The 72089-nt window shown below is 38.1% G+C and overlaps 1 long non-coding RNA gene across 1 annotated transcript; it reads left to right on the forward strand.

Moving 5' to 3' along the window:
* Positions 1–6157: 6157 nt before the first annotated feature.
* On the forward strand, positions 6158–47134 carry LOC125333393. The gene is made up of 4 exons (XR_007206838.1): positions 6158–6421; positions 8880–9036; positions 43998–44069; positions 46360–47134. It is a non-coding gene; the product is annotated as an uncharacterized LOC125333393 (long non-coding RNA).
* The last annotated feature ends 24955 nt before the right edge of the window (positions 47135–72089 follow it).

The raw sequence follows: 72089 nt of genomic DNA on the forward strand, positions 1-72089 counted from the left end.
GTGTCAGACCTTTGAACGGATTTGGTTTTGTTCTTCAGCTTACAAACCACTTTCTTAATTAGATTAGCCTGCCACAGGCTCTTGGCAAATTCAAACTTTAGTTCCAATAAGAACAAACACAATTAATTAATCCATACATAAAAAAGGAAGGAATAAATGATCCACTTACCCTGGCAGGAAAAGCTCTGCTGGAACCTCAGAGTCTCAGTGGCACTTGCTACAGTTCTTTTGTGCAACCATGGGTTAGGCAAATGTGTCTAGTGGGAGGCATGAAAAACTTGCTATGACATAGACTTCAAAATTTACTCTTATTTATAAAATTGCAATCCAACTCCTTATTTTTCACTTACAAAGGTTACAAATTTTCCATTTCAGAAAGAGAAAACTGGCCTCGAGAGCACCTTATGTGTCCTTATTGAAAACATTTAAACTTGGCATTAATATTCATTTCAGTAATGTTGCTTCAAAGTATGGTCTGATGTTTTAATTTTGCATGACATTTGAGAAGCAGCAGAGTCTAAGTGATTTTCTGTAAATACGTTGACTTTATAATATTAAAGACTTTATTCTTTGGTGCAAGTTAATAGCACTGTTACCATGGAACACTTATTCCTTTAATTTCATGTAAATTTAAATTTTATGATGTTTGCTTCTCCAAGATTATATAATCCCTTTTTATTGAAAAGAATCACAATTATGCAAATGATGATATCCAAGGAGACAAGCAGCAATTAACTGCAAAAGACAGGCTGTTACCAAAAGAGTTTAGTCTCAATGAACATAACAGGACCTCCTTTAAAATAAACCTTTATTTAAAGAAATCAATTTGGCATAGTTTCTAAAAGAAAGCAATTCATTCAGACAGAAGTTTCTGGTCTTTGCAGCATGTTCAGTAATATATCTGAGGTTTTTTCTTTGACTCCAAATGCATTATTTCTGTACACAGAACATGGAGAGCAGAAAGCTTCAGCATCAGTGTGGACTCCGCTGGCTTTGCTTCCAAGAAAGCCCAAAAAAGATTTGTCTTTCTCCAGGAGGCCGTTAATGAAGCAAAATAGTAATTTGTGAGCTTGGAGTTACTCAGTCTGATGGTCTTTGAGCAGCCTGGTCGAGTGGAAGGTGTCCCTGTCCATGGCAGGGAGCTGGGACTGGATGGCCTCGAAGGTCCCTTCCAACCCAAACCATTCCTTCACAGCCCCTGGTCACAGCTCTGGAAATGTTAAACAATGCCCAAAAGAACTGTGTGGGTTAATACCAGCCTCCCTGGAGCAGGCATGGATTTGGATCCAGCCGTGTGCTGTGTATCTCTCTTACTCTCCAAACGACTCCTCAGTCTCCCGTGTGCTTTGGAATGCACTTTAAAATGTTCACAGATGGCTTGAGAACATACTTAAGAGCTCTCTCTCCTTGGATACCTTCCCTGTGCTTGATGAGAGAGTGATGCTGCCTCAGATATGGGCAGACTTGCAACTGTAGGCAGTGGATGTGCTGTTATGTATCAGAATTAATTTTGTTTTCCCAGTTCCCTGTGTGGAGAGCTGAGCAGTGTTGGAGGAGGAGGAAAATGCAGCTGGTTTCTGGAGAACACATTTTTTCCTCTGTAATTTTGATACTCTGAACTGTCAAGGAGCCTCAGGGGAGATTGTGGAAGGGAAAATTGGAGGTGAGGGTGGGATTTGAACAGGTCAGAGAGCAAGCAGAGGGTGTCAGAGATTAAAGTGCAGCACAGCTACGGGACAGGGTCACTCATGAGCGACCAGAATCCTCTCTGTCACTGCAAACTAGGTAATACACATATACCAGATGCATTTTCCCTTGCCTCTTTACAGGTAATAGATGTGAATAAACTCTGGGACCAGGGCTATATTGTCCAAGAAAAAACACAGATGTGCTCTTCCTCCTGCACTGTCTCTTGCAGACAATCAGCCAAGGGAGCAGCCTGGGCAGGGATCCATCAGACTTTAGGAAGGGCTGTTGCTTCAGACAGAGTTGTTAGAGTTGTGCATGAGCTCAGGAAAGCCTCATGGCTGCCAAAAGCCTGAAGAGTGTCAATAGATTCTGTGTGCTTTAAATCACCAGAACTGCCAGCAAGTTTCATAGTTGCAGATAACTGTGATTAGCACACCTGGGAAAATATTTTCTCCATGAGTGGCTTTCCCTCAAGGAAAGTCAAAGATTAAATAAAAAGCTTGCCCCATTTCAGAAAAGGAAAATAGGCTTCAGAATTTGTCTGATAACTGCAAAACAGAGAGGCCTCATCTTATGTGTTCTATTTGCACTTCTCAAAACATTTTATAATGTGTTAAATATTAGGTGTGGTAAACATATAATATCACATTTTATAGGTAGGTCAACACCGAAAATAGAGATATTCTGTGAACTTCAGATTGAATGCCTGCTTATGTAGGGTTTTTATCTGTAGTTGTAGTCACAGAGATATGAGGCTGTGTGCTGGACAGTTACCTACCCTAACATGGAACAGAGACAATATCGATTTGGAATCACACAGCTCTTTTGTTTTAGCTTTTTTGTGTGTTTTATTTTTTATCAGTTTAAGTTTCCCATTACTTAGATAAACACTAAATTGTGAAAGGATTACTGTTCTTTTAGAGTTGAATGTCAGACAAGTGCCAATAATGTGGGTGATAGGCTTTCCTCATGCACTGTGCTGGGGTTAAGGTGCAACGGTGAGGACCACAGAGAGGAATTTCAGGAGGTATTTGACACTGGCAGGAGGTTGTAATGAAGTGTGCAGGAGCAAGGTAAAATTGGCGTTTCAGTGCAGTGTGAATGTCAAGTCATAGAAAGGTGTTGACCTCTAACCATCAATTTTAACTACGTTCCTTCTCTATGCTCCCTAGTGCTTTGCCCCAAAGTTGCCAATACCTCACAGCTGGCATTAAAACCATTCCAGCTCAGACAATCTCTATTAAATTCAGTGATTAGGTCTTCTCCAGTGAATATTGTGTATAAGGGATGGGATTGATCATATCTTTCAAAAGCACTGTGGATATCACGTGGGATAACACCTAGAAAGGTCAGGGTGGAACAGTTAACCAGACAAATCCACCCTAGTGCAGTTCAGATTTGGATTTATCAAAAATAGATTTTTTCTGTTGTATGAGCTAAGTAAACCTCTAGCAAACTGACTGAAAAGCTGAGTTTCAGCAGGTTGGAGCTCACTCAGTTTATTCTACATTAATGAAAAATGAACCCCTGGGCAGAAAGGGAGTGTTGATGATGATCAGTTTGTAATGCCTGTACAGCAAAATGAGAAAATCAGCTATCAGGACACAGCACAGGCTGAAGGAACAAAAGAATCTCCTTCTGTTATTGCATTGCCTCAAAGGATATTGTTTTAGCTTCTTATTTATTTATTTAAGACTGAGTATGGAGGACTGAAACCACTTGCAATTAAATAATAACCATTGGAGAAATGAATATAATCCACAGAAAAACACTGAGCAATTAAAACATAATTTGAGTTTCTAAGTTAATATATTCAATTGTGAGGAGTCTCTATGTAAGTTTGGTATGGAGATGTATTTAAAGTGCTACAAGTGTAATAAAAACATAACCATAATAACCCCCCAAAACAAACCAAACCAAACAAAAACCACCCCCTTCCACTCTTAGTTAAGTAAAAAGACAACTTCACTAATCAAACGAAGCAGGATGAGGTTTTTCAGAAGGGGCACAATTTGTGAGAGAAGAAAAGCTGAGAAAGAAGCCAGATATGAGGATGTAATATTGACTAGATGTAACTTTTTTTTCACATTCAGTGCCTTGATTTCCCAAAATATATTTGTTTCTGAAATCCAAGGAATTTTATATGGGGTTCTTGGAAATCTGAAGTTCATCCAAAACTTTGTACTGTTTTTGGATGTAAAACACCTGTTCAAAATACCAACTCTTGCTTTGAGACCAAGAATAGTTTTTACATTTGTTTACAAAGTCTTTAGGAGGCTTTTATACCAAAATCCCTCTGGAGATCTCAGTTTAGAAATAGTGAAACTCCCCCTGGTTAATAAAGGGAAATAGGTAATGTCCACATGGCACAGCCTTCAGTGGAAGGAGCAGGAGGGAGAGGAGATCTGGAACACGTAGAGATCCCTCAGGGACAATCTCTGAACTAACACTGAAACATTTTTGGCCCTATTTGTGCAAAGGAGATTTGGGGAGCTTAGTGGGACAGACAGAGAAGTTTTACAGAGAGTTACTGGTGAACTCGCTCCAAAACACCTCCAGATGATGAAAAGTCCAAGGCTTTGCACAGGTGAGCTAAGATGAAATCTTTTGTCTGATCTCTCAACTATCTTTTCTTGAAGTAAAAAGATTTTTTTCCTTTTAGAACAACTGACACCACGTTTTATCCCCTAAACCCAGGAAACAGGCACCAAAACCTGCCAGAGTTAAGTATATCCCTGTATGGGAGCATTCTTCATGTTTATTATAACAAATGTTTGAAGGAATGAGTCTGTATAAATAAATAATGATTAAATAAAATCCCCCCCTTCTCTCTCCTGCTACTCCAAGTGCTGTTAGAGTTGGGAGCAATGAGCTACTTTTATTCTGTGCAGCATTTCAGTAATTTATTTGCTATGGAGAGAAACCTTACCCTTTATAAAACAGTACAAAGCATATATTTGTGGTTCATTATCTTATCTAGACTGAACAGTTTCTTCTTATTTTTACTTGTTTTGAAATATTTTAAAAAAATACTACAACTATTTACTTTTTAAAATTACTCTAAGATAGGAATAGGAGGTACCACACATTCACCATTTTCCCCATTTATCTTATCTGAGGCCAGGCTCTTTTTAGTGTGGCCAAACCCGGAATGTCAGGATTTTAGAAATGCCCCCCTAAATTTGTCAGGCTGGCATTTCTTTCTCAAATCCAGTATTCTTAGGTGCTTATGCCTACTTGTTTATAAAACACACCTAATAAATGCAGCCAGGCCAAACCAAGCCCACGTTGAAGGTAACGGTGCAGAAAAGAACTCTGTAAAGCTGGAGAAAAGAGCCTGAACTTCAGAATATGTGATGGATACAAAGTTGTATGAAGTTGGGAGGTAGGAAAGGGAAAGTCAAGGAGAGCTGATGAGACACAGAATAAATAAATCCTGAGTATAACCTGAAAACGTTTCCATAAAAAAGAAGATAAGTAAAAAATTACAAATGTAATTAAAAATATTAAATGAAAATAAGATATAAAATAAGAGAATTTTAGCTTAAATTGACACACTTTGCATTGTTTTTTTCCAGAGATATTTAGAGGCAAAATAAAGCATTTGTGATTTTTGTATCAGTGTCTGAAAGAAGGATCTTCTAAACTCAGTGCATTCCCAGTCATTTCTTTTAGGCTTTTGATCATGGTGTAGAAATGTGGCTTGTACTGTCTTTGTAGGATCACTTGTAGATGGCTGGCTGAGTTTCAAGTCCTTTTTCTCTTGGGAAGTCAAGTCTTTTCCAGCTTCCTAGTAATTAAAAAGAAAAAAAAAGCAGACTCCCACTGTGAAGGTATGGCATTTCAGCACAATTTTTGTAATGCTGGAGCAGAATGATTTCATAAGCTTTGGAAGGAAAAAAAAAATTCAAGTTAGTGCTTTTGGTTCTGCATTAAATCATTTTCTGTAGCTCCTCATGGCACTCTGGTGTGGTTGTCATTTTATAACTCTGGGTTTGAGCCTAGTTATAGAATGTGTGTATTTGTTTGTTAAAATCCACCTCTTGAAGAACAGCTTGCTTTCTGTATCTCAGCTGTGTTTTACTTGAAAAGGTAAATATGTTTTGATATTTTTAAGCTTCTCACTTTTGTTGTCTGGTTCAGTTTTCCATGTTCTTCAATTCAGTGTTGCTTAAAAATATGAAAACTAATTAACCTGAATTCAAGAGCAGAATGTGTGACTTGAGGTGTGGCCATTCAATCTTTAGTTTGCATATTGTGGCAAAAAAGGAGGCAAAAGGGCTTGCTGGACAGTAGAAAAATACTGGTAATTGTGGTAATTCAGAAAACACATGTGGGTTAATTCCAGTGTCACAAATGACTGTAAAGAGTTGTGAGCCTGGATAGAAAACCCAGGCAGTCTCATGTGTGACAGAAGCCTCCAAAAAGAATCTCACTGTGGTGCAATATCCATTGTATTAGATCCAAAATATCCAGGTGCTGGGGTGTTATAAATACAGACCGAGAGATGTGCAGTTAAGCCTTCACCACAGTGCCAATTTGTACTGCTGGCTGCAGTAATCACAGCTCACGACTTGGAGCAGAGGGGGAAAAATGTGTTTTCCAAAGAAGCAATAAGAAATCCCAGAAGAATGAATATTCCATCAGGAGAATACCATGAGATAAAGTATTCTATTTATATTTGTATTGAATTCCTGCTGTGAGGAGAATTGCTACAATTTGACAGCATCAGGTAGGACCTCATGTTTCTTTAGCTGTGAAGGTGTTTAGGAAGGTTTTTGTTCTCAGTTCACTTTGCTTCTGTAGCATTGGTTAACTTTGTCTAAATGAGGTGGTTGTGGTTTGCCCCAGGGTGTGACTTGCACCTCTCATAGCTACAGGGATAATTAAGACAAGAGACAATCATTTAGGAAGCATAGTAATACACTCATTTAAAAGTAATGTAAATTAAAATTAAGAGAAACATTTCCCTTCTCCAGGATGAGGAGGCATGAAGAAACAGGCCAGAATGCCATAGCCAGTATATCTAGATATTTATTTGTTTGTTTGTTTATTTATTTATTTTTGATAAGAAAGATATTTAACAGGCATTCAAAACGATATGGTAGCCATCACAAATGATAGCAAGAAATCAGAATCTTTGCAATGGCAAGCTCAATATGATAACCCTGTTATGAGAGATGAGGGGTGCCCTCCATTCCATCTTTATTCAAAAAGCTGAGCCAGGAAAGGTCCAAAGGTGGTTGGAGGTCAAATGAAAAACAAAATCACGATAGGAAAAATAAATTCCTCCTTGCTGAATAAAACATCTGCCTTCTGTGTGGTGCCTGTGTGGCCACAGAGCTCTGATGTCTGAAGATATTTAGCACTTTAATATCCTTTTGTCCTTCCCAGACTTGAGAACTGAGTTTCCCCAGGGGACAGTTCTAGACCACTGAGATTTTTGAGATGTTTACTCAGTGGCTGTAATTAAGTTAAAATAAATGAGTAAAAGTAAACCTAATCTTTCTAAACTCTAACACAGAAGGCCTGGATGTTCAAATATGAGCAGTTCCCACATTATATGCTCTTAGCATGTTTATTCTGTAGCAAATAACAGTTAAATAAATACAGTTGATCCACCCACCACCAAGTAATCCATGTTTAAAGGTTTCAGGAAGGCCAGGTATCCTTCTGCTGTCTCACATCTTGTGAGTCAAAAGTGAATGGTTTGATGTTGGCTTTGTTCGGTGTCCTGGTGATCATGCAGATCCTCCCACAACAGCCTGAAAGTCTTATCCTGACAGAAATGAAGGGGCTTTACTAGACTGTCTGATTTCACCAGAACATTTTAGGTTGGCTGTCACCATCTGAGGAACTTTACTGGAGTATCAAGATAAATAAACATAACACTTTTTCCTTTGCTCTTCTCTCCAGGCTTCAGTCACCAGGTGGAAACAACAGGAGGAGTATATGATGCTGTTGATTGACACATATAGGATAAAATTAATTCATTTAATGTAGAGGAGAAGAACACTTAGAATAATTACAGAGGAAAAGTGCAAGCTTCATAAGTGGTTTGGAAGATCTTAAAAATAGAAGTATCTACTACTGTTTGTTTTCTTTTTTTTTTTTTTTTTGAAAAATAACCTTAACAACCTCCTTGAATGACAGATATAAAATGTCAAAATCTGATACTTCATGAGAGGAGGATGGTGAAGGATAACAAAGCCAAAGCAATAACAGAAAAGAAGAGAAAGACGTGGATTTTCTTTCCTATCTGTTATCTGACAACTTCTGTTTCACTGTCATTCTACAAATGTCTTGTAATAAAACCAAGTACTTTTCTTTACAAAGCTGCCCTCTTACAGTGCTAGGAAAAGGGGAATTTACAGTTTTACATCATTCAATGAGAAAGAGAACACAGAGGGTGATTTTGCAGTCACCTGTCTCTAAAGAGACAATTTATTTGTCATCTTATAATGACAAACTCACATTCATCTCTTATTTCTCCCTCTCTGTCCTTCTCTCTCTCTCTCCCACTCCCTCTTCCCCCTTCCTTTCTGTAAAGCTTTCCACATCTAATCCAATTACTTTGCAGTTTGTCTTTTGCATGCCTCAGTTTTCCTTAGGGAATGTTTGAAAGTGTTGAGTTGCATATTCCCCTTTGGTGGATTGCCCAAAATATATCTGTGCTCTCCCTCTCGGGGAGAGTTTCGTGCCAGACACCCTCCATGAATAGCAGGAGTCTGCCTTTGACAGCAATACATATCCTGACCTTCAATTAAGCTGCAGGTTAAGACAATACTGGAAAATCAATAGCTCATTTTCTGTCTTTTGTGCTCAGATTTTGATGTTTACTAAGATAAAGGATGACAAGGCTGAAGGCAGGAGTCTTTGCAGAACATCCATTGATGCTGCCAGAGGCTCAGGGGCCAGGTATGGCCTAATCTTTGCAAAGCTTCCAAACACCAATCAGCCAATAGATATCAACTGCAGCTTTGCACTACATCCACTGCCCTGGGACTCTCATCAGGCAGCTTTTTCTCTTCTCCTCCAGTCTTCTGACCCAGGGGTTCCCTGGAAGGGTCACAAGAAATCCAAATTCATTGGTGGTTACAGCTGCTGGGAGGCAAATCTGTAGCTTGAAGGCTTAAAGTCTTTGTATATCATTTTTCGCTTAAAGCCATTTTTATTATTATATTTTTCAGATATCTGTGTGTGAAGAGGATGAGTTTTGTTTACCTGTCCAACTTAAATCTACCCTGATAGCTGTGCCCTCTCCTCAGCTCTTCCAGTATCTGAATGGACTCCTAGAATGGAGAGGGGACATTGAACTCCACTTTTTGGAGCATACTTGGCTGAAAGGTAACTTTTTACCTCCAATTTACATTTGTGTCACTGTACACACAACATCAATATATTAATAAACCTGTCAGGTCAAAGTGAATGGTTCAAGGCAGCTCCTCTTTATGGCAAAGACAAAGAATCAGCCAAAAGATGGATACTTTTGAATATGACAGGAGAAAATGTATCTTAATCAACTTCTATTCTTCTACATTTTGATACATTTTGAAATATGAAAGCCTTAGTTTCAATTCAAACATGTTTTGGTTTTTTTCCAAAACAAAAATATGGTCAATTTGTATTTACAGGAAACACTGTTCAAACATTGTGAGTCGCTTTTGAAAATGATTATAACGGTGAAAAGGGGAGGACATGACCCCAGTGTGAACATTTTCAGTCCTGGAACTTCAGCCTGTGTGTCAGGAGAGCTCACAGGGTGAGGTTGTCTGTCAGGAAGAGATGAAGGAGGGAGATACAAGAAGGAAAAAGATGCAAATTGGAAGGAACAAATAATAGGGAAGAAAAACTAATTATCTGTTTTCCTCCAACTCCCATTCCCCATCTACTGCTCTAATGACAAAGGGTTTGACCTTAACTGGAGCTGGAAGTTCCTGAAAGTAACACCCTGGATTTATCACAGGTGCATTCCTGTGGGCAAACACAGACTGAGCAAGTCAGATTTCAATCACGAGAAAATTAATACCTGAAAAATATTGAAATGAAAATTGCTCCTTTTCCTAATATATATGGTTTTTGATCTGAAATATAACGTTGCTTGTCCTTATTAACTTTCACAGTTTGATAACTCCTAATAAATTGTGTTCAAGTGCAAGAATCTGATCCAAAATTTGAACTTGGGAGAAGGATTTGATGTGCCACACTTTGGCTTTGCACTGATGTGTGTGCTAGGCCTGAACATTAAATATTTGTTAGTGGTACCAACTGACCTGGCTGGATGGAGTGGTATGGACTAACTCTGACTGGCAGCCTCCAGTCCTTGACTGGAGACCTGGCAAATGTGACGTGAGACCCCAGAGCAGGAAAGTGTAAAGGTCACAAAACCTCTGGTGTCCCTTACGAGCTCCTGGAGGGACCATTCCCAGGAGCCTGCCTGCCTGTTAAGTGGGAGTACAGAAAGAAGTGGAACACTTCTGTGTGAGGGAAGTAAAATGTAGGCATGTTCATGGATCTGAATAAGAAATCTTCCTCTCCTTCTGTGTTTTGCGCTGGCTCCCAGAGCACCTTTTATTTCCTTTCACATTTTTACAGGTTAGCATCTCCCCTTTCTTCAGGTCTGGTTTGGTTGTTTGTTTTTTTTTTTTTTTTTTTGTGAGCCCTGCACGTTACACTCTAAAAAAGAATAAAAAGGGTACAATTCTCCCCAGGCGAGGTTTCTGCCTACCCAATAATCCCTCTGACACGCTGCTTTCTGAGGCACTTGCTGTGCATGAGTGCAGGGTTTTACAGAGGCAGAGCAGCACAGCAGTGCTGGAGGCATTCTCCAAACGAGCTGTCCAGGTTACTTTCACATTCTCGATTTTATATGCCTCCCTGACTCAGGAAAAGCCAAATACCAGGATCTCCCTGCCATTTCTTTCCATGCAGATTTTAAAGAGAGAAGAGCCTGTTCTGTCCTGAACTTGTCCAGCCTTTGATTTTAGTTTGAAAACAAACAGCAACGTGCCCTCGTACACGAGCAATGAGTGCTCACATCTTTAATATTTGGTGTGATGATTCCATTCCAAACAGCACATCCAAATTCATTTCTCCCATGACTATTTTATTACCTTTTTATAAAGTAAAAATAAACTCATCTTTTCCACTGATCGTGGAAAAGCAAGGAAGCAGAACTTAATATGTTGTTTTCTTCCTTTCCTACAAATCATGCAGTGATAAGTGAAACAAAAGCATCTTCATGTGGGAACGTGAAGCCTGAATAAACCTTGTTTTGAGCTCCTGAACTCAATTGTTTTTATTTTTACTTTGCATGTTTTCTGACAATATCCACAGCTGCTAAAACCCAAATACATTTCTGAAGTGAAGATATAAGCAAAGACCTGTTCCCAATGTTATTTAGTAACTCAGAAAATAATAGTAAAGTCTTAGAAGGACAAGATTGAGGCTCTATTTCTTCCTCAGCTCAATGTGATTTTATGAGAGGGTCTTCAAAATGTGATTATAGCATTATACAGTGAATTTTGTATAAAAGTATCACTGCTTCCCTTAGAAAGTGATTGCATAGATTAATGCTTTAATTCATCCTTTATATCGAAAGTAGAGAGCAACACAACTGGAATGTCTACTTGGAAATGGAGAAAAATGTATATGAATGTGAATTTTCTTACTGAGAAGTCTAATGACCCAGAGAAGAAGTGATTCACTCAATAAATTGAATAAGGTTGTATTTTCCATAGCTATCACCTGTTATTTCACTCTTCTGGAGGGGAAAAATTAATCTGGTCTTAAGGGGGCTGATATGGAAGGAAAAGAGGAATGGAGTGTGTGCAAAACAGCACTGGAGCTAACACTGGATTTATATTGTTCCTATGTAAAAGCAAGCAGGAAAAACCCTTTCAACAGGCTTCTGAAAACATCATTCTCCATGAACACTGGATCTGCTAAAATTATAGCTGAATTTGATGGAGCTAAGTAGTTCATACATTCACTATAAAATCTTAGGTCTCTTTTTTTGGTTGTTTTTATGAGCAGATGTTAATTTTTTAAACAGATATTAATGGTTTAAATAACCAAGTTTTTGAAGTAATTTTGAATTGCAGAATTCACGAGTAGCTAGGTAGGTGCTGAGTGCTGGAGGTTGGGATTTTGGGGTAAATCAGATAATCTCTCAGCAGTAAAGCCCTTCCAGCACAAACACTTTTGTTTGTGGATTTTACTTTCCTTTTGCAAATACTGGAGCATAGTGCTTGGAAATTAACTTTGAACAAAATGGCAATAAACTAGTCACTAAAATGTTCATGAAAATCAAACACCCCAAAGGATCTGAGCATGGCCTCAAAGAAGTGATCTAATAAAATCAGCTGAATATTCAGATCGATTGTTTTCCCCAAGAAAATGGTTATACGTTGGACACAACCTTAGTAGTGACAATTTTTATAAGTACCTCTGGAACTTTAAAGTGATGCCTTTGCCTGGGGGCACTCATGAATTCAATCATAGCCAGCTTTTGGGAAGATTTTATTCCAAAAAAAAAGTGATGGAGAATGGCATAGTTTACACAAAGTAAAAATATCTCAGATGCTTAAAGCTTGAGGGAATGCAATTGCAAATCCCTTGGAGTCCATTGGATCAGGAGCAGAGGTACAACTGCACATCTCCCAGCTCAGTGTCTGTGCTGGATGAGGCCGTGAGTTTCCATTTGGTTCTGATCATATCCACCTGGAAAACCGCACCTCGGCAGAAAAGCCACTTGTGAGGCACTGCTGCTTTACATTAGCACGGGGAAGTGTGGCTGCCTTAGCTCAATTTGTGGTGATGATGTGTTCCTGTGCTCACACCTCTCCTCCAGCTGTGCTCTGCAACCCGTGCATCTCATCACCACAGACATCTCTCAGCCCTGACGCCTCCCAAAAATTCTTCCTGAAGTCCTTAAGATGAAAAGAGCTCATCACTGAAGAATACATGTTTTATTCCAGATTCCTCTGCTATTTCTTTATATGTAAGGCTTAAAAAAAAAATCATTTTTGAAAGTTTTCCTTTAAAATTATGAGGTTTGTGATGGTGAAATCTGAGAGTTAGTTCTGCAAATGAGGCTCAAGATACCAGTCCTTCACCAATCCATGATCCCAAACCTAATTTAGTTTTCAGAAATCAGTTTCCACTAAACCATATTCCATAATGTGATCAAATTGCAGCTAGCAATAACAAAACCATGAGATTTGCCAGGATTACCCTGGGTGTAAAAAATAATCCTAAACTATGAAATGACAGAACATGGAGAGCTATTGTTTATCCCAAATCTATGCAGTAGATTTTATTTTTCTTCATAGATGTTCAGCATTTAAAAATGGTTTATTTGAAATCCAAAAGCGAAGAAAGAATCCAGATAACTGCTAGATGCATATTTGGTCTTTAAATATATGCATAATTTTGCATTGTGGTTTAATGGGATTTCAAAGTACAGCTTAAAGGTGCCTTTCAAATCCCTGTATAATTAGTAAGTTTAAATTTAGATAAACATGCATTAAAACTTGGAAGGATCATCAACAACTTTGTATTTAAGGTCCAGATATTATATTAGGGTTTTTTCACTGAAAGTAGCCATAAGAGATCTAAATGATGCCAGTATAATATTTTATTAGAGTCTACTCTGTCATTTAGCATCTGGAAACTTCTTCCAAAAGGTTGCCATGTTTTCTGGATAGAGCTGAAAGGAACGAAAAAAATCTGGAAGTGTTCATTTACATATTTCCTCTCTCACCTTCTATTTGTCCCAAGCAGTTGTGTGGGGATCAGAGGACAAAGGTGTGACCCCTCTCTGCTGAACTTGGCAATTATTTTCACTGCTTCTGTGAAAGTTTTTAAATAGACACCTTGTAGAGAGCTCCTGTTGCTCAGCCCATGTGCTACTGCTTTTTAACGTTGCTCTGAAACAGCACTTGCACAAATCAATGAAAACAGGGTTAAAATTTAATCAAAGACATTGTGGATACAATTTGTTCAAAAAACTTTCCAGGTGATACTCGAGATCGTGTCCTTTCACAGGAAAACTCCTCTTCAATGTTTGTTATGCAAACTCATGCTTAACATTTTCAGGAGTGACCAACCAATTTGTTCAGAAGGTTTTATCCATTATTTTAATTCATCTGTTGCCATCTCAACTAAGACCAAATTAATCCCCTTTTCAAACAGCAGTTGTGGCGGTGTTGGATGTTTATAGATTACAATTCATAACCATGTATTCATCTGGACTGAATGATCATTTTAGGTCCCTTTCAAATGAAATAGTCTCTTCTTTTCTACATGAATAGAGTACTGTAGCTGTCTGTCCCGAGTCATGAAAGCACATTCTTGACGTAATTAAATCACTTTAAAATACAATAAAAAGTCAGTGACAGCAAATGTTGCACTCCCAATTTAGAGCATTATGTGAGACATGGGCTTTGAAATAATGCCTCTCAGAAAAAATGACAAATGTGTGAATAACCTTTGAACCAGCCCTGGTGGCTCTTTTATTTCACATCTCACCCATTTAGATTCAATGGTTTTATTTTGGTTTTTTTTCTGAGACATGTTAGCCAATATGGTAACTCTTGGTATATTCTTTTTAAACTGTAGCACTGTGCTTCTGCGAATCCTGCCAAAACAGATGATTAATTCAATTTAGATTGTCTCGGCTTTGTATATTTTTTCTTTTAATGTCAACTACTGAAGTGCCAATAAAACATGACAAACCATGGAGCTCATACACATTTATGGCTAGAAATAGTTTTACTGCTGAGCTATTAATACAGATCATCAAAGAGAGAGATGAAAGAGGAGTAGGTACAATCTGTTTATCAGACAGAGCCTAATCATGGAGGCAGAAACTGTTACTGCTATGGAAAGACCTTTGGTTGGAGCAGAGACTAAAAAGAATAGGACATAGAAAATGTAAGAGTAGGCTTAGCAGGGAAACAGCAGAGATGAGCTGATCTTACCTGGATTTTACACTAAATGCATGTTTATGAATTAGTAGACTTTCATTCTTTAATTCCTACTTATGTGGCTGAAACTGTCCTAAATTCTCTTAGAAGAGCTAAGCTTTAGAGATCAGCCATGTGCTCAAATCTGCAAAGAAATAAAACTTCTACTAGAAATAAAGTGTTCGTCAACTGTCCTGTAAGGTGGTTTTGTACATTTTCTGTAATGTTAGGATAGTAAATTTAGACTGTTTCTCTGAGGTGAAATAGTAATTTTTCCTCGCCTGTGCTGTAGAAACAAGGAGTGCCAGAGTGCTGTAGAGTAGATAGGAAAGTATTGAAGCAATTGGGATCACTAATCTGCTTTCAGGACTTGAAATTTAGTAGAATGACAGTTAAATGTAGTGCAGAAAGCCCTTCATGCCTGTGAGAAAATGGAAGTATCATGGTATCATTTTCATTGCATGCTGCATTTACCAGGTGTTTTCCACTGTTTGAGCTGTAATAAGGTGACCTTGTTTTGCGAGGTGTGAGATTCTGGTGGTTCTTTTGACTGAGTTCTGATGATCACAGCAAATGGTGTTTGCACACTGAGCCCTACCAGCCTGCTAGGGTGTGTCCAGCTGACCCAGAACACAGAAACATAAAGGTCCAAATTCAAAAAAAAGGAATCTGAATAACCTTCTCCTGTCTAAAATACATAATGGTACTCTATTTGTTAAAGACAAATGAGATTATTAGAATTATGTACTCTATAAATAGCTGTAAAGAGACTGCCTGTACCTAGCAAATGTAACATTTCAATGTAGTTATATTTCACAGCTAGTTACTAAATTCCCTCATGCAAAATACAAATTAATAAATGGGCCTAAATATCACACTGCACATGTCAGCATAACTGTTCATGTGTCCTTTAAGTGTGCTTTGTTTGGAGGTAAAAAACTGACTGTGAAAATTTCAGTCATTGCAATTTATAGGTTTAGAATAATACTGGGAGAGCTTTCTTGTCTTTTTGGTTATTATTACCAAGCAAAACTGCTGCACATTGTAAAATTTTTCTAAAATTTAAAGGACAGAAAGGAGGGGAAATGCTAAGACTGATAATAAGAAATTTCTTGTCGCTGTCAGAAACATCAATATGATTTTAATCACAGATACAAGATGATGATTAAATTTAAGAATTATATATCCAGAGAAAAAATACAGCATAATACCATGTTACTACTTTATGTCACCTTACAGTATTTTCCTTAAATATGCAATGATGATTTTTTAATGTGTGTTTTTGGAAATCAGCGCCTCCAGATGACAAAGCTGTCTGTTGAGATCCTTAATCTGCTAATACAAAGTACCTATCACACATTTATTCCAGGACTGCATATAGTTGAAAACATATAGTTGAGATATTTGAATGATTAGAGAACTTTCTACAATTAAACCAGAAATTCTACCTTTTTTTTGTTTTTTTTTTTGTATTCTCAGCAGAGGTAAATCACTGTTAATTATAAAGTATATTTGATCCATATGACACAAGCTACTTTCAAGCTGAAAACCATCATCATTTTCAGAAAAGGAACTTTACCACTCCTTCCCAAATTATCATATTTTAAACAATTATTTCCTTAGAACTGTGTAGGTCCACTGGATTATTCTTGTTGCCAGGATAACCTTTAAGCCCCCGATTCCCAAATTCATTGGGTTATTGCCCATTATCTATCATCAACAGTTCTCAGACTACCATGGATTCTTATCATAAAACTTTTAATTGAAAATGTTCCAACGGGGATAAGATTTGGAGGCCACCTGTGGAACACTCAGTAAGGTATTGAAAACATAATTTGGTAACTCCAGTTGTAAACTAAGAATCCTACAAATAAGAAGCTATTTGGCTAACAATGGGTTCACTTGTAGCTTTGGGGTGTTTCTGAAGTGATATGCTAAACTGACTCTCTAAAGCAATTAAATTCACTTCTGAAAAATATTAAGACTCAGTCTCCAGCTGTCACGGCATAACCAGAAGGAAATGAGTATCATGGGAAAACTAAACTCTTCCCTCTCCTGGGCTTCTCTTCAATTATACATTGGTAAGTCACAGGCAAGACACTTATTGACATTTATGAAGTTTTATGCAAATTTATCTGGTTGGGAGGTTTATTTTTAACAACAGCTTGAAAAAATTACAATTTATTTGTGCAGTTGGGTTCCCAGCTCCACCGTAAATCATGTACCTCGTCCATTTTCCTGGGTTCTGGGTGAATCTGTCAAGTTGCCGTGGAACAGACAACATTTGGTTGAGTTCTTTGTTCTGAATTTGCATCTTATTTCTTGCGTAAAGGAATGATTAGGCAAGGTGACAGTTCCTGGAGAGAGGGGAGATGTGTCTGTCCTGGGGAAACAGGAACGTTGTCTGGGGAGTTGTGCCAGGCAGGAGACAGAGACAGGGTCAGAGCAGCAGGTTGGGCACTCACAGAGGACCTGTGGCTACACTGTGCAGGGAACAGATTTCCAGGCCTTGACAACCTTCTGAATAACCTTCCTGGATCAGCAGGGATTATTAAGATTTTGCCACTCTTCAGAAAGCTGCACAATAGGCTGAAACTCACATGGAAGCAGGGGTTTATCTTGTTACTTGTTTTAAAGTTGGTTTTGTATTTTTGCCTGGGCTTACTTAGCTATTTTGAATGTTGTCTACAAAAAAAGACCCCAAATATTTTAAATTATTTTGTGCTGAAAGCTAATTTTTGAGTTAAATGTCTTTTGGTCTTTTTAAGAACAATATCAAGGCAAAGCTACTCTAGAAGAATTAGTAATTTAGAGTTAAGTTTCTACGAGATTTTCTTCTGAACAAGTACCTGTTGATGTGATTGATAAAAAAGTAAGGAAAACAAATTCAAAACTGATTTAGGAATTTGTGCTATAATATTTTATTAAGTCATTAATATATAAAAACACATAAGGCTGAAAATTTTCTGTTATGTCTATTTTTTACACGCATTTGGGAGTTTGGTTGGTTTGTCAGGTTTCTTTGTTTAACACCAGTAGCTTTCACATTAGTTCATTGAAAAGTGTAGTGGTGCTCCTATTTTGACTCTCTTTCCCTGGATCAATAGAAATAATCAGGTTTCAAAAGTTCCAATCAGTGATACCCACACAGAAGTTTAGTTGAGCAACAATATCAGTCTCACTTCTTGTAAAATTGGGCTCAAAAGCTTAGATTTAGTAATTATCCAGTTTATCTACCTGTAATTTGTTTGGTGCTTCTTATTCTCCTTATACTAAATATTTCCCTTCAGTTTCCCCTTGCCAGCAGGTACTGTCATGCAAGAAGAGCATATTTGTAGTAGAATAATAATTTTTTGCAAGGACTTTAGATGCAGGTTATATGTAGAAACACATCTTACAATGAGCTGCTTTTACATGAGATGATACAAACAACTTTTAATCTGACCCCTGTTAGCTCACCCACGTTCTACAAAGAGCATATAACGCCATTATTTTGTCATTTCAGAGGTGAAGATAGATGGGTTGTGAGCTTGGCCATGCTCTGTTCTTTAGACAGCTCTTGGTTTGCCATTGGTCAAGAGAAAGATGCTTGTTCACTCCATCAGAGTTCTTTGTTACACCTGCTTTGCTCGTTCCAATTTGTTTTGCTGTCTTGTGCTTGTAGCTAAACCTGGTGTGAGGAATGAGGAGATCATGAAGCTCATTATGCTTCACTTGATTTGAAAATTAAATTTTGCGATTTGAGACTTGTAAACACTTTTGAGAAGCATTGCTTCCTGTAATGGAAAACAACACATTCCTACAGTGTTGTTAGGAAATAAATTTGTATCATGAATCTTTAATAAGTCATTCAATATGTTGTGCCCTTGGGCTATTGATATACCAGGAATTGTACCTGTAATCTGGAAAAAAAAAGTGCAATTTGGAAATCTTTTTTTCTTTCCAAGACATGTAACAATCTGAATCTTATTAAGTTGGTAATAAGCCACAGCTATTTCAGCCTTTTCTTCTTACTCTAAAGCTTCTCAAAGACAGAATGCTTTTTGTCATGTCTGCTTCCCAGCACTAAATCTTGGCACGTTCGTTTCAGCAGAACTGAAAAGAGAGCACAATTCTATTAAGTATCACACTTTCCAGTATGTATTGCATATATTTTCAGTATCCTTTGGGGTTTTTGGTTGAGTCAGTTATTGAATCAGACTTTTAGGAGACCAGGCAGTGGACAGGCCCACACACCTTCCAGCTGTACATGAAGTATTTATTAGAAAAAGGTGGAGAAGTCCAGGTTCTTTTTCCAGAGGTCTAATGTAGAACTTAATCTGTTATCTGTGGATAACAAGACAATTTGTGCATAACAACGCTCTTGCAGAGCCTCTTGAAAAGATGCCCTTTTTCTTTGAAAACCCCCTGTATTTTATGTGTTGACATGCAGCCCCATTTAAGAATGTTTTTTAACGATTGGAATCAATAGATATAAGAAAGTCTAATTGAAGTATAATCGTTTCAATACTATATGCATATATATATATATAAAATAAGACCTGTTATTTTTCCAGAAAGTTTTAGAACTTTTAGACCTCAAAATTAGATAATTAGATTTTAGAAATTGTTTGCCTGGAGTTAGAAATGAAGCTTGTCCTATTTAAATAGCCTCTGGCTAATTTTTCAGAAAGGCAGATTGTTTTTCTTACACTTTATTTCACCAAATTATTTCTGACTTTTATTTTTTTCAACTGAAAAGTAGAGATAGCTGCAATATTCTCCTTTGGTCTTTTCTGAGATTAAAATTCCTCAGGTAGAAATTACTCCTAAAATAACCCCAGTACTTTTATTTATTCCATGGACATTTTTCTTTTCAGAAAGAGGAACCATGAAAAACAGATGATATCCTTCATCTTTACAAGGACCTCTTAAACTCATAAAGAACTCAGCATTTTCCTCCAGCCAAACAGTACTTAACACTGTCTTTCCTAGTACATATTTCTCTTGACCTCTCATCCCTGCCATCGCTTTCCTCCATGGATGTCTTGGAACACAATGTCTAAAACTCCTATTTTAGCAGAAATTCTCTCCGTGCTGTGTAAATAGGGATCACCTCGTATATCTGCAACTATGAACTCCTGTTTGTAGATCCCAGTGTGATATTTGCCTTCACCAGTGTCATGACATAGACTCGTGCTTTGCCCAGACTCAAACACTGCCTAGATGTTTTCCTGAAGAACTTCCATCTGATCTTTGATCCTTTATTTGTATTTGCAAAACTGATTAGCCCTGCTTCAGTAGTTCCTTCATACGTTGAAATTTGCTTTTAGAAGTGTGTGTAGATGCAGTGCAAAAGTACAGAAGTGGAATTAATGCATATTAGCAGTAGTTCTTGATTATGACTAGTCACGATGCTAATAAATATATTGGGGAGTTTGTGAGTTTTAGTGAATTTTTGTCTTGCCCTTAGCTCAGTTAAATGTCTGAAATGCTCCCAGAAGGCAGACTCTGGAGTTGCAATGTCAGGCTGAATTAAGTAATTAAGGACAGAAGCAGACCCAAGGCTCCTGTACAAGACACTTAATTTTGGTTTCAAGCTCCATGCAAGAAATTGTTGGGTTTTGGTTGGCATGTGAGGAAGACTCAGTTAGTTCAGCCTGGAGAAGAGAGGGCTCCAGGGAGACCTTAGAGCCCCTTCCAGGGCCTAAAGAGTCTACAAGAGAGCTGGAGAGGGACTTTGGACAAGGACAAACGGACAGAAGGCAGATTTAATTAGATATTAGGAAGAAATTCTTCCCTGTGAGAGTGGGGAGGCCCTGGCACAGGGTGCCCAGAGAGGCTGTGGCTGCCCCATCCCTGGAAGTATCCAAGGCCAGGCTGGACAGGGCTCAGAGCAATCTGGGATAGTGGAAGGTGTCCCTGCCCATGGCAGGGGATTGGAACAAGGTGATCTTCAAAGTCCCTCAACCCAAACTGTTCTACAATTCAAAGTTTGTGTTTAATTGTGCAGCAGGTAAAGTTCATGTAAAAAAAATCCCATTCCATGTGTGCAATGTGGGTTTTGAGTGACTGTTGTGAGCAGGGAGCACACCCAAGGTACAAAGTGCGAAGAGAGGACCCTCGTGTGGGGAAGATGGGTTGGGTAATTCCAAAGGCTTTGCCGAGCATTTCAGCTTCTGACTTCCACATAGGAATTCTGTCTTTGCTAATAAGCTGAAATCTTCCCCTGGCAGTGAATGCTTGTATTGAGTCACATTAACTTCTGCAGCTATTCACTATGTAAATTGGGGGGGTTGCCATGGCAACCTGCTGCATAAAACAGCCATCCATGCAAGCCCAACAGGCCTGTCTGATGTCGAACCCTGTGGTGTTCGGGATCTGCTTTGATCCCAAGGAGCCAGTGTCAGATACGTGGTGAAGGACACTATACTGCACAGACATCCGGCTCTGTGTGCAATCAGAGAGCATTTCTTCTTTGTGAGGTGAAACCCACAACCTACTCCTCCTTTACATGGACAGCAATATCCACACATTTATTTTTTGGAAGAGTATTTTCTTTTACATTGAAACTAAGGCAAATGATAATTTGTGACAATTAACTGTGATCTTTGGTGTTTTGTAATGAGATAACTCTTAACACGTTTTTTTTTTTTCTAGTGAGGAATAAATTATTTTGTGATTAAATTAATTTCTCCATTATATTCCTTGAATGTTTTGTATTAATTACCCTATCAGCCTTTTTTTTTCTTTTTTTCTTTTTTCTTTTTTTTTTAATTTGCCTTAGTCTTTCACAGCAATAACAGAAATCAGTTTTCCTTAATTTCACTAATAATTTAATTTTTGGCATACTTGAGGCAGACTGAGCAGACTGCATTTGTAGTCAAATATTGCACAAAATGCTCTGGAATGGTTAAAACCACAGCAATGTTGTTAAAGCACAAACGCTACATCATTCACACCTTGCTGCTTAAGAGGAGCAGTGTTTGTAGAAAGGCTTAATGCTTAGAGCTAGAGTAGTACCAAATATAAAATACAGCAGGCAACTAAACCACCTGATGAATTGGTACAGGGCTTACCTTCATGATACTCATTTTTCTTTCCAGTCTGTGCACTTCCAGCCTTTACTGCAGAGACAGAATGTTCCTGTGTTTTTCATTGAATCTGCTGTACAACCTGGGGGTTGTTTCATTTTCTACTCAATTGTGGAGTTTTCTTGTTAACTCGTGTATAGGTAAACCTGACCTCATCTGCAGAGTCCTGCCAACAATCATGTGCCTTTCCTGAATTGAGCTCAGCCCTTTCAACTCTCACTGGACACCTCCGTAGGCTTGGAGTTGTTTCATCAGTCCTTTTAAGCATTTTGGTAACACAGGCCTAGAAAGGCCTTCCTCTGCTGATCTGGTTCTTCAAATCTGTCAAGTTTATTTTGGAGTGAATGTATTCTTTGCTTTCTTCTGTGCTCCTCCTCTCCTGCTCCCCCTACCCCACAAGAAGGCTGCTCCAGCATCTCACCCCTTTGGGAGTTATAAGCCAGTTTCTTGTTTGTAGCCTAAATTCTTCTTTGCTTTAATGCTGATGTGACAACACTATCAGAAGCTTTAACAGCTTTAATTTTTTCTCCCCAGTGGTTGCTATCGCTAAAGTATTTGTAAATTACAGTTGTTCAGGCAATAAATTAACTTTATTGAGTATTTAAGCTTATGCTTAAAGTAATTCTGGAACTCAGAGTGCCAACAAATTTTGCCTTGATTTCTCAGCACCAAATGAGGTTGAGTCCTGAAGCTCTGGTGAAAATAAGAGTGTGCTTGGAGACTCATGTGCAGGCACATTCCCTTGAGACAGGAGGAGATAAACTGCTTGCTAGAGATCCTGAATAGGGCACCACCATTTCTTCTTCCCATCCCTGTTTCTCCCTCCCAGGACTATTTTCAGCCTTCAGAAAAAATCCAAGACTCCAGAGTCAAGGCAGAGGACTAAAGCACATAAGAAAAATCTCAAGCAGCTGCCTCTGGAAAACTGTGACTCCTATGATTAGAACACAGTAAGTGTGACCATCAGGGCTCTCAGTACTGATCCATAATTACAGTTTCTTATTATCCTTCAAAAACAAAGCTCTCTCGCTGGACAAAAGTTGAGAGCCTGGTTTTGAGGGAGAACTCAAAACACATGAACAAAAGTTAGTAATTTTCTGTTGAATTGATGCAAACAAGCATTTCAAAACAATTTAATAACTTAATAACATGCTAAACCCTAAAATTCATAGATCTAGGGAAAATAAATTTTAGTTTGTGAATGTCTTCATTGACTTGATAACAATGACCTATTATACGTAATTCTGGTCTTAAAAGGCTCTCTGAAAAATATTTTAGACCCTGAAGTTCAGTGTAACCTTTAGCAGAAAGTGCCTTGCCCTAGCTGCCTTTGCATGCAGAGTTTTTTGAATTTTGGAAAAGGACTGGAATATTACGATGCGCAGCATTAAGCTGAACAGGGTTGAAGGCTGAATGAGTGGCAAATGCCTCTGGAAATGTTTAAAGAGAGCCATCTCTTTCACAAGGACACTCAAAAGAAAACAGCTTTGAAAAGAAAAAAGATAAACTTTAAAACATTCACTTTTTATTGAAAGAAAATGGACTATGTTTTATACAGAAAAATCTCATTTAGTAAAAGGATCAAATGTTCAAAGAGATGTATTTCTTCATCAGCAAGGCAATCTCTTATAGATTCATCTAAAACAAGGGAAATTTTGTAAAAAATAAAACATTAAAAAATTTCAATCCTCTAAGTTCCAAATTAGCCAGATTTCCCTTTATTTTCAGTGAGACTTAGCAGATGTTTGACACTGTTAACACTAAAAGCAAAAGGATTACTTTTTCAGTTCAGGAATCCAGTCTTCCTCTGCAGATAAAAACAGGTTTAGAAGGGACATTTCTATAGAGCCTCAAAAATATTTAATTCTTAAATTTTCAGCTATATGTACAATAGTTTTCTGAACTGCTGCATTCTGTAAACAAGCCTATTTTTAAATTAAACCCAAGTGTGTTAGACACAGATCTGCCAGCTCTAGGTAGGGATCATTCAAATGATGATGGTCACAAGTTAATTGTTTTGGGGCAGCAGGGAAGAAGCAGCAAGGCCAGGGTTGTACCTTTGTGGGTTTCCCCCCATGAAGGACAGCAGAGAGATGAAAGCACACTGATGTATTTGTATTAAAAATGCATTTACCAAACCGTAGGAAAGGAGCAGGTAAAGAATATTTGAGTACTTTCCCAGCCTGATATTCATATTTCCAACTTAAATCTCCAGCATCTGATTAAACAGCACCACTGATTCCATTAAATACGTGTGAGGAATGAACACACATTTTTAACATTAGGTTCCAGAAGTAATTTTAATTAGAAAGAAGGCACATTTTTGTATAGCACAGAAAATTTTATTTTTCTTTCTTTTGCTCTCACTTTTAATTGGACGTGGTTTCCATGAAAGTTATTAGCTGTTAGGATATGTGTGATTTTGGGAAAGGAGAATGCATCTTCCCATGAGTAAAGATAACCTATCTAAAAGCATGAAGCTTATTGTAACTTTTGAATGCTCTTCATGAGAAAGAACACCTTTATAAAGAGTATTGTTTACGATATCATTAATAAATTATACTTACTGTTGCTTTTTCACAATAGCTGAAAATAGCACTGTAATATTATTTGTTTATCTCAAATGTCACATCACTCAAAGTTGGCATTTTCATATGCTACTTGTAAATCTGAATTTGTTTCATAATAACAAAAAAAGCATCTGAGAGTGGGTTTTTTCCTATTTGAAAAATGTATATAAAATATATTTAAAACTGTGTGCAACAAACTTTACCCAGAACTTGAACAGTGCAGCTTAAGAGGCTGGATTGCACAAAAATGGGAGTAGGTTTTTGTCAGTTTATGTTCCCCACTGGAATTTGCAGTTAAGTATTGAAGAGACCATAAAGAGTGAAGCAGGGAGGCATAAGAATGTTCAGTGAGGAAAACTAAAAGAGAAAAAACAAAATAGACACAGGAGGCAAATGTTAAAATACGTATTCCTTCCTTCTGTCCGCCTTTAGTTGTATTAACAGCAAGGTTTTAACAGTAATCTTTTCATTTTCCGCCATTACAAAATAATGGAGTTTATTCTGTACTCTGCTGTATTAGTTTTATGTGACTTTGATACAGCTTTTGAAATCAGAAACCTCAATTCAATGTAGATATCACAGAGCACAGTCTGCATCCACCTTGAGTGAAATCCTGACCCAGTGAAATCAATGGCAAAATTCCCATTGACTTCAAAGAGGGTTGGATTTCACACCCAATCTCCTCTTCCTTTTTTCTTCAGCCTCTCTGCTTTTGCTAAATGGGATTACTTTTCCCAGATGGACCCCTTAATGCTATGCACAATGATCATTTCCACTTGCTTTTATAAAGTGGTGCAAGTCTTCTGAGGAAAATTCTGTCTTTTCCCCTTTCTTTCTTTTTAGTACAATACTGCTGTCCTGCATAGTATGGCCTAAGTGCCACCCCCTGATCTCTTGTCTTAACAGTGTTTTGTCTCTTTTTTTTTTACCCACAATTTCAGAAGGCATGGTTTTCAGAAGTTCACATGTCAAATATCATTTGGCTGTATATCACAGGAGCACAGGTTTTTCATGAGGACTTTGCTCTGCAATGGATATTTATATCCACCCATAGTGATTCACACAAACAGCTAAACTGCAATGTGGTTTTCATTTCCACCTTACCCATAACATCCATTCTGCTAGGTTTTAATCCCATCTTGTCATCTTCTTAACACTTCTTTAAGAAATGAACTAGAATACTTTATGTTTATATATTTGAAGCAGCTGACCCCTTGTGTTATTCTTGGCATTGTATTTAAAAGCTGAATTCCCCATTCTTGATTCAGTTTTTTTTCTGTGAAGACCACCACCATATTTGCAAGTGTGGCTGTTCCTTAATCAACAGATAGAAGACTCTACTTACTGAATGTCTAATGTTTTATCTGACTGTAATGCCTTGTCCCTAAATATTGTATATGTATTTAAGGATTAGGTCTTTCCTTAAATATAACTGCTAAATAAGGCTAAGCCATTTATGAGAAATGCTGGACCAAGGCACAGACATTCTCTGTGGTTGTTGCTGAGTAGTTATATCTTTTATCTTCTGTAAATATGATAAAACCCTTTTATAACTTGTTTACATTACAAAATATACTTGTGATTATATATTAATTATAGAGAAAAGAAGCACAGACGAAGCCCTCAAATGTCTGGAAGTTTTTTATGTCATCTAACATAAGACATTTCCATAGGTTTGAATTGCTTATTTCTACTCGTTCATCCAAATCTGGTAAGTCTAAAAATTTGCCTTTTGAACTGTATTTTTTTGTGTCTGAAATGCACATACTAAGTAGCTAAAGAGAATATGTGGATAACTCAGTAATTTGAATGCATTTATGGAAGACTGACTTTGCCTAAATAGGAGTAGGAGCTGAAGCCTGTGATGGAAAACATGCTGACTGCTCTACGGACACGAAGCTCTGAATCAGCTGCTGACAATGGTCCCAAGCTCATCATCCTGAAATGCTGCCCTTCTGTTAAACTTCCTCGAGAAAAACCAATCTTTTATACCTCTAAGAGCAGCAGCTTGTTTTCCTTTGGATCTGCGTGACCCCAACCTGTAGACACACATAGAACAATACCTAGAGGCTGGGTAAGGCTTTCTGACAGCATCAGCCTTGTTTTTCATTTTAAGAATTCTCTTCAGTTAAACAAAAAATGTGTATCCCCTGCTAAGTGAAGTGTTATGTATTCCTTCAACATGACTTTCAGCTATTTTTTTGTTTTTAGTTTATAAATCTACCCAGTTTATGGGATAGTATCTATATACCTGCCATAGTTTGGTCAATAATTATGTTGCCACTGTGATAGTTTGCTTAGTAGTGAGTGGAATTCCTTAAAAGTTGAAAGTAGTTGAAAGAATTCATCCATTTCTGCACTTCTTGAAACATCTGCTCCTGTACAATGGGAATTTTTTTGGTAGTAGGAAGAAGTTATATGGGACTGCTCAGAATTACTCCAGAACTGTGGCAGGAAATAACAGTAGAAGAAGAGTCTAAAATATTCTATTTTAAATATATTATGATTGTCATTTAGAGCAAATTCAATTGAAATTAAGCTGTTGAATATTTACTGTATCTATCTTTGTACGTTTGGTTTGTTGAGGGGTTTTTAGATAGTTTAACCTATTAGTGCAAAACTAATGTTGTTAGAAATATAAGATTTTTAAATACCCTCATAATAAATTCCATCAAAGGTTGCTTTCTAATATAATTATATATAGTTTACTCGTTCTGTATTCACTGCTGTCTCTCTTTAAAGTTAAATTACATGTTCTTAGCTGTAAGAAGCCACACTAGGAGAAATCGTATGTAAGAAAAAAAATGTGCAGATTTACAATCTCACAAGGAACACCTCTAAAGTGTATCTGGCACAATGATTAAAGGTAATGCTTTTGTAGTTCATAAAATTTCAGTATTAGACAATAAAAGAACCTAAAATTAGATACAAGAGTTTCTAGGAACTGAGACTAGCTAGATTTAACTAGAATGCAATTTATTTCTATTATGTGTGTAGGGAAATGTTAAAGAACTTGACCTTCCACTATGTAGCATGAAAGCATTTACAACTCCATTAAATTGAGGATATATGTTTCAACTACTCTGTGTCTTCCTCTGAGACATTTAATTTTGCCAGCATTTACTTTAGTTGGAAATAAAAGGAATTCTGTCAGTAAACTGGAAACACAAGTTAATGTGTCAGGATTAGGAAACATCATGTTTTCTGATTTTTGAATTTTTAATGGGTGAGACTGTGGCTCTGAAGCGTTGCACAAAAGAAGGATTGCAGTTAGAAACTACCATGAAAAAGGTGTCCTTATGCACAGGTATGTGCTTCCATTTTGAAAATTCATGGTTTTCTTTTTGAGGATTTATTACTGCTAAATGGAAGTTGGGTCACTATTTTATTATGTTATCAGTATTCTGAGGTTTTTTTTTTTTTTTTTTTCTTTTGAAATACATAAACCCTGCCATTATGAACCATTTGCCCTCTGCATTTATTATTAGTTTTTTAAGCAATTAAAAAAAAAAAAAAGAAGTTGCAATTTACATTTATGGTGATTTAAGAATATTGGAGTAAATTAATGGAAAATACAAGTTCCACGTTTGAGGTTTTTTTTTTTTTTTTTTCTTTTCCTGCAACCATAGTAAAGTACAGGGACAAATTAAGAATTAAACTGTATCATCGAATTCAGATTAGTTTCAGATACTGGTGCACTGCTGTTAGGTGAGAAAATAGTTTTCCAAATTATCTAAAGGACAGGATGATGCAACTTAAAATCAAAGTACTGTCAGTCACATTTGCTTATGACCTGGTAGGAAAATGGCAGCTGCCACAACATCTGACAGAAACTCTTTGATGTTTCGCAGGAAACTCTTTTGTTATTAAAAGTTGTATTGATTTCTCAAATTCACATTAACGTTGCAATTTCAAGTCTGTCATGGTGTGAGAATTATGCATAAACCCAACAATGGCTGGAAGGATTAGCAGAGTCAAGTGGAGAGAAGGAGTCCTTTAATGCGTCCATGGACAAGCTCGACAGTCCTCAAGAGCATTTCCCTCTTGCCCCAGTCTCTAATCCTCTTCCAGGGCTGACTCAAGTGAAATCCAAGGAGCTTCCAGTTCTCGTCCCTGCCCACAGGGAAGGCATTTTCTCTTTCATTGTTTCCACCAGAAAAGAAAGATGAAGAGGAAGTGAGGAATGAGGAAAATAAGGAGGCCAAATGATTTCAAAGGTCAAACAAAAAAAGAAAGTCAAGGATCCTCCTGTGAAGCTTTTTGAAGTTAATTAGAGGGTTGGTTTGACATCTGCCAACAGTTCCTCTGACATTTAGATGGGCCTTTGGCTTATGTCAAGTGAGTAAGCTCTGGTTTATTTTATAGCTTTCCATATGTTTGTGTTCTTAACACATTTTGAACAGTGTCATTAATGACTCCCTTTGTTTTTCAGCAGTCATTCAAATAATTATTTTTTTACAAAAGGGTTAAAAAGTGACTTTTCACTTTTAAGTACTTAAATGCAGCATCTACTTAACAGGCCAGGTTAGATAGCCTAAAAATCTTTGGAAAATGGTAATGTTTATCCATACCTGGAGTTCAAGTTTCTAATGAGCAGTCACATAAGTTACAAAGTAAACTTTAATTTTAAAATATTTACTTATTACTCTCTTCAATTTACTATTTCACAAACTTGCCATTAAAGAAAATAAGGTTACTGTGAGGACAAACTGAGAGCTAGTGGGTCAAAATGGTGACACTGAATGGCTGAGATCCATGAGATAAAGACAGCATTTTCTGCATTTTAATGAATTCTTTAAGTTTGAATTTGGAACCTGCTAGGAAAGCTTTAAACTAAGATGATGGATAAATCCTTGTTATGCAGGTAAAAAGGAAGTCAATGCTCTCAAGCAGAGAACACTGGAGTGAAGCAAGTCCTCCAACAGAGTAAAGCAGCCTGTTTTTCTGATTGCCTCTTATTTTCTGATTTTAACATCTCACATCCTCTCTCTGTTTCCAGAAATCTTAGATTTCTGAAAAGATGTACATTTTCTTCTGTTTTAGTCTGGTGGTTTTTCATCTTTACCTTCCAAGAGGTGATTTTTAAATATCCCAGAAGTATTGCTTCACAAAAGGAAAAAAAAGAAAAAAGGTTATTCAGAGTGGACCTGGTGAAGATAACACCCTATTCTTACTTAAGCTGACCTTCAGATGTTTCTTAATGTGCTTAGATTTTTGCAATACCATTTCAGTAAAACCACTGGTGTTTATTCTTTTTAACTGAGTTTAATTGCCACATAAATTTTTCAGTTCACAGAGGAAACTGCTCCCATTTATCCCATTTCTATTACTCTCTGCAGCCAATTACAACCCGGACTCTGGGGCTCCAGTTAAGCAAGGACATTCTGCAGGGTCATCCCCACACATTGCAGGGTCTTGTGCCAGACACAACTCCTACAAAACCCCACAACAGTGATGTTAAACAAAAGCTAATGATCAAATGTGAACAGTGACTTGCCTACAGCCCACTGTGTGCTGAAGTAGTCATTTAACAAAAGGAAATTATGCAGATCTCCAGTCCACGTGGAAATAGAATTTTACCAACTTTATATGCTCAGATCCCCAAGATCTGAGGCCAGTGCAAATATGTGAGTGAAAAATTAGGGAATTTTCTGAGTGGTTCCTGTAAAGCTCATAGAGTATACATCTCAGTTGATAAAATGCATGATTGAACAATACAGTTACAAATTAAGGGAAAGCAAAACAATTTGCATTCGTGTTTTTTTCCTTTTCCTGTCTTTTTTTTTTTTTTTTTTTTTTTTTTGCCAAGGCAGTGCCAATGTTCTTTATCTATTCTATGCTCCACTCTGGCTTCTTCTCAGCAACATTTCCTAAGTGTAAGACAAAACAACATTTAAATCAAGCCTTCTAAGTGAATGATTCTGCATATTCTTTTGAACTAAGCTTTATGCCTCTAATTTTGGAGATCATTTATCCTGTAAAAAAGTATTTGTTCAAGCTATGTGCTGTTTCCCATTTACAGCATGCAAACTACCACAAAAACATCAGTGGCTAAATCACAAACTTTCTCATGGGTCCCCTGTGATTAAATCATTGAAACTCCTTCCATCTGTAAAGTCTTTATGAGTGTAGTTGCTGACAACATCGGGATAAAAGTGAAGAGATACTCTTCTTTTGTCCACTTCAAAGATCTAAACAGAGAGTCTTTCTTTGGACAAAAATTAAATTTGCAGCATAAAGCAATTCATTTTCAGCACTGTCCTGAAGGATAGATTTGTCACAGAGCAGACACATGTATTTTTATTAGTTAAAGTGATGTGTATCTGTTGTGAAAGCTACTGAAAGTCTCCAAGGTTGAAATTTTTCTTTGTGTATCCAGTTAAGAGAAGGAAGGATTTGGTTTCCTCTATTGTAAGTTTCCAGCCTTGAAGAAAGAGCAGAACTATTGCAAATGAGGATACAACTCACCTTCCTGTTAAAAGCTCAATCCTATGTAAATCTCATAAGCTAATTTTGAAATAGTTATATTACTTGATAGTGCAATTACAAATAGCTTTCTAAAAATGGCTTGAAGGATATTGTAGTTTTTAATCATTTGAACACAGAAGGAAGTCTGCTGTAGTCACCTGGGGCACCACGAGAAAAATCTCTGCTACAAAGTTTTCTCCTTCTTTTTGGTGTCAGATATCTAATTGTCTATCTAAATTGCAATAAGGACCTCAAAGCGTAGGTTACACTTATTTCCAGTTAATAACATTTGAAGATAAGAGAACATTTCCCCCTCAGTGCTCCACAAAAAACAAAACACAGACTGAAATTGTTCTTTTAAAATGAATGCAGTTAAATGAGATTCTGCAAAGGGTAAAGCAGAGTATTTATGATAATATATGCAAAAAGAAATCACTTGTCTATGATTCAGTTGGTACACTCATGAGCCCGTTTCCTCCAAACCATTTGTTGCACAGTTATTTTAGCCTTGTGTCCTGAGGAAAGGGTGCTGGTGTGATAGCATCCTCTGCCTGCTCTCCCTTGCTCCCTTCGGTAAATGTTGAATTTCTCGGCCAATTTCAACCCCATCTGACAAAGGGACAGAAGACTCAAAGATAATTAAGTTCCTACAAGTTTCATGACAAGTGGTGTCCAGGGGACGGGGTAGAGCTCAGATGAATGCTCTGCTGAGGAACACCACCAGACAGGTTCTGGTTTATCCCCTCGGTGCCCCTTGCAGAGAAACTGGTGCAGAGCCACTGCAGGAGGTGCTGCAAATAAAATCAGGGTCTCTCAGGCAGAGACAGAGCTGGACCCAAACAGAAGGGCCAGAGAAAATGTGAATAATTAAAAGACGGACAATAACTGGTTTCCTGTGGGCATGGAAAGTAACTCAGGTTGTGTGAGGTCGGGGGGAAAATAGAATCTACAAAATGAGCTACATTAATTCTCCCAGTGACTTGAGATTTGTTAACAATTTGCAGAAAATTGGAGTTGGTGGGTGTAAGAAATAAAAAACTTGTTATTTTCGGATGGCAGGACCTAGTAGCAGATTGGAAGTAATTTCACAGTAATGATAAAACTTCATATATGACATGAAAAATAATAGGAGGCAAAAAGTCTTCAAACATTTGTTTGAATTTAATAAGATATTTTCCCAATTTGTATCCTTATTATTTTCATTTAAGAAAAATAAATTTTTTTAACATTCTGTAGCCTAAATATGAGATTAAAGTAGAATCCCCTTTCCTGTATGAATTGCCAAAAATGTCACCAAAATCTTTCTAGCTGGAAAAAATCTCAACATTTTTAACAGGAGTGCTATTTGTGACAAAATTAACTTGCAGTATGATTAATAAGTTACAAATGTAGAAATTTAAATTAAATGCATGGAAATGAATAAGTTAATAATCCAGGTATATATTTCACTTTTTACCAGAAGTAGAGGAATAAATGTTTCTCAGATCTCTGAATACGGAACGGGTGATTATAAGTAAGGGAATGATAAGTGAAGAATTATTTTCATTCTAGAAAGTCTAATTTAAAAGCAATGGATTTTAAAAATTCCTCTCAGGTAAAAAAGTGTAAGGTATTATAGAATGTTATAATTTTGTTCTTTTATATGTGTCCTTTGGTACTCAATTATAGACACCATATGTTTCTTGACTGTTTTTTCTCCCAGAAAGAGAAGTATAGTGATGATGTATATGCATATATATTCCTGAGGTAGGCACGTAAAACTACACAAAGTTACAGAGTCCATTGCAACAAACAGAACTTTCCTTAAAATATAAGTAGCTCCTGCAAAGTATTCACCCAAATGTGTTCATGGGAGATAATTTTTTTTTTAAATGCAGTTTGAAGGTATATTAACAGAGTATCTAAGAAGCCCTACAAGCATTTGTTCCCTATGGTTTTTTTGGGGTTTTTTTTTTGTATTTTAGATATTTATTGGAATTCATAGTTTGGCCTCACCCAGGAAGAATGTGAATTAAGCAGCAGCTTACTTATCTGCAATAGGTTTTGCAGATTAATGCAGTCTTGCCTTGTGTTTCCTGTATTCCTTCCTTTCAACTTGTCAGTATTCAGAGCAGGAAGAGTAACAGAAAGTTGTGTTTGAAGTTAAAAACAAAGAAAAACAAAACAAAACAAAATCAAAACAAAAAAAGCAAGCCTCTGGCAACTACAAAGAACTAACTGGGATCAAGATTAAAGATAGAAGTGGCAAAAAATGCATAAAACTATTCTAAACCTCTAGGCATTGTGAGAGAAAGAACATGAAATGTTTATATAGATAAGGGAGCCCTAATGAAAGAACAGAAATTTGAGCACTACTGAATTTTATCATGACATTGTCTGGAATAAGAAATGTGGATCAAAAACTCTGACAACCTCTCAGAAGCCCGGGAGCCTCACAGAGCTGTCTCCTGTATTAATCAGCAAACCATGCTCTGCAAAGAGGCCAAAAGGAATGGTGTCATAGGAGCTGGGCCAGACCTGGGAAATTGGACAGAATTTTGGGAGTGTCTTTGTAGGGATTCAGCTTGGGAAAAGCAGACATACTCAGGAAATATCCTTCAGTGGGTAAGAACACAAAAGTATTCAACATTGCAGACTTGTTGGGCAGAAATACAATGTGTGTTCTTTAAACAGCCGAGGGAGGTAACAGTAAAGCAGTGACTGCTTGCTGCAAATCAATATCATTGATCCCAATAAAAGCCATATTAAGACAATGTAAACTTATGAGAAGCCATAAGTTTTTCTCTTCAACATTTTCACAATATCTTTGGAATAAGAATTTCTTCCCATTGTGGTGGAATCTGTCTTCCACTGACTCCCTGGCAGCTAAAAACAATGGATTTTTTGTGGCCCATGTAAAATCCTAGAACGTGGTGTTTAGTTTCAAGAATCTATAGGAAATTGCCTTAAGACATTATTAAAATGCATGTGGCTGATGTATAGGGCCAAGACCTACAGTTTAACAATTTTTATGAAAACAGAGGTTGCTGAAAGGCTGTTAATGGAGGAGGCAACTCAGTAATTGAAGCCCTAGTAACAGAGTCATTTAACATCAGTGATATTTGTAGCTGAAGGAATATTTCCATTCTAGAGAAATAATGAGACACAGAAATACGTGGGAGTCTGTGAACCCAACAGTAAGGACAAAAATTTGTCTGGGTCACCAAATGGTTGAAAGAAAATATGAAAAATGAGTGGTTTCTTGTATTCAGAATATTAACGAAAAATAAAAATTAATCTCCGACTAATTTTTTTTTTTTTTTTTTTTGATCTTGCATTGTATTAAAAGTCTCACAAGTACGGATTTTCTACTCTGGTATGTTACAGACCATTTGTTATAGAAAAACAGATCTACCACGTAGCATATTATTCTGGATTTTGGCAAGATACCCATAAAAATATTTTAAATGTTCAAGGGAAAACATTTAAATGCATATTATACTTTCAAAATAAATATTAGAATGGCACATATCCTCCCAATGTTTAAATTATATGTTTCCTTCTCAGTTATTCCTCTAAGTATGTAACCTTTTTTAATGATCTCTAACTAAAAGGGCAGCAGTCCTCACAAGACTTGCTTTAGAATGCTACATTTGCTTTCCTTTGTCTGCATTTTGGACAGACTACTAAAGAAATTTTTTTTCCTTAATAAGGCAAATTGAGCTCCTCTAGACTTTGAATTGAAAGAAAAAAATATGCTGAAGTGTAATCTTAGCTGTATCCACGGAAACCAGTTGCTCCACTGGAGAATATTCTGTATTTCACTCAATTCACTTGTGCAACAGAAAAGAAAACTGGTTTGGACTGACTCATTATCCTCAGGAAAGCATAAAGTCTAAGGTTGCCATGAAGGTGTTTGTTGTTAAAAACCGTTCAGCCTAATAGTCCCTCGTGTTTACTCTGGATTTCTAATCAGAGTCCTCTGGCCCATCTAGGCTGAACCTTTTTAGTCTGGGTCTAAACCAACTTCAATCCCAAGTAACTCATTTTGTTGTTGTTTTATGGGTGGGTGTTGTTAAAGGGTCTGATTCTCCTAAAGAATTCACATTTCTGCAGAGCCTCAGTGTTTATTCCTCTTCTCTACATGGGGCAGCAAAGGAAGCAAAAACTGTTTTCCATAAATTGCTTCCCATTCTGAAACACCGAAATGGTTTTTTTAAAACTGCCTGGTGTTATTGTCCTCCTTTTGCTGTCTGTGTAAGGAAGGACTTGCAGAGTATAATGAAGACTTTTACAAAGTGTGAAAAGTGTTGGTGTCAAGAGAATGGGAAAGAAGCTGTATCTGAGGATCCTGAAAGTTCCAGAAGGATTTGCCTGCTGGCGAGAACAGTCTGTGCCCCAACATTGAGAGAGAAGTGCCTGAGCTGCTGGAGGGTCTGTGAAACAATTGCATAGATAAAACTGGCAGTCTCAGAATAGGCGTAGAAAAAATTCACCGTCAAATTCCTTCAGGAATTTTGGATTTCTCCAGCTTTGCCTCACTTTTCCTGACGTCTTTGTAAAATGAAAAGCAAGAAAAAAGCATTCTCCATGCTACTGGGATGATTTTATTTGATGGTGCCTCTTCATGCCTTTGTGAAAGAGGTAGCACTGAAGAAAAGCATTTAAAATACTGGATAGTTTATAATATTATAAAAATGCCAGCACAGCACAAGTAGGAGGACATTACAGGAGGATTACCCTGAGTACTGTGTTAGGAGCATCATCCCCTTCTGTAATCAGATGGAGGTTCTGGCATAAATGCCATGTGGGCTTCGGGGTTTTGTGTGGGATGAGGTAAAATCAAAACTCAGGAGCTGAGCGATCAAGGTTAAGTTTTGGGTGGTTGTTTTTTAAGTAACAGGAAAAATAGTCCAGTATTGTTCCTGTTGCTGAAGCACCATGTAATTTGTATGACCTGATTCAGATTAATGGTGAGTAAAAATGGATGAAATTCAATGGACAGTTTTATGCCTCCAAAATAAGGCACTGCTGGCAACGTAATACCCCATTAATGCATCGTTACAGCAGCAAACTGCATTTCTGTAATTTTCCGCCTCAGAATGTCATTGAAATGGAGACACCCATGTTTGCAAAGCCTTGCAGTGCTCTTGTACTCTGCCTTTCTGCCTTCCAGCAGCAGCCTCTGTGGGCAGATCGCAGAGGACCCCAGAACATTTTCAAGTGTGGCTCTTTTGGGTGTGAATTCAGAAAGACCTGACTGGACTGTGAAATGGGATTTCATAACTCCTTGACCAAGTCTGTTAGTGAATGTTAGCAAAACTCTTAGGATGTATTTTCAGAGGCTGAAGAGGGAATATGTTTGACTAGAGAAATCTTTGTTCCCAGAACTTTGAAAAAATATGGTTATACAACCCTTCTCATACTGAGCATCTTACAAAAACAGTCACTTTAAAACCCAGAAATTTTGACCATATCTCAATTTCTGTTAATATATGTTGTTGCTGCCATCTAGAATAAAGAGTTATTCAGTATTTTCTATCAGAACTCAGGATATTCTTACAGCAGAATTTTACTGTTTAGAGAATTTAAAATTTAAAGAAATATAACTAAAAAGGATTTCCAATTTTTTTTTTTTTAGAAAATAGTCTCATTTTATTAATTGACTGTATTTCCTTCAAAAAGGAAATAATTTTGGCATGATTTGCTTTTGATACTTGATCTACATTCAGTTTCAACAGATCAATGCCTCTATTTCAGGCCACTATTAATGCTCTTACTCTGATGTAGTTTAACTTCCTAGGGTTTCTGATGTGGCCACATATGATGTCTATAAAGGATTCCTTTTGAACATTTTTGTGTCCATTGATTTCAAAGAGAAACAGCAGTAGCATTTATTTCATCATTTAGAGATTAATATTGACTCGAATCAAGAGAGGTGTTTTTTAAAAAATACATCAAACATTTCACTTCTTTTAAAATCATATTGGAATCTGCACAAAACTCTTTCAGTTATCATTCCCGTGGCTTTTGTCTTCTCTTTTATTATTAACTAAATACTTTTGATTAATGTTTCTGTGATTTTTATACTGAAACAAAATTATTGTTTGATCAGTGTATGAATTAACTAAAAAGGGATAGTTCTTCTAAGAAATGTACTAAGCACTTAAACTCACAGTCTACTTTTCATATAGCAATCCAACAATTTAGTCAGAATTCAAAGCTTTGAGTGTCCTGACTGGTATCTGCAAGCAAATAAATCTATCTATTAACCACGTTAGTCAGTATATTCAGTATCTGAGTGCTGTGGGACATCTTCCATTAGCTAGGGAGCTCTTACCACTTAGGAAAGTTTTTCCCAGCTAATTAAAGTCCTTTAAAAAATCCCAAACCACAAATTCTTTGAAGTGTCTGTGGCAGGATTTGGAGTAAGGACAGGTTTCAGATTATTTCAGTGGTAGAAACCAAGAAACAGCACCTTCTTTTTGAGTATGAGTGCATAGATTGCAGAGCTAGTAAAGCTGAAATAGGGAACAAAACAGAAGCAAACTGTTCTGATTGCATTTCTTATGTTGATGAAGGAATGGAAGGACCTGTCATGGACTCAGAGGGTGCTGGGGCTCTGACCAGGCTGCCTAGGGAATGGGCATGGCCCCAAGGCTGCCAGAGCTCCAGGAGTGTGTGAACAATACTCTGAGGCACAGGCTGAGACTGTTGGGATGTCTGTGCAGGGCCAGGGGCTGGACTCAGTGATCCTTTTGGGTGCCTCCCATCTCAGGATGTTGCTATGATTTCTCGTGCTGACATGGAACATAGATTGCTAAAGCTGCATTATACAATTTTATAGTCATGCCAAATTCACTCCGCAATTCGAGGCAGATGATGACCCCAGAGAGTGGTGAGTTTGCACAAAGCAATACCACAGGTCTTCTATAAACTTTGCAATGCAGTTTTGAATGTTAAAAAAAGGTTATTTCAGCTCTTTTTCTAATTAAGCAGCGGCTTAATACCAGCCAAACAGGTCCTTCTCTGAGAGTGTGTGGTAGCAATGTGGTGGTTACATTCCCATCCTACAGAATGGCTGCAAGCACCCAGCTCTTGCTCTGAGATCTGTGACAACACTTGTTCCTTGGGTCTTTGTGGCGCTGAGCCAACATGGTACTGGCAAGAGAGAGAAACACAAAAGGAATTCTTTGTGGCGCTGAGCCAACATGGTACTGGCAAGAGAGAGAAACACAAAAGGAATCCTTGTAATACTGCAAAGGGTGAGTTATGCTTTCTTACCTCACACCTGACTCCAGGAGTGATGTGTTCTCTCCTTACAGAGGACACATGGAATTACAGAAATGAAAAGAATTGTGTATAGATTGAGGAAAAACAGAAATGGTCCTGATCCCTGCCAGTGCCACAGCACAGAGCTCAGCTGCAGGTGGCATTGCTTGCTGGATCAGTCAGCGCTGGGTCTCCAGCAAAAGGGATCAAAATTAACATAAAAGTTAAGAATAACTGCAAAGTACTGGAGCTGTTGCACTTGGGGGTAGCTCCCTCTGTTCAAGTCACCCATTTCTAACAACACATCTTGGACCACTGATGATTGTGGTTAGACCAGTACAGTCTAGAGACACTTTTAGACTGTGAGAACTAAAATGAGAACTGATTCCAAGTATGAGTTTAGCTGCTGCAGTGTGTTGTCATGGAAATGTGTTGCTGTGGGCTGGCTTTATAAAATCTGTGCAGTTTATGTGGGGAAACAGTTCCAACACCAAGGCTGAAAGCACCATTCAGACTCTGCTCCTGGGGCTGCCCGGGCTTGTGGTCAGGGGAAGGACAAACACAAGAGGAAACCTGCAGTGAATCTTCTGCCAGCTCCCAGCTCTCGTGGCCAGAGCTGCCAGTGGGGACATCCCCACGTCGCTGCTCTGGGATGGGGTGTGAGCTCCAGAGAAATGCTCTCCAGCTGCAGGTGCTCCTTCAGCACATTGCACGGGGCAGTGGCTTTGGAAAGTGCAGTGATGGAGTGACCTCTGCAGCTTTTTGCACAGATTGATTTTCATTCCCACTGTTCCAGCACGTTGCCCGAATGTATCAGTTGATCTGTGACTGTACAATGCTGAGGAGCATTTCATTCTCCAAATTAATAAACTTGGCCTTTGAAAGGAAAAAAAAAAGAAGGGTAAAAAAGCTTAAAATATTTCTGAAACAGGCATTAGTGTTGGAAGAAAGAAAATAGTTCCTATTATTTGGTTGACATTAATTAAATGTGTATTGATTTCAGTGTATTTTTTTTCTGTTGAGGTATTCCGGATAATTTTACCTAGGTCTTTTCCTTTGAGATTATGACAGAGGCTTAACAAAAGCACCGAAATCTCTAAATCTTGGAGATACATCTTCTTAGGGCTGCAAGTACAAAGTAATAGCCTTGATATGATAGTTTGGGAAAGCAGAAGTTTTTATTACTTCATTTAGCTGAGTTCCATAAAAGAGTAATCTCTCCATAAAACAGGACATGTCATCTTCAAATACTCAGGAAGACCAACTTAACCTTGCAGCCTTCAGTTAAAAAGGGTTTGGGGTTTTATTTTGTCTTGTTTTTGGGAGAGTTTAGATGTTTTCTTGAGAAAAATGGGTTTCTCCTCATTGCTACTTGGTTTGTTCAAGGCAAGCCTCTGTCTGATGGTCAGTCCTGTCTGTTATATTCTTTGCAAGTCTAATGTTTATTTATTTATTTTATTTGGTAATTTATCTGAAAGAACTTGCACGGGTTCAAGTCAATAAAAATGCTTTCGATATCAAGGTGAATGGGCGCTTAAATGCAGTTTATAAAAGCTAAACTATCTTTCATGTCACTTAAATTGCCTTACTCAAAGGCAATTTGGGAAAGAGAAACATGCCTTTCCTTGTGTTACCTTACTTCTGTATTCAGAAATGTTCAGTTTAACTTCAAGTTTCCCTGATAACTTTATGCACGAATGTGAAAGTTACCATTAAAGTTCTGAATTCCCACTCCCAAGGAAGAATTATTGAACACAATGAAGGATGTGTACTTAAATTATACCCTGAAATATTGAATGAGCCTGAGAGAGAAGCTAAATTTATTTTTTAATGCCATTTCTGAAAATGCACTCTGTTTATCATGAGTCATTTTCTGGTAAGCCCTAAAGTAGGGGTATTATACTTTAATATCATTTTCCGTAACATTAAATTTGCAATGGAGAAAGGCACTAGGTCTGATTCATCATTTCATTTCACTGCTCAGATTTCTTTGACTTCAACAGCATAAACTGGTGTAAGACAAAGGACAATCTGGTTTCCCTTCTCTTACAATTTTTCTGATTAGCTTTCTATTTTTCATTTCAGAATTTCCTGTGTTCGAATCTGAGTGAAATCATCAATGAACCAGTTTAAAATATTGAGGTTTTTTCCATTAAAAAATGCCCCAAGTAATCTGGATTCGATGGAAATTAACTAAAACTGAAGAGCTTCTCCTACAGCTTTAGAAAATATCTTAAAGAAATATGATTTAGTTATAACTTCATTGTGATCCAAGAATCAAGGAATGTTTAAATGAGTGAAAGGAATCTCAAAGAGACATAAACACAAAGAATAAAATCACATTTACTTATTGCTGTCCAATTATTTTCTCAGGCTGCTGGTTATGTTTCCCTTACTGGACTTTCATCTGATTTCTTTGGTGCCTGTGTTTTAACATAAATGAGGTTCTCTGGATTCTAACTCTCATTTTTAAAGCATATTTTGGGTAGTTGTTCTAGGGGCCACCCTCTCTAAAGAGAAGTTGCCACTACTCAGTGGCTAACGTCAGCATTTCAGCCAATCCAAATGCTAAACACTCCCTTTTCCTCTCCTATTTATAATTCACTTCTTCAGCAATAGCTGATGGCTAAAAAAAGTATATATATAAAGTTACTATTTAGCATACTAAGATAACCGTTCTAGATTGCATGAAAAGTGAAGTGGTCTAAACCAACCCAAAAAAATCCCAACACCCCAATAATTCTTTGCTCTCTGCTGTCTTTGTTATCCCTTGACTCTGGATGGAAATATGTCCAAATTTTTATTCTTTGGGCTTATTGAGATCAACAGGAGTCCTGCCAGACTTGTAGCTCCTCATTTTTGTTTCTTGGTTTCCAGAGTGGAATCCAAACCCAGCTGAGCTTCTGTCAATGCGTGGAGAGATTTCCAAACTCAGAGCAGTAATTTCTACGTAGAAAACAGGGAGCTGCCTTACCCCAAGGCTGTACTCTTAAATCTTGCCCTTGGGAACTTAAGCGTGGTGGATTCAATGTCTTCCCCAGTCTGAAGCTCTTCCTGACAACAAAGTGTGGTGTGTGGGATCATTCCCATTCTTTGCCCTTCAGAGAGGGATGGAAGATTTGGAGAGTATCAAACAGGGTGAAAAGAAACCCAAAGAACCAGAACTCACAAGAGAAGTCTCAGTACGGATTCTATACTTGAAAATTATTTCAGTTCCCTGCTAGGAACAATTGTGCTCTTGCTGACTGACTTTAATAAGTGGAGAGGCTGCTGTGTCCCTGTCCATCCCACAGTCACCGATGTAAGCAGCAGCACAGTAACGGTGCAGGAGACACATCAGCCTGGAGATGGTTATTAAATCTGGAGCTCATATTGAAGCTGGAGCTCATAAATTATGTACAAGCTCCCCAGCTCATCACAGCTCAACCCTCAAAAAATAATATGAACTACAGGGTCATGGTAATTCATGTCTTCCTGTAACTCAGAATCCAAATTACTCGCCAAGTAAGACTGGTAGAAGTTCAGCTTGAACTCTTATACGAGCAGTTTCTCACTAGGAATGAAGACTTTTAAAAATGGCATATTTTTCTCATTATCCAAAAAAAAAAAAGAATAACAGAAATTAAATACATTTGTAAGAATGCAGCCAAAACTCAAGAGTGTTCACAGAAAAAACCCAACTTCTTGGTATCGTTCTCGGTCCAGTGAAGTGATGACTGCATGAGCAATTCCCACTGTTCTCAGCCACTTGGCATCTTTTTCCACCAAAGCACTGAGAACTGAGAGCAGCATGAAGACAGAAAGCCCTGGTGATATCTGTCTTATTTATTATACGTGGTGCATTTCCACAGAATCCCACAATTTCCTGTGTGCCATCCCAGCTGCAGCACGGCGAAAGACCTGAATATTGCACTCAGACACTTAAAACTGACATTCTAAACGTTATTTGGAGAGGGCAACCAGACTGAAGGAGGGTGGCATTTGCGAAGGAGAAGGATCTGGGCAGGGACCTGTGAAAGTGGAAATCTTTTCTTTATTGGTGATCAAGAACATCAGAGAAGATTGGGCAGACCCCACACAAGGGCATGGCCCTCAAGGCTTTGTAGTCGGTGCTGTTTCACTGTGGTTTGCTGGGTAGGACATTTGACTGATAGTATCAGATATTTTTCTAAATTCACGGGTTTTTTAATTGTTATCTTTGGATAAGTACTCTTTTTGAGCTTCTGGGACCTTTTTTTTTTTTTTTTTGTGTATGAATTTTTTCCATTCTAGACAGTGTTTTCCTTCACAAATTTCTACACATGGCTGTATTCAGATCAGTGCCTTAAACCTGTTCTGTGTATCAGTGTGTAGACCTTTCTTATGAGCTAATAATGGAGACATTTAGTTATATGCAATAAATAGGAGGTCTTTAAGATTCAAGGCTGACATTGATGCATATTTTCAGTGGTCAGCCAAAAATTTTAGACCTGCCTTGATACTAGAACAGAAAGAGTCTAAGTGCTTGAGATTACCCATGGATAACTCTCTTCCTTGGAGAAAATATACATATTTTACATGTATATTTTAGATTCTAGAGCTGGAATATTCCAAATTTCATATATAAAAAATGCTATGCAATAGTAGGTACCATCATTTCTGTGTAAAGATCACAGGTTTTCTGCTTACATACACTACCAAAGTTCTTTTTAAGCATTTAAAGGTAGAAACTATTTTTATTTAGACTGGCAACCTAATGGAGCCAAGCTGCTGCTTGTGTGTGCTTGCCTCCTGGGAATGATTTGCTCTTTGGAAGCAGAAGTGGTTGTCGTAGGACAAGATCTTCAAGGTCCTGCATGTCACAGCCTGCATTTTTATCAGCTGGTCAGCTTATGCATCCCACATTGCATTTTTCCCTTTCCTCTCATATTAGGAATTTAAGCAGTTAAAACTTTTTGGTTGGCTGGTTGGTTGGGGTTTTTTTGTTTGTTTGTTTGGTTTTTTTTTGTTGTTTTTTTTTGTTGTTTTTTTTTTGTTTTTGTTTTTTTTTTTTTTTTGTTTTGTTTTGTTTTGTTTTTGTTTCTTTTTTTAATTGGGAGCAGCTGAAGCTATAAATTGTGCATGATGAATAGACCAGTAATAGAGAGAATATATTTGGAATATTAATGCACCAAGGTCAAATGGTGTGGATAACAATACAAAGAAAAATCAGTATAGATGGAACATAAGGATTTCTTGATCTTATTCCTCCTCTTTCTCTGATAGATTAAGGATCCCTTTGTCTCATCTATTTGATGCAAGAGAAGGCTGCCTTTTGTGCTGTGGATCTGATTATGCTGGCTATTTTGGGAGCTGTGTTCCAAAGCTGTTGACTGACTGCTCTATATCGGATGCAGCTCTCTAGAAACCATTTGGGCAGGATGGTGCTTTATGCCAAGCAGTCACTCAACAAGCAAAGCAAGTCCTCACTGGATGCCTGTGCACGATTCCTCAAGCACTCGAATAACACAGAGGCTTAGGAGTCGATTGGGAACCCAAATATCCATCCTAAGCATGGAATAATGAGATATATGGCATGGCTGAAATCACCCAACAGGGCAAATAGACAAAACCTTACCCCGAGCACAGCCTGGTTAAAATTTCCTGAGGTTTGCTCATTGCCCAGCAATAACTTTGTGAGAGGAGCAAAGTGCTGAATTCAATGAATCTTAAGTGCCTTAATTTCAATGCAACTTTTGTGTGTTTTTTTAATTACCGAATTCAGCCCAGTAATCAATCCTACAATAAAGCACGTGTGCCTAATACTTCAAAAGTGAACCAAAGAAGTGAATAAATCAGTATCCTGTGCTTTACCATCAGAATTGTCCCTAGTTCCACATATTATCTAAAATCTATGGGTAAAGTAGGTGTCTGATTCACCACAATTAATTGTGTGAGATTTGTAATTCCTGACTGGGTATTGGAGGAACTTTAAACTGATTTTTTTCTTCTCATTTCAGTAAGTGTTCCATCAGACTCCACCTGAAAACTTGCCTTGGTTTTTGGCTGAAACTTCTACATATCACCTGGAGGTGAGCAAGCACTGAAACTCTTTACCCAGTTTCCTTGGTTCCACGTGTGCTCACTAATTGCTGTTTAAGCTGAGGCTGCTGTGCTGATGAATTAACAAATCATAGGATTTACAGTTATCCTGATTTTCTCCTCTTAGAAATTTAATTTCCTGCCAATGAATCCATGCTGATTCATTTTTCCATCTGTTTTTTTCCAAAGAAGGGGATAACAACTCTTAACGTATTAATTAATGACCATGTTTTTCAACAGTCAGGATCTGCATCTAGTTCTTTATTACTTTCATATATGCAATTTTTATTGAAAATACCCATTCAATGGCAAATTCAACAAATTAATACTTCTGATATTCTTGCAGTCCTGGAATTTCACTTATTTGAGTGTAGACAACATGAGAGTATATGGCACATTTACCACTCAACAGCAGAACATAAGAACACACATTTTTTTTCCCCAGTCACCTTGACTGAGCTTTAAAAATAAAATAATTGTATTGAACAAAAACTTTACTAAAGCAGTTAAAATGTCCATAAGTGATTTTGAACATGTTCTTCATTTCCTTTTCTGCCTACAGAGTAATTATGTGGGTTTTTTTTTTTTTTTTTTTTTTTGTTGCAGTAAAAAATTAGATATTAAACATTAGTTCTTTTAAAATGCATTTATAACTGGGTGGGGAATGGTCTCATCTGTTTGGTTTTCAATTATGATTTACAAGTTTAGGTGATACGGATAGCCTCCCTTTCAAACATACACTTCCGCTGACTTTAAATAACATTTTTCTTCCAAAACCACCTCATTAAAGCTATTGATGCGATTTCCTTGTATCTGCACTCAGCAAAACAAACAGACTGGCAAAATTTGGCTAAACAGCAGTGAGATTAATGCTAAAACTTGATTCTTGCAATATTTAGTGTGCAGAACACCAGGTTTTGTCCAAAACTTGAGGAAGGAAAGCATGAGAGACTTAAACACTTCCATAAGTCCTATGAATGCTCATGGCTGCTTGGCATGCTGTAAACACGATCCTCCTGGCAGAGTTCCTCAACAGGTGCTGAACATCTGCATCTTTTAGGAAGTTCTTTGGAGCTGTGGGTCTCAGAGACAGCTGTAAAATGGAGCTGTGAATCTCTCTGTTTACACCTATATTTTCCCAGACTTAGAGGCACTGTGCTTAAAAGGAATATTAGAAAAGAAACCAGAGAGACATGAGAAACCGTGAAAAGTTGTCACTGTTCAAATTAGGAGTCTTAAGTGTGAGTATCCTTACATGATAAATAAGGGGTGGAACACTGACAGTTTAATCACCTGCTGGCGTTGTTCTCTTTGGATATTTGGCACTTTTTAACAAAGATTTTCAGGGAATTATCCAGGGAAGTTGATAGCTAGAATATCTCAAAATCTGATTTTAAAAAAACATTAGGGCGCTGACGCAGGATCAGCTAGCAGTGAACTCGTACCCCAAAATGATGGGAGTCTGGCTGTTTTTCCAGCAGCTTTGTCTTTATTCTATTTTATAAACTTTGGTTTTGAATGTCCATTGTCATGAGGAAAGGTCTTCTCACTCAGAGTTCTTTCCTGATGAGAATATTAAAAGAGAAGAGTAAAAATTATTGTTAGAAATAACTGTGGTGCTCTTTAAAAACAAACTTTTCTAAAAAGTCTACAGCTGAACGACTTTTTTCTTCATTTTATCAGAACACATTCACCTGCTCAATAGGAAATAGAATGTAACAAACTGCCGTATTCAGCTCACAAATTCCACTCATCAATATCTCTACCAGTGACATAATCTGAAAAGTAATTCACTTATTGGCACATTTAGCACTCCCTATTTTATGCATCACTCTGCCAAGACTGATTGGAATCACACCAGCCAAAGAGTCAAATTCACTAATTCTAACAAGCCCCATCCTCTGGTTACCCTGTCCTCAGCAGAGTGCCCTCGCTGAGCCCACGGCGAGGGGATCAATGCAATTATCAGCCCCTGACACATGGCGAGCAGCTCCGAGTATTTTCACATGAGCTAAATTGAATGGGACACAAATCATTGACTTCTGCCAAGGTAACCAGAGACAGCACCTGAAATACAGTGAGATTCACAAGGGGCTGACAGGCACAGAGTGAGGAAAACAGAGCTGCGTGCTGTTGATACCGTTCTCAACAGAAATCACTCAGCCCCTGTGCGGCTCAATATTTGCTCTGTCACCAGTGCAAAGTGCAGGGTGATCTGCTCCCTCTGTGTTTTCTTTATTTATGCAAGTGTTTGCTTACTCGTTTTCATACTCCTTCCAGAGGGGAAATGCCCTTATTCTGTTCAACAAGTCGGTTTGGTAAAATGGAATCAGGAGTGCTATAACTGCTGCTGGCAATCCATATGGAAAAATAGCAAGGATTTCAATAGTCCAAATGCTTTCTACACTCTTGCCAGCCTCAGCAATGAAGATAACAGTTTAAAAAGACGGTAAATGCCATTTTCACTTTTTAAAAAAAAATTTCTTTTTAATCCAAACACGGACTGTCATTTTATGAAAAAAAAAAAGTGATAATGACTTATTTTTATTTGAATACTGGAAATTCATTACAGCTCATTAAGTCCTCATTTGTAGATGAAAAGGAAGTGTGGTTCAATGTGATCAGTTCAGCCTGTTTGGTACATAAAGAGAGACTTGCACCACCTAACTTCAAGAGCTTTTGGTGCCTAAACCAGAAACTAATCTTTTTAAGCCTCCAATGGAATTCATGATAAGAGAGAGAGAGAGATTTCTCCAGAGGGTGATTCAGAGTAAGAATTTAACTCTGGTGCTTTGCATTGGACCCTCCAGAGAAAACCCAGCTTCCCCTTTTAGGTGTAAAGTGTGTGAGCAGCTTTCTAACGTGGGCACTTTAGTTAGGGGAGTGAAATCCTGTATCTCAATCGAGACAAACATTTTCTTGCTAAATAATGATTTCTCTGTAAAATACGATTTTCCTGTCTTGAAATAGTTTGTGGGTATTGGTAATGTTAAAAAAAATTGTAATTCTGCAGCTAGAACGAGTGCAGGGAAGTACAATTTGCTGGTGAGTGATGGCTGTGCTTTTTATAATTAGTGTATCTCATTTCATTTTCACTATACTCATGGAAAATAAATAGTCTGTGAATGTGCAAAGGTTAAATATTTGCAAGAAATAAATGCAGCAATGATAAACAGAGATGTAATTTTGTTTCATTAAGTGCTTTTGTCACCTTGTTTTAGCAAATATTTGAAACAGTTTTGCGAGATGCCCTGAGTGATATAGGTTTGCTCAGATACAGAGCTGCTGAATTCCATATGATATATTACTTAATTTTTGTGAGTCTTTGTGTCAATAGGTAGTTTAATATAACCCTGCAAGCCATTTGGTTTGACTGATATGCTTTTAATGTAAAGTATCATTTGTTTTGAGAGACACTGAAATAGGGGAGTTGGCAGATGCAGAGCATACAGGGAAAGACCTTGACAGAAGGTTCAAATAAGTTTGATTGAGGTTTTGAGTAGTTGCAATGATCAGTGTACTGGGAAGGAGAGAAACTCTGAGTAAAATCAGAGGTTCATTTCTTAACTTTCAGCCTACCAGGGCCCTCTGACTGCTGTCTGCCAGTCCAGTTTTTCAGGCAAAATGGAAAACAACAACAAAAAGCTGCTGCCTAAAGACTCACTTCACCTCTTTTTGATTTTTCTCCCCTTTGCTTCCCGCGTGGTTGTCAAAACCACCTTATTCTTTCCATTATCCCAGGCCTGGGCACTCTCTTTCCATAGGACATTTCCTTCTAAATGCCTTTTGGCTTTTACTCAAGCCTCCATCCATCTCTGAAAAGCTTTACAGAGAGCAACTCTGTCAAAACCTCTGGAGAAACAAGGCAGCTTTTAGGCCTTTCATATACTGACTGCAAAAGCAAAGAGTGGAGAAATATGAAAAAAAAAAAAAAAATTGGAATTAGATTATCTTTAAGGTCCCTTCCAACCTGAACCATCGTTTGAGTCTATGAAATAAACTTATGTGAGTACACAAGGTCCTCATAGACTTGTGGGACTTTATATTCAGGAGAAAATGACAAATACTCAACGGATATTCTTATCCAGTCTGTCCTCCAGGTGACAGCAAAAATATGCCCTGAAACCCATTTTTTGCTTCCATTTTTTCATGTGTTTCAAAGGCCTAGGAAAGAAAGAGGCCTCAAACCCTGCAGCCTCTAAGCTGAGCTCTAACTGGACTGAGCGATGCACTCCCCCGCTTCTCCTGATAAAGGTTGAAAATAACATTATTCAGGGTATTTCTGTGATTTGCAAATCTGTACACACACACACACAAACCCCCCAAAACCAAACAAAACCCAGAAACATTAGACCAAGGTTATAACAGTTCTCATTTTCAAAGCAGAAGAGCCTTTTCTGAGTTTAAGCTGCTCTGCACAGTTTTACCGGTCAGAAGAAGGGTTAAAATGAGTTTGGATATTGCTGTGTTGCACAGCAGTCACTGGAGCACAATTAACTCTCAGCCCTCTAATCTTTGTAGAGCAGATTTTTCTTGCCTTCTTATATATAAGATGTTGTTACCTAAGCATGACTGTATGATTAATTCATTTCAAGACTTACATCATACTTAAATGGCTTCTAAAGTAATGAGGCAACTAAAATATCGAGAGGCATCATATTCATATTCAATATTCATATGTTGTATCAGATAATTATTATTAAGAGACTTTGTGTTCAAATTCAAATGCTTCCAAAAGTGGCTTTAATAAAGCTTACACCACATTAAGTGCTGGAAGGACAGAAAATGTATTCGGGTAAAATCCAAACAAGAATTAGAAATGACTGGTACTCTGACTTACAAAGAGCTGAATTTCAGAGTACTTTTACATATGGGAATCCCACACTAGATATTCCATATAATGACTTCCTTACTGCATCTTTTCTACTCTCCTCCCAAGAAAAATAAATTGCAAGGCTTGTTCAAAGAATCTCTTTTAAACTGAGTAAAGGAGGAGAGAGCGTGTGCAAGCTTAATATTGTCAAACACAATTTATCCTCCTTTATTTGGGGGTTGATCATTATGGATGAAGATGTCTTCATGTCTGGCATAAAGTTTTGCAGTGAAATATCAACTAAACTATGATGCCTGCATTAAAGAAATTCCAGTCTGTTTATAGGTACATACTGCTTGGGGATTTTTCCAGCTCAGTGGAGGAGTTTTTCTGTGCCATGCAGAACATGTAAACCTGGTTAGTTAGTGGCTTGTAATTGTATGTAATTCAGCCTTGGATTTATAGAAAGCTCATGGCAACCACACAGCCAAACAATGAAGGTTAAATTCTGCCCTTAATTTCATTTTGTAGCCTCCCCAAAGCCCTTCATGTCTTAAACTGTAGAAAGTTGCTGAGACTTTAAGTACCTTCCCTCAGAGTTGTGTAGAGGTATTGTGAGGACAGTGAGAGGAAAAACAATTGGTCCAGAGAGCATTCAGATAAAACCAGGTCTTATCGCTTGTGTTGTACGGAGAAAAACAATTTAACAGTTGTGAAGCTTCTCTCCTCTCCAGGATCTCACTTGCTCACTCCAGCCCTGCCCCCAGCTGCTGCTCTGCTGTCCATTTATTCTCTCCAGCACCACTTAAACCCAGGTGAGTGTGAACCAGGAAGCAGCATGTGCTGAGAACACCAACCTTTGCTAGAAATTGTAGCTGAAAAAGAAGTCTTGAAAAAAAAGAGGGAAGGGAGTTCAGGAACTCAGAGTGCTGGAATGCTCTGGCAGCCCTCCCTTCCACTCAGACCTTACACAGATGGGAATGGAAAGCAGATTAATGTACAGATCCTCCCACAGCGATTTTTCTTTTTAAGAGACTGGTTCACCACTGGCAAAATATGCTTTTTCCCCCTTAGTATTTTTATCTCTAGTCTTATTTATTTTTGCAGCATACTGGCTTGTCACTTATATGAGAGGCATTTATTTTTCCCATAAAAATCACTCTTTCCAATGTGTTTAATCTCTGCTACTTTATTAAGTAAGTTATTTTTAAAGAATTAAATTAAAACTAAAGTCAAGAATTATTTGCAGACCCATATTTAAGCAAGGAGCTACAGCAGGATTAAGCAAATCCACAGATACTACAAAGCAAGTCCAGCAACTGTGGAGCCATGTGTGGTATCCCATCATTTCACCCAGATGGAAGAGCCTGAGTCTGCCCCCAAACTGGGCAAAGTTGTATTGATTTTGTGCCTGCCGAGCCACTGTGCACTGCTGTATCTTAATCAATAAAAGGAGGAGAAATTCTGATTTTTTTAAGGCAGTTGGAATATTAGCTCTCATAGATTTAAAGATATATAACACTTATTACATTGTAAACGATATGGATTGGAAATAATTAAGTTTAATGCATGCCTTATCCCCTGTATTGTTCTCTAAATAAAGCTCCAGTGTGCAAGGCAGTCACCTGGGTGAAAAAGGACACAGGAGAGCAGCAATAAAACAGGATAAGGGATATAAAACCAGGAAACAGGTAGTAAACACGAGTTACCATTTAAAAGGTTCACACAATTACTAAGGGGAAGAAAAAATATAATAGCGATATCAGTAGTGAACAGAGTAAGTAAAAAGGAAGATTTTTCAAAATAAATAGTGTTTGGGTTAAAAATAGCTTTGTAAAATTGGTGTAAGAAATAATAGTTATGCCAGGATTTGAAATCAAGAAGCTCTTTCCAGCCCTGGAGAAATAAAAAAGCTGTCATCTCTAACTGGGGAGGATGAGAAAGTCACATTTACTGAAAGTGCAGCATGTAATCCTGTAGTCTAGGGGGCACGAGTTCTGGAGGCACAGAAGAACTGACTGTGGTGTCCTGAACCACAATTAACACCAACATTAAAAAGAGAAGAAGGGTTGCACAAAAAACTGAGGTTATAAAATTGCCTCAGTACGGGATAAGGTAAAAATCATGATTTGAGAGTTATAGATCAACTGGATTGATATTGAGTCTAAGCAAAATAAAGGAACAAGTGGGTTGGGACTTTAAGACATCTGATTATTACAATGCTGATCCTTATATTGCATGTCTGGTTTTGTGGAATTTGTCTTTTCAAACTTTCTGTGTCGTTCCATTCTGACAAACTTGCACACCTGCTCAGGGCAGACAGGCAGCGTTTTGATGTCTGCATTTCTCCAGCTTCTTTGTGATTGCAAACTCTCATCAAAGGGAGTAACAGGCTATTGTGCAGATTAAGTTTAGAAGTGACCCTCATAGAAAATAATTTTAAGTTGCTGATGGGTTGAAAAGAAAGTCCTGGGCTGTTAGTAGTTAATATTTGCTGGAGACACATGGAAAATATGCAAAGTTTGCAAGTGGTACAATATTTTTGTGGTAAGGAATGGTGGGAATGATGAGATATTGCCACAGAGCAAGGGGTGGGTTCAGCTGATGACCTGAGTGAAGAGGCTGCTCAAGAGCCGAAATGCAAGGGGAGCCTGTTCCTGTGCCAGCCCATCCTTCCTCGGGGGAGAAGTTACAACTCCATTAATCTTCCTTCTTTCTTCTACTATGTCTGCTCTCAAGAATGACCTGGGGCACTTAATTAAATGGTCACAATTGAATACTGATATGCACAGTGATGTACACTTCCAAATGAAGGCCACACACTGTGCTCAGGAAATTGGAGCTCTTGTGTAGAAATGCAGTAAGTTAAGAAGGGTTTTAATGCTCATTATGAATATATATCAACGTTTTAAATTCAATTCAGAGTTAACTGGAGAAATAGATCCCAAGAATGAACAATCAAAAAAAGAAAAACTTCCTGTAATCAATGCTGTACTGGATAGCAGTGGTCTGCTGGGCTTTTTTTCTGTTCTATTGGAGGTTTTCAGAGGGTTTTCTGAGAGTTCAAATTCTTTGAGTAATTGAAATTGCTGTTTGTCAGAAGGAAATCAAATGACAGAGAATCACAGTAATATTTCTGTTCCTGTTGGGTGCCAAGACTGCAAAACTTGTCTGGAAGTGATCTGAAGTCAGTGAAGGTGTTCCTCAGAGAGCAATCCAGCCTCTACATTTTAAGAAGGAATTAATTCTCTTCTGGTAATTGATGGTACAATAAATTGATATTTTAGAATGAGACTCCACTTTCTGGTGGCTGAAATTGGGTGAATTGGATGTCACCTGCTGTGATATAAAAGCTTAATAGTGTATTTTTTTCTATTTGAAATGTTACTAATGTAACATTTGTATACAGAAAGGTTATACACAGCTTTTTCTCTTTAGACTCTCTGCTTTGCTTTTCAGGGATTGCAGAGTTACCACGGCTGTACCATTGTGTTAGGGATTGCCACATAATTTGGGCCACACACAGAACATAACCATTAGTGCAGCTCTGTAGTTATTAAATGGGACAATGACAATGGGTTTGTTGAGCAGCATCATTACTCATAAATGCTCTCTTTGTTATCTGCTATTATCCACTGTATTTTTCTCTTAGAATGAATAACAGTTAAGATCAAAACAATTATGCCAAATGTTGAAAGTAATTGTGCAATATCTATACTCAGAAACAAGATTTATCATAGATAATAAGAGAATGGTCAAAATACAATTACACATGCAATTTCTTTTGTTGTACACAGTTTCGTGTGACAAAAATGCTTTAATTCAAGCTTTCTTTCCTTTTGTTTTTGTTTTGTTTTCTTGATTATTTTAATGTCCACTACTTTAAGGATAAGCTAAATGGCATTCCAGCTTCTAGTGGGAATTATTCCATTCACATAGTAAGTGAAGCATGAAGGCTGATGTTTCTGCTGCTATCATTTGGAAGATCTAACTCTCAGGTTTGGCTAATTCTTTTCCTTTTTTGGTGTCATATTTTAAGATATTCATACTGTGGAATCAATCCATGATTAATAGGAAATTTTCCTGCCAGAACTGTGGTCTTGTGGTACTGGGTGAGAAATTGCAGCAGAGAGAGAATCCTAATTTATGAAGGGTTAGGATTAAGGACTTGGATAATTATTTCCTGCCTTGTCATTATGTATGGAACAATCTGCAAATGAACACTTTAAAATGACATGATTGCCCATTAACTGATGTTAACACAATGTCTGTTTCTAACCAACCTGTACAACTGGATTTCTCATTAAAACCTGGAGAATTTCTAGGGTTTTTTGGTTTGTTTGTAGTTTTGTTTTTGTTTCTTTTTGTTATGTAATCTGATCTAAGGATGCATGTAGAAATCTCTATTGCAGAGGGATTAATGGAGCTTTTATGATCATAGCCTGCTTCCTGCCAGTGCTGTTATTTCTGTGAGCTCTTGGAGTCTGTTTTAAGACCTCTGTGAGAAGCATTTAACACCATCATCACATTATAGGGACAGTCTCTGTGATTCCAAAACACAAGGATTTTTCTGCACCTAATACCGTTTATTGACCTCTATTCTGAATTTTTGTGCTAACCCTTCACTGCCTCATCTTCACTGGGATGTCACAAACTGGGGTAAACTGGGAGTGTGCCAGCTTTTCTTGTTTTCCTGCCCAGCAGAAGTGCAGGCTGAGTATGCACTTGAGCTCTCCCATTCCTTGTCAGCACTCTGCTGCTATCAGAGTTAAAGCAGCTGCACTCCAACTGGAAGCACGAACTTCCTGTTAAAAAAGCAAAAGTAACTGCTGGGAAGGAAGAGCGAACTCGGGATGTCAGAGGTGCCTTCACGGTGCTAAACTTTAATGGAGGATGAGCTGCCTCTATTTTTCCATGCTGAAATGCCTCCCTATTCTGTCTGCTCAGACTGACAGGTCTGAAAATGAATGATTTTTCCTCAGTCATGATGGATACTATTTCTAGACATATTGTAGCATAATGGACAAATAACTTCTCTTAAAGACTTGTCATATAATTTGAAGGGGGAAAAAAATTGTACCTGAGACAGACATTTCTATCTATATCCTCTGGGAATAATGAGACCTTAGAGCAGAGTCTAAGGCTAAGAGTTGGTTCAAAATACTATGATGTGATGTGCCCCTATCTTTTTTCCCAGATAAGACAGGCAGACTGTTTCTTGCACAGAAAATCAAAGAGCAGTCTGTAAAATCATAGGAAATAAAATCCAACAACTGAAATATTTTCTTTCCTTTGAAAAATATTTCTTCCAGAAATTCTCTTTTATTTTCCTCTCCTTATTCCTCGGTGACCCACACTTACCTAAACTGCAGTGACCATAGCTGAATCCCTAATAATTCACCTGAATGTGGAAAACAGAAACCTCCCTATTTAATTTCAAGTCTTTGTGTCGTTACTACGCTGTGACCTTGTGCCTCCACGAAGCACAGTGGATGTGCTGTGACCCTGACAGCAGGCTGGGAGCTGGAAAAGAGGCCACAGACCTCTGAGAATATTCCAGGTTGAGGAGAAGCCAGCTCCAGGACTTCAGGAGGGGCAGAGAAGACGTGGAGCTGAAGGGGCAGTAGAGCCATGATGGCATTTGAGATGTGTCCACCTCGGCACAGAGCCCACCACCACTGGTGTGTGAAGGAGCAGCACCTTCAGCCAGCAGCTGATTTGCTTCCTGTTATCAACACAAGAAAGAGGTCAGGTGGTTGCTGTAGAAGGGTCTGTGTTGGTGTCAAAACCCCTTTTTCCTCCTAAAGGGCCATAAAGCCACTCTGTGCCCAAGGGGAGGAGCTGGCTGATGCCTCTCAGTGGTTCCAAAGTCTAAAGGTGCTCGTGGTGGGCTGCAGGAGGCTGTTCTGTGTCCCAGCTCCCTGGATCTATAGGAGAGGATCATTCCCCTGTGGGACATCCCTGCTGTGGCAGGATGTCAGGGACTCTTCCTGTGGGGGGACTGAGATGTGTCCAAAATGCCACAGTCCTTAATTTTGGTGTTTTCCATAGGGGAAAACACCGCTTAGCAAATAGTTTAGAGAAGGCTGAAGAATAGACTGGGAGGAGATGTGATACATGAAAAAATATCTGCCAAAGATTGGCATCTGTCAAACATCACTAAGTGCACCACATGTTAGTCAGAACAAAGGCTGTGATTTATTTTGAGCTGCACAGTAACGCACAGAGAGGACATTGCACTCCAAAGCATGGAATCAGTGTTTGGGTCCACGATGCTTGTGCACGACAATCTGCCTCTCTGCCTGTTTGCCTTACAAATTGCTGCCTGGAACTGATTAATTGCTTTTTTCTCATTAACAAGAGAGTCCTGGTTCTTTCTAAGTCTCTCAAGGTTTCACAATTGCTTATTACTGCAGCCTCCTCTCTCTGAGGGTGTAGAAAGACTGACCTGTGGAGGGTGACACAGAGGTGTCTGCACTGGGGTGAAATGTCCAGGCTGACTTCATTTTTGTTTAGATTGACACAGATTTTTGAGTAGTTTATTTTTATTTGGCAAGTACATTGGATTATCCATGTGAAATTGTCAACTAAAATTCCAGAAGAACATTTCAAAATTTGACAAGAAGCATACAACAGAGGCTTTAAAAAAAAAAAAAAAATTATTTTGAAATAACATCTCATCTAAAGCTGGCTAAAACTGAGTAGCAGGTTTTAAGGTTAAAGTATATAGCTAAAAACAAAGGTTCATTTGACTCAAAACAACATCTGTTGTTTGTTCTAAGCAAACTAGAAATTGATTGACCTAGAATTGATTAAAAATTGTAGTCTCTCACCAAGCCAAAAACTAATAACATTTTTTCACAGATCTAGTAAAGTACATCTTAACATTATAAACTAAAATATCTGAGCTGTATGCGAAATCATATTACAAAATCCCTATTGTCATTTATGAAGAAAATTACTGTTTGCAGCCCCTAAGCACTTCATATATGTCATTTCTCTGAAGGTAATATGATTTTTATTTACTGGAAAAGTGTCTCTGATGAACAGACTGTAACTGATTAAATACATTAGTCTGTTTTGTTTAAAGTATAGACCAGACTTACAGGATGGATCTGTTTCTAATAGAGAAGATGTGAGTGGTCCTTGCCCAGACTACTGTAAATCACAACAAAACAAAACAAAACAAAAACCCAGAAAAAACAAAGCAAAACAAAAATCAAACAAAGAGATTGGAAGAAAGCAATAAATTCACGGCTTTTTCTTGCCTCATTCACTGTTTAGTCAAAATATTCTTCATTTCAATGAGTTTCTTGCCTGATAGGAAAAAACAGAATTGGAAGTGGTTTATACCCATCACCTTCCAGCCCAGGACCGTGGCTCCCCACAATGTAAAAATCTTTGATGCCTACATTTTCCTCGAGTGTTTCCTACAGTGTTAACTAGGATGCAAAAAGGGCAAGGCCTGAAGTTTCAGATTTTGCTGCCTAACTCAAGTCCTTCACCTAAAGGCTATTTGAAGGTTTGTAAAACTTAGCACTAAGTGTCTTTAGAAAGGGATACACTGGGAATTAAAGAACCTGAATTTCAGCTTTTATTGTTGCTACTTAAATGTCAGTGGAATTGGAGTCCCCATATTAAATCATTGACCATGACCCTCATTAGAAGTCAATATTTATGGAAATTAATGCATTCTGGGATCTGGGAAACTGAAGCATTACTCTCTGCACAGAAAAGCAATGACTCTTTCCATGGCATGCACATCAATATTTTAATAGCCCCACTGAGGCAGAGTATCTCAATTATACCTTCACTCTCTTACAATGAACTGTTTGTAAATCTCTGAAAAAAAAATTTAAATTTTCTTCTTCTTTTTTTTTTTTTTCACGGAAATGGAAAAGCCATTCTTACAAACGTAAAGGTGAGTCCAAATCTTAAATAAATCTGTTTATACAATCCATTTTTTTGAGCTTCTATGGCTAAAATGAGATAACAGAAATGCAATCGAACTCTGATGGAGGACAAAAAAGCCAACTGACCGTGGTTGCTCTGGTAACAAATTGCCTATCTCTGTGAGTGTGAGCAGGAATGCATGAGTATCAGAGGGATATCTGTACACAGCTCATAGCAAGCTGCGTGTTTGTCCACGTCCATCTCCGTGTGCATCCTTCCCTCTCCTGGATTGCTCCACATGTTTTATTACCCATGGATCTATGCGGATTTTCTCCCCTTTAAACTTCATTAATCATCCTTGTAAGTGGAATGCTTCCCGTGAGTGACATTTTTTATGTTAAAATTATATTATATTTGATTTGAAAAGCAACCTAATTAAGGTAGGCTTCCTGTAAGCTATTTAAGTCTCATCTCCCCGTGGACTCGTGGAACATTTAGAAAAATAATGAATTACATCTTATATAATCTTTATTGCTACTTTTTAGAATGAATAATATATTCACTTTGGGTTGAAACAACATATCCCTAAGGTGCAATTCGTTTCCACAAATTAGATTGGTCCCTCACATACAAGATTATTAAGCATGAAGAAGAAAGTTATTGGGTTCCCTGTGCCCCCTAGGAATAGCATTTTTCCCTTCACATCTGAGCTGTAAATGCAGCCCAATTCAAGACAACTCTGGTAAATAGTTAAAAGAACGGTGCAGTTGCTTGGATTTACCTGTTAACATTGTTATTTCAAATTCTGCTCCTTTTTATTTGGAATACATGATTGATGTGTACAAAGGGAAACACAAAGAGCAGAAATACTACTGTGATTCACCATTTTTTATAGGATCTGGATGTAGTTTTAGTTACCTTTCCAGCTTTACCCATCTTTTAGTTGATTAAAATAACTCAGTGTGATTCACTCTGACTGTCAAGGAAGGTTTGAGTTATTATTTCTAGACAAAAAATGAGATTATACTGTAGGATGAAGTGGGGAGAAACATGCTCAGCACAGAGTTACCATTAAATAATTTATAAGTCTGATAGTTCCTCTGGAAAAGGCTTGAATAACAAGTTATGTGGCGAATCACGGAAAATTATTTGCAAGGGATGGAACAAAAGGATTTTTAAAAAATCATTGCCTAAGACAGTCTTATGGTTCTCAGTTGTTCTTTCTGTAATTACATTAAATAATCATTTGTTTCTTTTTCATGAAGGTGGAGGTATATATTTGTTCCAAGTCACTTTAATAGGTTGAGAAATATAAATACTGCTGCTCAGAGCTAAAATATCTCCTCTAATTTATTTAGAAAACACAGCTTGATTCTCGTTTATACTAAATAAGTAACCTAGTAAAATTAAAAGTAGTTGATGCAGTATCTCCTGTCATAGCTGTCGATTCTGTTAAAGCATTTTAGTTAAAGTAATGAAAAACAATACAGTAACTTTTCAAATGCATTGATAACTATATCTAAAAGTCCTGCTGGACTGGAACCTTAAAATTAGCTAAATTTGAAACTAAAACCAATATGAAAATAATACTTTTTTTTTTTTTTTGAGAATTTTCTGCCTTTTTTACTATTAAATGTCTATTTAGATTAGTTTCCCAAAATTCCATCAGCCTGGATTCTGCTAGTACCTGAACTAAACTCCATCCATCCAATCTGCTCCATGCTAAAAGTAGTTTGTCCCAGTCTGGTTTCAACTGGCATCAAAAAAATGGATGTAGATGGATTTCTAGATTATACAAAACCTGAGGCAGAGGCTGGCTAGAATTCTAAACCCTATTTTTATCCAGCCTTACTTACATCTAGATTAAAAGATATGCCTGGTAAGAGCTGGGAAGATCCAGCATATGTGAGATCTTGCGTTGTTGTTGCCATCTAAGCCAGGAAGAAGAGATTTTAAATGAAGTAAAGTGACAATTATAATCTCATTATAATTTTTAGCTTCTTTACAGATCAATAGTAATAGACACTTACATAAACCTTGGAATTTTTTTCTGTTCTTTTTTACTTTGAACAAACTGTGAGGGAAGGTATGAACTTACTAAACTTTCTTCCAATAAAAGTTATTCTGATGGATAGAGAGGTAAAAATGAATTGGGAGGCCATGGCTCAGCTGCTTCCTCCTTTATCTGCAGATCTTCTCACAAAGGTGAAGGCATAAGGAGGTCAAACTCCCAAAGCTGCCTGGAGAAAGGCATGGACTTCACTAGTTAGTACTTTGGAGAAGAAAACTCTCAGTAGTGTCACAGTTCTTCAACTGAAATATTGCAGAAATGGAAAGGATGGATAAAAAAGATAGAAATACGGTTTTGTAGAAAAGAATTTTACATTAGCTGGTACATGGACACTGTGACCTGTATACCAAGGAATCAGGTATCCACTCTTGATAGATAAAAGCATTTTAACCCTGTGGTCAGACCCTATACATTTACCTATTTAATGCTGCAATATTTTAAACTCAGTTTATAGCATGAGTGCACACATACAGTATAGAACAACAGGATGATTCAGACCTCTCTTCTGTCTGTGCTTGAACATGGATTTGCTTTTCTTTTGGATTTGGAGGTTTGGTTGTTTGGGTTTTTTTAAATTTATTTTAGGGAAAAGTTTACAGCTTTTTGCCATAACCGAGGGGCTGCTTGATTTGAAGCAACACTCAATGTGTGAAACAGTGAACCACTCCCAGGAAATTGTTGCTATTCAGCCCAGCTACAGCTGCAATCGATTCCAGGTATTCCAGGTGTTTAAGGAAGGAGGGCATGGAGGTCGTTGGTGTGGGATGACGTTATCTGCTGTGGTTTTTGTTGTTCTCTCTGGCCCCAGGATCCGAGGAATCCTCTTCAGGTCCAGTTAACTGCAGTGCCATGAAACCAAGTGTTTCTGCTTGAGGGGTGTTCTGAAATTGCTGTTGTGAACTCTGTGCAGTTCTGATTAAGCAAGAAGCAGAAAGTGATGGAATATATTTATTTGTTATTTTTCCAGCTCCTTGTTTTTTTCATCTGCTGCAACTGGGTAAAACATGCAGCCTTGTGCATAAATGTGTCCTTTGAGAGACGTGTTGCAATGGCTCTCCTCTCAATTCTTCTGTCTGAGGCAGTTTGCTACAGCACTGCATTCCTACTGCTCCTGGAAGCTGTTCCCCTCCAGAGGAGGAGCTCTGCTGTGTGGGCTAATTGGAGAACAGATCCAGGACTCAATGTCCAAAGCAGGGATCTTGAATGCTTGCTATTTTCTGCTTAATATGCATGAGTTTACTTCTCTCTCTCTCTCTGATTAGATTGCTTTTGATAAGAGGGCTGTTGGCATAATTTTACTGGTTTGTTTGACTTTTCATGCATTGGATTTTGCTTCAAGGCAGACTCTTTAAAAAGTCATCTTGCTTAGAATTTTCCTAGTCTAGATTATGGGCTGTGAGTTAGGCAAGGTGACTTTGTACTAAATTTCTTGTCGTGGTATAAAGTAGTTGGTAAATTTTGTTTCTTATTTAATTCCTTGTTCTTGCAATTTTTCCTTTTCCAAAGAATTTATCTATGGCAGGTCCCTAATTTTCTTTATCGCCAGCTGTGCATTCAACTTCTCTACTGCTGTGTCTTTGTACTTTAAAACTGCCAGCGGAGTCACCACAGGTCTGCGAAGGTGACGTGGGCAAAGGCAACGCCTTGGGGGCTGTTCAAGAAACACTATTGTGTGTTGAACATAAATAGCATTTATTTGTCAAAGAATACTTAGAAAAGGGAAGGACTGGGGAAATGGAGAACACAGAGAGAGAGAGAGAGAGATGTTTAAAAAGGTGAATGTTTGGTTCTTGAATCCCAGCTCTTTGACAATACAGAAACCAGGATGGGATCCAGGGTGGTGATTCTGCACAGCCCCTCAGCCTGATTCCTCTGCCAGAGTTCTGGCTGTCATTTAAATCAAATAATTTACTATTTACACAATCAGATTGGGTCACCATTCAGGAAATGCCAATAGGATCACGTGACACTTATGAGAACTGGGCAGGCAAAAGGGTTACCGGCAATAATGTTTATCCAAGTTGATAATCTATCTATTAAAGCTTTCTGAAGTTTCCCTTGTTTGTGTAATGACTTAATCCAATGCTGCTGGTACTTCACTTGTGGTCTCCTTTGAAGAGCTGTTAATGGTTGTGCTTTTTAATATAACCCTAAAATGCCAGAGAGACTCTAAATTTCATCTTGTGTCTGAAATAGCATATTAATTTTTTCCCAGTAAATCCTATTTCTACTGAGACCAGTGGAACTTTTCCATGGACTTAAATGGCATTACATTTTTCACCCTTAATCTGTGCAGGTGACAAATAGACCATAGTTTATACATGACATGACACTCTTCCAAAGCCAACAGAATGCTTCTGAAACATCTAAACCACATTTTCAAACTCTCTATTGCATATTGGCCTCCTAGGAACTTGGATTAATACTCACAAAGACTCAGCAGCAAAAGAAATGATCACTGCTGGTAATGAATACTTGTTATCTGACCCCCTTTCTGCACTGAACTCAAAGAATTTCCCAGGTCCAGTTCCAGAGCACAAGTCACACATCCAAGGCTTGTTTTTCCTTCCCTCAAAAAGATCCACAACACTATTCTAGAAGGGGAGGGAAATATAATTCAGAAATATTTTTCAGCTAATAATAGTTTATTTGTCTTAAAGAACCTCTCCCTCAAGCTGCTGGCAAAGCTTCTGGAGATGCAGCCCAGGATGGGGTTTGCTTTCTGGACTATTCAGAACAGTTTAAAGTAGCACAGCAACTTCTTAGATAGCATCCCCAATCTTTCCCAATTCCAGCATCTAGGTAATGTGTCCTGGCTTTCTCGCTAGCCCTAACCCAGCCACGCTGTGTGTTGTTGCTGCACAGAGTATTTTGCATGAAATATAACGTGTGAATCTCCTCAATAACAATCTCTCACCAGGATGAATAAATGCCGAGGGCTGGTTTTTATTGCAGTCAGTGTGATGGCTGGGGTGATAGGCTGCTTTTCTTCCCTTCTCATGATGTCCATGACTGCACTAACTTTATATTTTAATGACAGTGCCTAGTGGCCTAGTGCTTTTCTTTTAGTCAGTAAATACACTGAACAAATTGCACAGAGCAACAAGGGATATATTGGTTAAAATGTGGAAGCACCTCCAGAAATGGCTCAGAATGAAATGGCAAAATATTTGTCACTGTGTCTGAGTCGCTTAACTTCAGTGCATTGTTTGTGTGAAAGATGCATTGCTATTGATAATCTTTTTCCTTATTTGAGCATTTTCAATTGAAAAGTGGGCAATAATGTTCAGTTTGCAAAACCAAACCTCCACGCTGGATGTGCACAGTAGGAAAATCTGTCTGCTTTGCAAGGCCCTTTGTGTTGTGTTTGTTATCAAGCAGTGAGACACTGCAAAGCTAACGCAGAGGGAGCAATCCTAACCCATAAATAATTGTCTTTGTTATTACAAGGATGGCCACTGGATCAACAGTTGTGCAATAATCTCCTCATTTGGCAATAAACAGCCTCATTTATCATTAGCTTAACAGTTTCAAAATTATGCTGACTAAATGGAAATATGCAAATTGATGTTATAGCTAAATAAAGAAAGTTTGGCAAAGAATCAGTTTGCTGCTGGATGTTCGTGTGATTTCTACAACTGTCACATGAATTATCACTCTGATATGCAATAATATAACCATATAAATGATTTCTCTGAGATTTATAGCAAACCTAATCTGTGTTCCTCTTGTAATTCATGGAGAGGAACAATCACATTTGCTCTGCCTGAGAAGAGGGAAAATTTGCATCTGCATTGATTCTGCCTTTTAGAGTTTATTACTCCCCTTCGTGTATTCTTTGTGCCTGTAATACCAAGCTGCAGGAGGATAAAATTTAGCAAAAACAAAAAAACCCAAAAAACTTGAAATAGCTGTGCTGTCTGTTTCCTTTGGAGGGTGTTTCTAGATGAAAGAACGTTAGGAAAGAACACACAGGCTTGGAATTTAATGACTACACTTAACTATATTGGAAATAAGTATAGATTCTAACCCCAAATCTGTGTAATGCCTATAGTTCCTACATGGCACATTATATAAAGACGTAAAAGGCAGTCTGTACTCTTCTTTTATTTTAGAAGCAAATTGCACCATATAAATTGCATAACAAGCTGCCTGGATGAATGTTCCGGGCTCTCTTTAAGCCTGTAAATAAATGGTGTGTTTCTAGAAGATATGCAAAGTGCTGCTGTCACTTTTTCTTGTGTAATGTTCTGAGTGGTGAGAGGAAATTTGTTCCTACCAGAATGCTTGAGTACCTGAAGCAGAGTCAGAGCTTGAAAACTGGTTTGCTCTATGAGGTTATTTCCAATGCTATCACCTGTAGTCCTCTCATGCTTGAGATAGAGCTTATGTCTGAATTTAAATCAAGCTGTGCCTAATGTATATTCAGATTCGATTTATTTGGCTTCTTCTCCATTTGGTGAAGCTCTTGAAAGACCTTGAAGATTTTCTGTCACCTTGCAGAGAGACAACAATGTAGATTTCTGTCACTTTTAAAAGCAGATAAGTAGTTAATAAAGTGTTGGATAATTTTAAATTAGTTGAGGAGCAATTTTAGTTTTGTTTGCAGACAACTCCAAGTTTGCTATGCTATTAGGGAAGTTTGGTTTGAAATGTGTAACTTCACAGGATCCTGTAATGAAGCTGTTATTTCTAATTTTTTTTCTTTTTGACTTCTTGTTGAAAACTGCCATATTTTATGTGGGTTTTTATTTTTTCTTTATTGTAGCAATACTTACTATACATGGAGATGTAAGAGAAGGAGATTTTTAATTTTTTATTTTAAGTGGTAGAAAAGAATAGGGTAGTGCTTCTTACACTTAAAATTGAGATATGGCCTCACCATCTTTATGAGAGACAAGAGTGGGGACCATCTGTCAGGGCAGATTTTCTTTAAAGGGCCATCCGTGAGTTATGGACAAATAATACCCAAATAGATATTTTATTGATCACTTTGATGCCCAACCTGTCTCGGGGTGACTGCTGAAATTGCCTGCTTTCAGACTCTCCTGTAGATAGTGCTAACTTGAAGATTTAGCTTTGGGTTTTGGTTTAGAACAGGTACGACTCTGTTTTATCCTTAGCTGGCCACTTATGTACTGATCATATTTTCAGTTTTATGGCATAGCTGACTGCTCTGGAGCTGCTGGAATATGCCCACAAAACTAAAGCAACACAAAGAACAGTCGTTATTCAATAACATATTTCAGAATCCTCCTGCAAATTCTTCCCACAGCAGAAATTCAACCACTAAACTTGTCACTAAGGCCACGAAGACCAAGGTCTAGACTGGCAGGGGATATTTTGCTGTGAAGTTCACCCATTCATCACTACTGTGTTATTTTCATTATTCAATAATGCCAGCCTTGTGTTGTTTCCACAAATCCAGTTTCATATACACAACTCTCTGTTGGGAACTTCATCCACAGCCTGTCCAAGTGCAGGTGCAGGAAACCAGAAGTGGATGGGCACACCAGGCTACCAGTGCTAAGGGGTCAGAGTGGGGCTCTCAGTCTCACACACAGATTTATAGCACACCAAGGCTCCTTAGAGAACTTCTAGACACAGTTTTGGCTTCTGTTTCAGCTTCCCTTTTGGCTATTTATTTTTTTTTTATTTACACAAGGGTGACTGAAAAGAAATGGTGCTTTTAGCCAGAGCATATGATTGGAATGCGTCATTTTGCAGGGTGTCAATGCCTGTAGCTGGAGAGGCACCGATTTCATAGTAAGTCTTTTACAATGCATGTGAGCACTGAAATCGTGTGAGATGGTTATAATTAATTTTTATTGAAAAATTTTGGTGATATTTAAAGGGCAAATCCCATTAAAGCATTTTTGTGGAGAAAAAACTCGAAACATAAGGTACTCGAAACATAAGGTACTCGAAACAAATTCCAGCTAGAAAAGAGCGAGACAGCTGCAAGGAGCCATTTTTTCTAAAATCCCTCTAGACATATTTATGGAGTCTCACATTCAGCATCATCAAACTTCCAGCAGCCACAGAAGGCGAGGAAATAACTTATGAACTCCTGGTCACCTGTATGACCTCATGTCCCGCTGCCATTAGTCCTCATCCAGGTGAATCATTTCAGAGTTGTCATCAGAACTGATTTTTTCCACAGAGCTCCAGCTTTCATACGCTCTGGTGTCCCAAACCCAGTTAATCTTTTAGAGATTATCCCTCTTGGAGTACATTAAAACATACTGAGTGTGAGACAAACCTGAACTATCTTTGTGCTGCCTGTTCCTGACGGGTTTTCTCTGCAGGTGTCCCAATTTCCAGGATGATCTATCCCTGTGCAGAGCACACGCTGCCCCCAGCGCAGAATGGGAGTTCAGGCAGTCCACAAATCCTTTCTCCTCCACAGTAGGTGATGTCTCGGTGTCCTTTGAGGAAGGATGCTGAAGCCACTGCAAGAAAGGAGCCAGTTGCCTGTTTTAATGTTACAAGAACACTGTGATAGCTGCCATAGAACTGGACCCTGCAAAAGGTGCCAAACTGGCTCACAGACTAAGTCCCCTAAAGGATTCTTTGGGGTTTCCCTCAAATTGGCTCTGAGGGAGTTCCTGCAGGAATTCAGGTGAATTGGTTTCTGTGTAACATCTCTTCTCAGCTTCTGATGGGGAAACATGAACCCAGAATTGCCTGATGTATGATATTTATGAGATACACACTTCTCTGTGGTGCTGAAGCTGTGGGTAGAGTGACTCATCACACAGAAAATTCAAAAGATGATGAAAATCCCAACAGTGACCATCATGACTTTTGTTCTTCTTTCCTTTTATGTGCTCTTTTCATTCTCTAGTTCTCAGTTGTTAATTTCTTCATTGCCTTTAATTAGGATCTTGATGGACTTCTTTTTTCTGCTACAGAAAAGGGCTTCCAAATGCTCAGAAGCTTTAATCTGAGCCCTTCAGGATAAAACAGTGCTTTACAAATGAAACTCAGAATGACTAGACTTACATATGTGATTAGTTACAGTGCTGAAATGGTTTATATTATTTTCTTCCAAATTCTTAGTCCTTTTTCTCCTTCTGTCTTGGTGTCTATTACCTGTTTTCTATTCCTACCTTTAGTATTTCTTGTGCTGGAAGGAAACAGAATTGTTTTAAAACCTATTTAGAAAGCTCAGCACTCTGCATTCTTGGCCACAGACTGAGTGTGACAAAGGTGCAAGCAGCAGATACGCAAAATGCTTGTTCAGAATATTGTGAGTGAGGGGGTTTCTTTTGGCAAGTCTCCCCCAGCTCTAATCTAGGGCTAACTACCTGATAAGAGAGAGTTGGATGAGCCCTCTTTGTGTGTTCCAAAATAACTCTTTCCTGTCATGGTTTCAACAAATTTCTTCACTATGAAAAGTTAGTAATTGCGTAGTATGGTGTCCCAAACTTTGAGACTCTTAGATTTCCACAGAAAAAACCAAAATAACAATGTCATTTCTTTCCTACATCTTCCTTTCTTTATATATATATATATATATATTTATTTATCTTTCATTACATCAACACTGTAGCACAAGTCATCAGAATTTTTACAATGAAAGAAAACATTTCCTAAAGCATGCAGCTCCATTTTGGCACAAGAGTTGGGTTTGCCTCCTGCAGGGAGGCAAAAGAGGGGTAGAGGTGATCAATGGATTTTTGACATCATTGGTCCTAAATTGTCATCAGCACTTAGAAAATTGGGCTGTTTCCTGTAGTTCTTTGTGGTCCAACAGCTCTGGGGCTTTGAAGCCGTTGGTGACCAGAAGATACAGAGAGATCTGGGATTGTCACAGTCACTGTTACACAATGACAGAATTTTTTTTCTAAGATGTGCCCCTTTGTAGCTGATAAAAACTTCTGGAAAACAGGAGTTAAGTGGTGATTATCCAGAAAGTGCAGCTTTGGCTGTTCTGCCTGGGCATTGTCATATTCAGGGCACTTGGGAGAAATGCAGATTTTCTTCTCTTCACCATTCTTTGTATCCAGCAATAAAAACATCATACACGAATGATGCACAGATCCTAGAAACACCAGCTGATGAAATTCCAGAAAGTTCCTCATTTCATTAAATATATGGTGAAAATAAAAATTAACACAATGGGCATTTGCTTTTTTTCTTTTTTTCTTTTTTTTAAAATTCAGTTGTGCAAGGGAAACTAAAAATGCAAATTATCTATTGTTTTAGAATCACATTTCTGAGATGGAACTATTGAAGTTTGCATATGATTAACTTCCCAGAGAAGCTGACTTCTTCCTGCATTCTGTCCCGAGTACACTGCTGCAAGGCAACTTCCTGATGTGGTATGACCACACTCAGAGGGTTTCCACCTCTCCTCTGTGTTTTAATTTTATTGAACACGCCTTTGTGCCTCTTTGAAGTGAATGTTCAAAAGCAATGCTCAGAGTAGAAAGGCTGTGGATAAAGGTGCAGAGAGCTCCTGAGCTCCAAGGATTGAGTCCTGTTAATTGTGAGTGAGAATTCCTGCTGCTGCTCAGGGCAATGCAAAACCAGAATGCAAACACAGGGAATGCTTTTGTGTAGCTAATAGCACTGCACAGATTACAGGGACAGCATCACAGGGGACAGCCAGTCATGGGCAGGGAGGGGAGTAATTCCAATACAAAAATGTGTATAGCTCTGTGATTTGAACTTTCTTTAACTGGCCGTGGTGGTTAAAACCTCATGGAGCCCAACAAGGCCAAGTGTGAGGAACTGCAGGTGGGTCAGGGCAGTGGGAGCGTTCACATGGAGAAGGGAAGGCTCTGTAGAAATCTTAAAACACCTCTCAGTGCCTAAAAGGGCTTCAGTGGAGCTGGAGAGGGACTTTGGACAAGGGCCTGGAGTGACAGTACAAGGAAAAATGGCTTTAAACTGTCTAAGAGTAGATTTCAATTGCGTGTTAAGAAGAAATTCTTTACTGTGAGGGTGGGGAGGCCCTGGCACAGGTTGCCCAGAGAAGCTGCGGATGCTCCATCCCTGGAAGTGTCCAAGGCCAGGTTGGATGGGGCTTGGAGCACCCTGGGACAGTGGAAACTGTCCCTGCCCATGGCAGAGGGATTGGAATGAGATGAGCATTAATGTGTCTTCTAACTCAAACAATTCTGTGAATTATCCTGACCACTTAAATTTTGTTATATATAATTTTCAATTTAAGAGTAATTTTTGGGATTTACTTTTATTACCTACAACATTATGTTTTGTTGTAGTTCAGCTCTTTAAACAACTTGATATGCTGATAGTGGTGAGCCTCTGGTCTCATCTGTTCAGGTGATCCCACACCACAGTTATACCCCACACAAAATCAAGCTGTGTGTAAATGTATGAATCTCTGGGGCATTCATTTAAACAACTGTCACACAATCCCAGCCACCTGTATACCTTGCTGGGCAGAGCACAGAGCTGAGGGCTGTGTGTGGCCATGAGGATGATGGATCCATCCCTGTATGTCCATCCCTGTATGTCAGACTGGTGATCTCTGGCCTTTGGACAGTGCTCATGAAGTAACACTGAAGTTGTCATGGGTATTGTTTCAGAGTCTGCGATGCAAACCTGTTCAGATGTCACACAGAGGGAGGATAAAAACACCCACTGACAGCCCAAGGGGCCTTGCTTTTTGCATTTGTAATGTCAAAATAAGCTCTGCCTCATCTAGCCTGGCACATCATCCATCGAGGGAAGGGTTGGAAGTGATCTGTGACTGACTTGTGTTGAGCAAAAATGAGTGGGATCCTGATTTACTCCTTCCTATGCTTATTAGCAACGAAAGCTGTGTATTGACCCTCATTAATCCTGATTGTGTGGTACCAATGCAGCTGCTAATGGCATTGCACCTGCCATTCTCTGCAGCCCTACTTGCTTTGTTCCAGTCTTGTAGGAGGATGAAATAGTCAAATATCTGTAAATACCAATTTTTTAAAATATTTTTAATGCAGTTCCTTCTTTGACTCATTGTATTCGTGTGGTGAAATGGCTGTACTTGGTGCACAGGGAACAGACATAAAAAGGGGAAGGTGACATCAAAAAAGAGGAGATTCTCTTGACTTTCTTGTGAAAAACCCCCAGTCAAATAAAGGAACAGAACCCCCCAAAACTATCCCAGAATAATTGTGATGGCAAATTATTAAGATAATTTCATTATCTTCATTCATTACATCCCAAAAGTAAGGCAGTGAAAACAGCAAAATCCAAACAATTTTAAAATGAAAATCAGAACGCTATTGTAAATAATGAGACTGTGAAGAGAAAAAATTGCTACAGAGGCAATAAACTCTGTTATTGTTTGTGCTGTAAGAGCTGCCTCTAATTTCTTGGGCTAACAAACAATCCCATCTAATTACAGAAACATTCTTCTTGATTAGGGTTGGCTGGTCCTTGCTTGCATCTCGCTGTATTTCATGAACAGAGGAGCTGGGAGTTCCTGATTGTGTGACAGCCTCGGACAACTGTTGCTACCAATTTGCATTTCAAAACCCACAAATCTGGAATGTAGTTCAGCAACCCCTATTTGTACCCTTTCAGGGCTTTAGATATCTCACTACACACCTGTGGGGAAAGCCTTGCATGGCACAAAGGATGAAGGGAAATTGTGGTGTTCCCCATGAAAGTATAACCAAAAGCATCTCCTCTTTAACTGAAAGTCCCTCAGAGAGGAGGTCTCAAAACAAGTGTTAGACTAGCATGGAAGGAATGAAGAGCTGTCTCTTTGTTGCGTTAAAAACATCTTTTTTCCATACATAAAATAACTAGATTGACAGTTGCTGAGATCTAAACTGTACTGTTGTGGTAACATAAACATTATATATCACATCCTAATGTGATAGTTACTTGAGAAAAATAGGAAAAATATAATGATAAAGGAGTCTTTTATAACTTATCTTGATTTTTTTTTCTCATCTAGATGAGTTTTGCTATTAATTAAACCCCAAAGTCTAACGATTCAATTATACAAAATGATTCAGAAATGGTCTTGTTTATTGAATGAATGTTTTTCTTCTTGCAAGGAATTTCAAGCCTGATCTAAGTCTGCTCATGTTTAAAGAGTAAGGACTTTTCAAATGATCAATGATGGATGTTGTTTTGCATAGGAATACAAGGGTTTTCCTAAAGCTAGCCTTAAGTGGGACTTGTTAGAAACTTTCCAGCTAGAAGTATTTTTTCTTTAGGAAAGAAGGCGCCATCATCCTTGGATGAAATAACCTCTGGTCTCGCTCATGTTACTCGTGCTGCCTGTCATGGTAAGAGCAACCCCCTCATGGAAAAAGCACAGCATCAATACCTGGATTATTTTAGTTCAGCTTACAACTTCTAGTACAGGTTTAGGGATGTAACTGTGCCTGTTCCAGGATAAAATTGGGTATGTCCCCTCTCATTGGAAATACTGTGAAAACTGTATGCCTTTTGTGTTCTGAGTCAAGATGATGGATAACACCTTTTGTTCAAGTTAGAAACATAGCTGATAAAGAAGCATGGGTAAAAATCTCTCATGCTGCTGAAATGCTGCCTTCTGCAGCACGCCAGTCTCCTGCTAGAGTCAGATTTTATATTTGTCAATAAGTTTTATTTAATGTAAGTGTACATGTACCTGCTGTTAGATTTATATGAAGAGAGGCACACATGCAATGTTTATTTTTATAAGTTGTATTTTCACTTACAGAGGTTATGTATTTATACCATTTTTGAGTCTAATACTTTGTGTGTGCCTCGAGGAAACTACATCTTGATCATATTTAAGGTCAGTTTTGTAGTCAGTCTAAGGACTTTCTTCCAACTTCTATAGTGAAGGAAATTCTGAGGGGAAGTTCTTTAACAAGTAACCATCAGTACTTGGCTTTGCCAGAGTCTCCCCTCAAGAAAGAAAATAAATCACTTAATTGGGGTATCCCAGTACAGAATCCTAGAATCATTAAGGTTGGAAAAGACCTCCAAGATCATTGAGTCCAACTGTAGTTGGACCACATTTAAACTTCTCAGATTTCGGGCAACTTCCAAAATTTCTTGCACAGTCACTGGGAAGATATTTATGTAAAAAAAAACCCCTAAAACACAGACACTAAACCTCCTCAGAACCACAAAAATTCCCACAATCAACATGGTCTAATTTGTCTGCTTAGGAGAAGCCAGACTCCTTGTGATGTAGCTGATCCAGGTTTCCCTCTGGAGGCATTCACCCTCCACTGAGAATTTCAGGAGCCTGTATTTCTAAGTCAGATATTTTCTAGGTACCATTAAGGTTAAGAGTGCCTTTTCCATTTAATTTTATTTCTTCCTGATGATGTGATCATTTCTGTAGTTTCCTGTTTGTAACAAGCAGTGAATATTTACTGCAAAGGGGGATTTCGAAGCTGTGTATGGAAAATTTTGAAGTTATGGAGCCAGTAAAAATGTCCAGCTCAGAGGGAAATTTTCTTCTCTTCCTATCAATAAGAAGCACCTTAGAAACAGGGGAAAAATATAAAATGTAACAAGATAATGATGATGAGAAGGAGTGGGATGAGTAAGACAGACCGAACTAGTAAAAAATTGTGGGTTTGGATATTTTGAGGTATTGATTTTCCAATACTGAGTAAGGGATGAGAGACATTCGCCAAGCTTGGGAGTGGGGTGGGACAGGACTGAGCTGGATCCGGGTCAGGGTGGGTGTAGTTCAGCTGATGTTCCAGAAATGAAAAGCAACTGCTCCCTGTAGAAGGGAAAACAGGTGCTGGCACGCAGGAAGAATGAATAAAATACAGCCCGAGTAAGTGGGGTTTATGCCAGATTTGCTGCCCATGCTGTAAGTGCACGGGCCAGGCAGGAAAGCGGCTGCTCTGTGTGGGGATCAGAGGGAGGTTCTGGTGGGGGATGAAGAGCTCTGTTTAAAACAGGCTGGGCTGCAGCTCAGCCCTGGGTGTGTGATTGGATTGTCAAACAGGCAAAGCACAGGAAAATCAGTCTAGAGCAGGGAAGGCAGCTAATAAGGAGAGTTACACTTAAAAATGGAAATGGTTGCAGACAAAGCAGAGAGGAGAATGGAGCCCAAGGACAGAGTCAACTGGAATCCCGTGGGGAAATACGGCAAAATAATAAACAGTGGAGAATAAGGAAAAGGGGAAGAAAAGTCACAGTACCACAAAAAGCTTAAGAAAAGAGAGACACTGGAGCTACTGAAGACATTGCAGACTGTGACAAGATCCCGAGTCAGCCTGTGTCCTGAAAAACAGCCGTCAC

This window comes from Corvus hawaiiensis, chromosome 14, assembly GCF_020740725.1.
Source record: "Corvus hawaiiensis isolate bCorHaw1 chromosome 14, bCorHaw1.pri.cur, whole genome shotgun sequence".
NCBI lineage: Eukaryota > Metazoa > Chordata > Aves > Passeriformes > Corvidae > Corvus > Corvus hawaiiensis.